This window comes from Clytia hemisphaerica, unplaced genomic scaffold (assembly GCF_902728285.1).
Source record: "Clytia hemisphaerica strain Z4C2 unplaced genomic scaffold, Clytia hemisphaerica genome assembly, whole genome shotgun sequence".
NCBI classification, from domain to species: Eukaryota; Metazoa; Cnidaria; class Hydrozoa; order Leptothecata; family Clytiidae; genus Clytia; species Clytia hemisphaerica.
In genome coordinates this window covers 1,620,424-1,677,812 of record NW_027103900.1, presented here as the reverse complement: position 1 = coordinate 1,677,812, position 57,389 = coordinate 1,620,424, and the positions used below count along the sequence as shown (strand labels likewise).

At 35.1% G+C, this 57,389-nt stretch overlaps 4 protein-coding genes across 4 annotated transcripts; 1 reads left to right on the top strand and 3 right to left on the bottom strand.

Moving 5' to 3' along the window:
- Positions 1 to 6,447: 6,447 nt before the first annotated feature.
- Positions 6,448 to 12,612, bottom strand: LOC136808868 (uncharacterized). The gene is made up of 6 exons (XM_067065427.1): positions 12,524 to 12,612; positions 10,760 to 10,883; positions 9,855 to 10,006; positions 8,640 to 8,900; positions 7,738 to 7,894; positions 6,448 to 6,568 (listed from the first exon to the last, which is right to left on the bottom strand). Exons 2-6 carry the CDS (start codon positions 10,818 to 10,820, stop codon positions 6,540 to 6,542), a joined length of 660 nt encoding a protein of 219 aa, XP_066921528.1. The 5' UTR covers positions 10,821 to 10,883; positions 12,524 to 12,612; the 3' UTR covers positions 6,448 to 6,539.
- A 3,048-nt stretch (positions 12,613 to 15,660) lies between these two features.
- Positions 15,661 to 17,187, bottom strand: LOC136808866 (somatostatin receptor type 2-like). Its single transcript, XM_067065426.1, has one exon. The coding sequence runs from the start codon at positions 17,077 to 17,079 to the stop codon at positions 15,988 to 15,990; it is 1,092 nt and encodes a 363-aa protein (XP_066921527.1). The 5' UTR covers positions 17,080 to 17,187; the 3' UTR covers positions 15,661 to 15,987.
- A 3,956-nt stretch (positions 17,188 to 21,143) lies between these two features.
- On the bottom strand, positions 21,144 to 22,442 carry LOC136808864 (neuropeptide FF receptor 1-like). Its single transcript, XM_067065424.1, has one exon. The coding sequence runs from the start codon at positions 22,393 to 22,395 to the stop codon at positions 21,319 to 21,321; it is 1,077 nt and encodes a 358-aa protein (XP_066921525.1). The 5' UTR covers positions 22,396 to 22,442; the 3' UTR covers positions 21,144 to 21,318.
- A 5,020-nt stretch (positions 22,443 to 27,462) lies between these two features.
- On the top strand, positions 27,463 to 55,481 carry LOC136808865 (uncharacterized). The gene is made up of 23 exons (XM_067065425.1): positions 27,463 to 27,814; positions 29,307 to 30,839; positions 31,318 to 32,994; positions 33,520 to 34,464; positions 34,835 to 36,044; positions 36,491 to 36,671; positions 37,189 to 37,378; positions 38,002 to 38,718; positions 39,239 to 39,343; positions 39,775 to 40,608; positions 41,444 to 42,253; positions 42,476 to 43,903; positions 44,334 to 44,702; positions 45,001 to 46,512; positions 46,900 to 48,069; positions 48,852 to 49,004; positions 49,399 to 49,515; positions 51,037 to 51,153; positions 51,979 to 52,095; positions 52,704 to 52,879; positions 53,569 to 53,872; positions 54,211 to 54,345; positions 54,937 to 55,481. The coding sequence occupies exons 1-23, from the start codon at positions 27,541 to 27,543 to the stop codon at positions 55,098 to 55,100; spliced, it is 14,238 nt and encodes a 4,745-aa protein (XP_066921526.1). The 5' UTR covers positions 27,463 to 27,540; the 3' UTR covers positions 55,101 to 55,481.
- The last annotated feature ends 1,908 nt before the right edge of the window (positions 55,482 to 57,389 follow it).

Sequence of the window (57,389 nt, the reverse complement as noted above, 5' to 3'; positions counted from 1 at the left end):
ATAAATTATTTAGAACATTATTTAGGACAAGAACGAATAACCCTAAACCGATTCCCTTATCTTTCAATGATAAAATGATAAAACCAGAAGAAAAACTCTTCACCAGAAACAATTCCTGACAAAAAACTTGAAAAACAATCTTTCACTCAATGAGCCAATAACCTGCAGCAAAATCATTCAATGAATCAGTAATCTTCGGCAAAATCATTCAATGAACTAATAACCTTCAGCACATGAGTCAACATCTTCAGCAAAATTGTTCAATGAACCAATAATCTTCAGCAAAATCATTCAATGAATTAATAATCTTCAGCAAAATCACTCCATGAACCAACATCTTCAGCAAAATCGTTCAATGAACCAATAATCTTTCGCAGAATCATTCAATGAGCCAATAATCATCAGCAAAATCATTCAATGAACCAATAATCTTTCGCAGAATCATTCAATGAACCAATAATCATCAGCAAAATCGTTCAATGAACCAATAATCTTTCACAGAATCGTTCAATGAACCAATAATCTTCAGCAAAATCATTCAATGAATCAACAATCGTCAGCAAAATTATTAATGGACCAATAATCTTGAGCAAATCATTCGATGAAGCAAGATCTTAACCAAAATCACTCCATGAACCGATAATCTTTCGCAGAATCATTCAATGAACCAATAATCTTCCGCAAAATCATTCTATGAATCAATAATCTTCAGCAAAATCACTCCATGAACCAACATCTTCAGCAAAATTGTTCAATGAACTAATAATCTTCAGCAAAATCATTCAATGAACCAATAATCTTTTGCAGAATCATTCAATGAACCAATAATTTTCAGCAAAATCATGCGGTAAAACAAGATCTTTCGCAGAATCATTCAATGAACCAATAATCTTGAGCAATATCATTCGATGAAGCAAGATCTTAACCCAAATCACTCCATGAACCAGTAATCTTTCGCAGAATCATTCAATGAACCAATAATCTTTAACAAAATCATTCAATGAATCAACAATCTTCAGCAAAATTATTAATGGACTAATAATCTTGAGCAAAATCATTCGATGAAGCAAGATCTTAACCAAAATCACTCCATGAACCAATAATCTTTCGCAGAATCATTCTGTGAAGTAATAATCTTCAGCAAAATCATTTGATGAGGCAAGATCTTAACCAAAATCATTCAATGAACCAACATCTTGTGAAAAATCATTCAACGAACCAATTATCTTTTGCAGAATCATTCAATGAAGCAATAATCTTTCGCAGAATCATTCAATGAATCAATAATCTTCAACAACATCATTCAATGAACCAATAATCTTTCGCAGAATCATTCAGTGAACCAATAATCTTCAGCAAAATCATTTGGTAAAACAAAATCTTCAGCAAAATCATTCAATGAACCAATAATCTTTCGCAGAATCATTCAATGAACCAATTATCTTCAGCAAAATCATTCGGTAAAACAAGATCTTCCGCAAAATCACTCAATGAACTAATAATCTTTCGCAGAATCATTCAATGAACCAATAATCTTGAGCAAAATCATTCGATGAAGCAAGATCTTAATTAAGAATTGATGTTTAAAAAAGCAAGGACGAATAATTTGTCGAGAGTTGGGAGAGAACATTTATAACATTGCATTTTCCTTTTTGTCACCGGAGGAAGCCTAAAGCTTCTGAGGATGGCATTCATAGCTTCACGCATAAGGAAGTTGGGCAAACATCTCATAATTTTGCGCGTTTTTCAGTATTTTAGTTCCGCATAACGGTAGCATTCTTATCTTACGGTCTCTCTATTGTTTTATCATCATCAAAAAAGCTTTTCCGGAGTTATTTTGATCTGATTACTCATTTTGAAATGTCAGTTTGTCTTTTTCTTATCCCTGGAGGGTTAAATGAATCTAAGGAAATTCCCTTTTCTGGGAAATTCCCTTTTTATACCACAAGTAGTTATTAAGCGCTCTTCATAGGTTAAAAGTATTACTCTACTCAAAGTATTCGAACAGATATGTTGCTAAACGTGTACATTAGTAAAATAACATATGAATTAACATAAAGATGGCGGACAAGATGACGCTTTTTATAGGAAAACACAGTTAGTCATATGATTCTGACTGGGCTGCTCTTAAATTTAGTTGAGTTTTTCAGCCTTAAATGTCAATATTAATTAAAATGGAAACATGTACTTCTCAGTAATTTCTGAAATCTGAGGTTCAGATTCTTAATTTGTTCTTAGGTTTTGGCCAAATTTCAGCCTCGTATTCTTGAAATTGTTCTTATAAAAACGTGTAAGACAAGGCACGGATGTCACTCTAAGTAGACTGTAAATCACTCCCTTGACACATTTGTTAGCATTTGAAAGAATTTTGTCTCAGATGTATAAGAGGTCACTCTTAACAAATATTACTGTAGGGCTAAGATCATTTCTTTTGAACGCAAATTCAACTCTATGTGTTCGTTTTGCTGCGGTGGCACCTAAATGAATGTTATGGCTAGTTATGTTATGAGAAATCTTATTGGCAAACATTCATTTTTGTATGCATTGATAAAAAATTTGTTTGGTTATCACACGGACGAATAGTTCATCAGATTTGATTTTAGTGTCTTTTATAGAAGAACTCCAAAGTAAAAGTTAATCTGAAAATATTTTTGTTGTGTTTTTCCCTTTGAATCCCAGTCTAATTTGAGTAAATTTTGTTGAAGAATCAATCGACCCTTATGGTACATTTTCTTGGTTAATTTTGAGGCAAAAAAGGTCAGGTTTTTCAAAATTGTACCCAAAGTTCTTCGTTTTTTTCAATTTTTACATCCTTACAATAGAACACCCCTGTGTCACAGACCCGTTGGGACTCCAGCCCCTCTGGAAAATTGACTTTGATTTCCTCCCCAGTGGTGAAATTCAATGTATGAAAACTGCACTCCAAAAATCATCCCCACTGGATTTTTAACCTTAGAACAATAGAATTTCTATCCCCATTGGAATTTCAATATGAATTTTTATGGACTAGTGAAAATCTTTAGTAATTTTGTTGATCTTGATTATTTTGGAAATTATTTCGATTGATTCTACTATTACTGGGATTGTCAAGAATGATTGTCTTCAAAAATAAAGTTAACCATTTTCCTTGATTTTAAAGAAAGTGAATTTCAAGTTTATTTTAAGTGCGTTCCGCATTAAAACTATTTTGAACAATATTGTGCGAGACCCTTGTTATGCAGTGAAACTATATAGTTGGAGCGTAAATTTGTCAAACTTAATGACACAGAGGTGATCAATCTGCAATTACAAAATGTGTATCTAAAGAATATAGAGACATGGAAAATAAAAGAGTTTTCTAGAAAAATTCAAATATGTTATATAGCAACACCCCAAAGACGAAATATTGTTTTGTGTCTGAATCAGTTTTAAAAGCGTCTATGACCTTTAAAAAGTATCCCAAATTCACAAAAGTGAGACACACTAATGTTATTAAAGGCTTGGGAATGCAACATGACCTGAAACGTTTTCTCGTGTCTCCACCCCATTTATCTTTTAATAACATTTGTGCTTCTCTCACTTTTGTGCGAGGGACAAAATCAGCGTGTCTTTTGGGTATTTCCCTCACTTTTTGTCCCACGAAACAAAAAAAGAAACCATGGGACACGCACTTTTATTGTGTTGGTGGGATAGAGCACGTGGCATTGCACCAACGCGATAAAAAACTTCTTGTGTCCCCAAGCCTTAATCCTATGAAATAGACTATTAATTTCAATGTTTCATGAAAATTATCTGAAGCATTTTTTGTATTTTGACCAAGCTAATTTTTCGAAAAAGGTAAAAAATGGTAGATTTATTTTCTAAGCAGATCGAATCGAAATCGCCATTTTTGCAATCTAGTGACAAGGAAAGAAGATCTTGCCTTGCTAAGATCTACCACAATCAAGGGTTTTTTTGTTAGGACTAGGTCAGCATTCGTGGCTTGCAATCGAAAGAGAATGAGTTCTCAAATTTCAAAGCGCTCTTGAAAAGTTTTCAGAAAGAATATTGGAAAAAGGGGAAAACACAATGGGAAATTTCCGATTTAAGCGTATTATCCTTATACTGTAATTATTTTTAAGGCAAAATAACGTTTTACAAAACTCGCTGGAATCACCAAAATTTATGTATGTAAGTATGTACGTGTATGCAAGTAACAGTAAATGTGAGGACCTAACTGCCTCCTAACTCTCTCTATATAAAGAACTAAAAGAAGTGAAGGGAATATTCAGTCCGTGGCTCATTACAAAATGCATTCGGCATCAGGAAGCTGAAGGCCACCAACTTTCAACATACGTGAGCTGTCTACTTCTACTTTAGGGCAATTTTCTTGGGCGATTGTTTTTTAATTGAAAATATTTTCATAATTTATCATAACATAATGTATGTAAGTTGTACATGTACAGTTGAGCACTCTGCCACACACTCGTCAACCTCTTGGAAAACAAAGTACCGTACTGTCTAAAATTTCAATTGACGAAGACTGGGCACGATATTAACGAAACAAATTCAAAACAAAACTATCTCTTTTGCTTTTTGTTTATTTCTGGAGGAATTGTTCTCGCGATTGATTGGCCGAAGAAAGGGGGAAGTCTACGGTATTTTGGCATTACAGAAATCGACCCTTTTTTCTTCGGAATTTCGGAAATCGGTCAAATTTCCTTCGGTATTTTGGAATGCTAGAATTGTTTCGGTATGGGAAATCCATGAATTTTTGCTTCGGAATTTTGGTATTATAAAGTTTTTATCCCCCTTTTTTCGGAATTCATAGTCAAAACGAGGAAAAATACCCAATAAAATTGGTATCTGAATTGCAAGTACTTTTTTATGGAATCTCGGTATTTCGGAAATCGCAAACCTCGTACGTCCCCCCCCCAAGAAAGTCCACTCAAGAAATAATAACAACAACAAATTTAGAAATGTTAAGACAAAACTTTTCTGAGGGAGGCGTAAACTTTTAAGGTGAAAACGTTTTATTTCTACCAGTATATACAAATAAATGCAGAGAAACATGCAGTCGAGTTACAAAAAACTTGATTGTGAAAAATCTACAAAAAAATAAAAAAAGTATTAATAACCGTGTGATTACACATTGGATTATTTTCGATTTTTCGAATGGATTTTTCATCGTAGATGTAATTTGATCCTAGAATTTTCAGCTTATGACCAAACCGTTAAGACTGGGTACTACTGGCAACATAACAATTTAGAATCGCTTTTTTTCTTTCAAAAATCTCACCCTGAAAAATCGTGGGAATGTCCAAAAAGCGAAAAATTTAGTGAGTTAGTGAAACAGTTTTTAAGATATTTCCATAGAGCTGAAAAAATTGATCCTTACCAGCCGATCCTAAATGAACACATTCCTGTCAATTCAAATTTTGAACGAGAAAAAGTAAATAGATTATGCTAAATCAATTTTTCAACAGGTTATCGGTGGCTTAGATTGGGCTTTTCAAGAAATAGTCCGTGCACTCTGTTGAGGATATCGGATATCCAGGGGGTTAACGATTTTTGTTCAAAAGTAGATATCCAGGGGGTTAAATATCTACAAGGGAGTGGATATCCAGGGGGTAAAGTGTCTTTTCAAGTAAAAATACGATATCCAGGGGTAAGCATCTTTTTAAGAGAGGATATCCAGGGAGTTAAGCATATTTTTAAGAGTTGATATCCAGGGGGTCTTTACTAATAAAGTAGGATATCCAGGGGGTTCGATATTTTGAAAAATCGATATCCTCAACAGTGGGGGTAAAAATTTTTCTGGAAAAGCCCATTATTAGAAGCTTACTACCAATTCATAATATGAACCACTGTAAGTAACTTCATGAAACTGCATAATTTTACTTTTTATCCAAAAAAAAACCGCTTTCAACCAATCTACTGTTGTAAAAGTGACGTAATACCAGAAGATATAACAAGGGTTAAATTCCATGACTAACCATTCATTTTCTTCCTCCATACACATATCAATATCGAGTTTATGTATTTGCATTTTTGAGGACGGTAAGGTAACTGAAGCGATTTGGAAAAACCCGCAAAATCGAGGACGGTAAAAGTGCTGATTTACCGTCTTCCTCAGTTGGTCAGTATCTATTCGAATTAGAATCTTACCGTCTCCGTCTTAGAAAAAAAAACATATACATAAACTCGGTAATCTTTAAAGAGATGAGGGAACTGGATTCGAGTTAGCCAGGAAAGAATGACGTCAAAATGCTTGAAGTCGTTGCATTGACATCCTTACAGACAAAGAATGTTGACGTAATTCATTTAAGTCATTACCAAACCCCTTAAAAGCCAATCGCAACGCTAACGGTTGATGGATGATTACTCAAGTTCCAAATTACAAGTACCATGTAATAGTTCCACAAAGTCATGTATTGAATCAGTGCGGACCAAAGATGTCCAGAGCATTGATCGTTTGCATTCAGTGTCGAGTTTTGGTTAACTTGATCTCAACTCGCTTTTCGTTTGGATCTCCTTTAGTATCGTATTATAACAAACCCTACTTTATCAAACACTTAGTTTCAACTCCAAGTCAATAGCTTCGAAAATTCTGAAAATGAAAATGTAAAAGTATAGTCATAAGAATGAATTCATTGTGTTTTTCCAAATCCCAACACTAGCGAATCATCATATTTTACTCAGTAGATTTGGCTTAGGCTTGCCTCTGTTAACTTTTTTTCAAAATTCCACCGTTTGATGTTCTTATTATATTCTTTTAACGCTTAACCTACTTCATTATGATGGGCGAATGGGCTTAAATCAGAAACTTTCGCGGACAGAAACTTTCACGAGGCTGCAAAATTGCGAAATTTCGCGAATTTAACTTTCACAAATTTTACTTTTTGAACGAATTCAGCGGATATAACTTTCGCGAATTTTAGAATGTTATTTCATTTTGCAGGCAAAAAAGCGATGAAAATGCACAAAAACTGAAAACTGAATTTCTCGTGTAATTTCTTACTTGGCAGAAACTTTAGCGAAAAAGGACAAAAACACTCGCGAAAGTTTTCTGCCCTTAATATTTCATTCTCACAGTGAAAAGGGGTCGCTGTCAGATATGAATGTTTGGTAAATATGGGACAAAAAAAAAAAAAAAGTTTCCCATTTACACGTCCAGAAAAGTGGTAAAACTGACTTAAAGTAGACGAAAAATAGAATTTTCTAATTTCCAGCCTGAAAAAAGTCCAAAATAACAAAAAGTTGACCCTGTGAGATAAACATCTTAGAAAGTTGGGATCCTGTCAGATATTTTCAAAAAGTGCTCTAACCAGTGGCACTTCCATTCAAAGCCTGAAAAGTGTCAACGTCAGCCTTGTTCTCAATTTATTTTCAGCTGTTTATTTTTTACATTTTTTTAAACGAAGAATGTATTTGAATTCACCAAAGGTAGGGCTAAAAGTAGCTTATCGGCCAAAACTTAGTCGGTCCTAAGTGACTAAATTTTGACGAGGTGACTAAAATTAGGGCCGAATAACAATTAGGGCCGACTAAAATTTGGGCCGACTAAAAATTTGGCCCAAATTAAAAGTTTATAATGAAGCTTTCCTTAGCCAACTTTTTTGAACACCACATCATTACGTCCACTACAATTCATTATTTTGTCCACTATTATTCATTATTTTTTAGTCGGCCCTTAGTGACTAAATTTTGACGAGGTGACTAAAATTAGGGCTGAGTAAAATTTTAAGAATTTCTAAGGTATACTATATAGTCACTTACGAGCGAAACTCATTCTACCGCTGTCAACTTTACCAGCTTTCGACATAATTTCTTCTTGCTCGGCTACCGTGAGAGTTTGATCGACATCACCAAGCAAGTCTTTGATCTCCTCAGAATCGATGTATCCGTAACCTTCAGTATCAAACACGTCGAATGCCTTTAAGAGATGAAAAGTATTTTTCTGATACTTCTGCGACTCAGATTTTGTTACAGCTCGCCATTCTCTAATTCAAACTTCAAGGATAAAAACTTATTTTCGAATTGGAGAAAGATTCGAATTATTGAGAGTGTTTTACACTACTTTCCAGCTAAGGGGACCAATGTTTTAGCTCGTAATACAGAAAGTTTCGAATTATGGAAGGTTTCGAAACTGAGAGTTGACTGTCTGATTCGCAGACCTCTATAGATATATTTCTTATATAGAATTCTATAAGAAAATTTTCTTGTGGAGGATAACAGAGCCTAAATTCTAGCAAATTCGAAATAAGAAATAAAAACAAGGCAATGTATAGTTTACAAAAAATTGAAAAAGTAAACCCCAAAACAATGTCTTTAGATCTTGGAAACTACATTTGACGCTCTCTAATTCGATTTTCAAGGGGAATTGGATTTTCATCGAATAAGGGAGCGTATCAAATCGTTTATAACAGATGCACGAATCCTATAAAATACTCTAAGATCCCGAATAGTAGGGAGACTCGAAATTTTACCTCCGAAAACCCTTTAGATAAGTTAATTATAAGCTAAAACCAGGCTATTTAGAGCAATTCGGCTTATTCTAGCTAGAAAATAAAATATTTTCAAAAAATCGGGGGGGGGAGTCGAAAAGTTTAGAGAATTATTTAGCGGGGCGAGGGAGGGGCTTTTATTCGGGACCTTAGAGTAGGCTTATAAAACCTTACCACTTTTAAATCTTCTTGGCTAAAATCTTGTTTAATTGTTTTGATCAACATTTTCACAAATTCTGCAAAATCAATTGTCCCATTCCGGTCAATATCCATTTCATTGAAAATATTTTGAAGTTCAAGATCGGTTGGGTTTTGTCCAAGGTTTTGTAACGCTGCACGGAGCTCTTTGGTTTGTATGCAACCATCGCCGTCTTTGTCGAAATTTTTAAAAGCTTCTTTAAACCCATCTAATTCGTCACGCTCAAAGAGTTTTGACTGTAGTGAGAGAAAAGAATGGTGAGAATAAAGGCTTGGGGACATGAGAAGTTTTTTTCGCGTTGGTGCAATGTAACATGCTTCATCCAACCAACACAAGAAAAAAAGTGTCTGATGATTTCTATTTTTGTTTCATGGGACAAAAAGCGAGGGAAATACCCAAAAGACACGCTAATTTTGTCCCTAGGACAAAAGTGAGAGAAGCACAAATGTTATTAGAAGAAAAACGGGGGAGAGACACGAGAAAACGTTTCAGGTTGGTGGAATGGAGCATGTTGCATTGCACCAACGCGAAAAAACTGCCCCCAAGCCTTAAATTAAAACGATTTTTTGGCATCCATAGCCCCCGCTATCGAAAACTTTTTTGTGATTTTTTTGATTGACTCCAAACATTACAAATGCAGCAAACTTCTCTCAAACTTCGCTCACTTCATTTTCATCTTCATTTTCGTTAAATGCAGCAAAAAGACTTGATTTTTCCTTTTTTTTTCACTGAACGCAAAATTGTTGTTTGATTCAAACTATCATGATCAAAAGTTATCGGCATTAGTAATTTCACTGACAGATCATTTGTAATCCAGACTCTCCTCAATCGATACAATCGATTACTTTTTCCAATCAATGACCAATGGATAACCAATCAATGGATCAGATATCCTTTGATTCCAGTATAATTGATAGACAATCGATAATCAGGATTTCAAAGGAGTCTCGATTGCCTATCGATTGATTAATCATTCATCGATTGGCTCTAAGATGATTGATTGATCACGATTGATGTAAAAACAATCAATAATCAAACGATGCTAAAGATTTTAAAGTAGACTCAATTACCTATCGATTATCAGAATCAATTGATTGGTTATCGATTGGTCATCGATTGGAAGAAGTTATCGATTGTATTGAGTGGGATAGTCTGATTTAAATTGCAAACTCTGAAATCGAAAGGCTCACCAGGTCCTCCTCTAAATCGAGTGACTGTAAAAAAGATAATGAATCGAATGGATCTTTGCTGTCGCTTTGACTACTATCTGTTGATGTGTCCGCCATCATGGGTGCCCTGGGTGAACGAGGTGAACGAGGTGATGATAACAATGATGACGTCACTAGTTGAAAAGAAAAGGTTAAATTTACAGTTAACATTCTGTAACTCAATGTGCTCAAACGTTTTACATTTTACTTTCCCATAAAAATCCTAAGAACTATAACTTATACCAGGTGACCCAGAAAAAAAGTATAAGGGTTTGATGGCTAACTATGTTTTGTCAATGTAAAGAGGAAAGGCAAACTTAAAATTTGGTATGTAACTTTTCAAATTTGATTCAGAGGTTCTCAAGATACCCCTTTTTTGTCGTGTTTTTGGACTTTTCTAAAAGTGAATTTCGACTTCAACTTCGACTTGAGAACCACTGTACCAATTTTAAAAAACTATATGCCAAATTTCAAGTTTCTTTTTCCTCTTTACAATGACAAAAGAATTCATTAAAAGTTCACATTATTTTGGGCACAGTTAGCCATCAAACCCTTATACTTTTTTCTGGTCTGGATCACCCGGTATGATAGTGTAGATTAACTCTGTTGTAAATTTTTGTCTCTTTATTTGTTGCCAACCTTGATCTATTCGAAATTTTCACTACCCAATATCTTATTACCTTGGGGGAAGAAATTTTGGCGGAAAGAAATTTAAATTTATAGGTAATTTGCCAAAATTAATTCTCGCCAAATTGAATTTTTTTTTCTTCAATTTAGTCTTTATTTCTCCTAAAAAACCCCTTTTCCTCTTTTTTAAGCTAAAATATTGAACAAAAATGGGTCGTTCGCCAAAATTTCTTCTCTTAAGGTAAGCGTCTTTTACTTACGGTACCAAGGTGGATAGTGATATTCTATTTTTCGTCTTCTCTGATGTACCATCTTCATCATCTTGTTCTTCCCTTTATTCTTTTTCTTCTTCTAAAAATGTTCTGTTGCTTTATGACTAAATTACTGAAAAATGAAAAAGATGGGATTTAACAAAAATTAAGAAAACTGTCTTTTTCACAAGAGGGAAAAGGTCTTACTTTAAAATCAGTGAAATGAGAAAAAAAAGGACAGATTTTAAATTTTTCAGATTAGAATGTGTTTGACCTTGAAAATAAGGAAACGTGTTTTTAGGGAAAAGAAAGAAAAGGGAGAAATTTAATTTGTCTTGGAAAGACCGTCACTTATTAGCTTTTGATTACTGCACTAACTGAGATGTTGTTGTAAAATTTTCTATTTTCGTAGTGTAAAAGTTTCGAGTCTACGAGGGATTTTCAAAGTTTCAATAAGTACGGATGTCACTGGTATATGCATACCCTTTCTACATCAGCGCCTGTCCCGCAGCACCAGCGGAAAAATTGTCAGTGATAGCCTTCTCTTTACTTTTTAAAGCTTGTTTTTTTATACAAAGTTATTTATAACTCGTGTTATATCGATTAAGTGAAATCCAGCTTAAAAAGAATATAGGTCTTGAAATCACAAAATGGCGGCTTTAAATTACCTCCACCTTTTTATCTCTATTATTTTCATGTATAGGGAAAGGCCATTTCACAGTCGAAATGGATCATGGGTAATCAGAAATGATAGCGCCCCGATAACGGTTTCCCGTTGGTTAGACGCAAAAATCTTCAACATTTTTCAAAACATTTGACCAATAGCACAATGGCCCTGATTACCCATTATGCTTTGCGACTATGAAATGGCCTATGGGCTAAAAACCTACCGCATCTCTATGATATCTTGATTAAGCAATATGCTTCTTGATTTGACCTATCGAAAACACGCGTGTGGCTTTGGGTATGAGATTGTCCTGACCAATGTTATGATTCTAAATATCGAGGGTACCAAAGGCCTCAACATTCGCTAAAAAGTTCCGACGGGTAATTGAGACAGGTGTCTCAGTTCTGTAAAGATTAACCTCTCCTTCACTCATCTATGGTCTGTCTTTTGAAAGTTATTTTCAAATCCACCCAAATTCTCTTTCTCTCAAAGCATTGTTGATGCTAACCTGAACCGATGCAAATTTCCTCGAAAATTTCTGAAAATTCAACAACTTTTTTCGGTTTAAACGTTTTTATTATAAGAACAAACTATATAAGAACATAAGGCTTCGATGGCCAAATTGCTAAGAACAAGTTAAGAACATTTTAAGGCTTATTTTTTTAGGAAAATGGCTAAAAATGGTCACAACATGGAGAAAATAAGAAAATCTTAAGAATGTTTTTAGGCTTAAAACCCAAAAGGTTAAGCACATCCCTAGGCTTTGAAAATTTTTGATGTTCTTATTAAAAAACGTGGTATAACCGAGATGATGAAATAACTATAAACGCTCAAATTAAATATTTTTGGGATGGACAATAATAAATTATTTTCTTTTAAAGGGTTTTCTTTTACGTAAGTGTTCCCGTTTCATATCAGACACACGTTTCATATTAGGACAATGTCTGCCTATTGTTATATTGTGCTGATATAAGCAAAAAAATGTTTTTCTTTTCCTGTTTCTGACTGATCTTGCTCCAAATCCGTGTCAATATTTTTGAGATGGCCAATACGACCAATACACTTGAAAACGTAATTATTGCATGAAATTATTTTAAGCCGCTTACCTTTTTGTTCAACCTTCTTCCCTTCCTTCATTAGTGTTTTTTTTGAAAAAGTTTTTCTTTTCTTCACTTCATCCCTAACTTGTTACAAATAATGAAGACGAAGAAGAAGAAGAAAAAATTTGTTGAAGTTTATCAGAGATAAGAATCACCTCCAAAGGGTAATGTGTCGAAAAGTAGCTTTTTTAGAAGAAAAAAGAAAATGGTACGAAAAAACCTAGGTGAGAGATAAGAGGATTTGATATTTATTTTCTAAGAGGAACAATCCTCTCATCCGAGTTGCAATAAAACCTTTGCGATAAAACACTGTCAAAATTTGTACAATAATCTTTCTATGGGTCCGATCTTCAATAAGTCTTATTTCAAGAAAATTTTCATGACCGAGGTCCCTTAGAATTAAATTAAGAGCATTATAGGCCGAAAATATTTGTTGAATTTCTATAGCATTTTGAACCCAGTTTCTTTCTCTGTGAAAAATTATCCGAACCCTTCCTTCAGATCTTTTTGAGCTAGGCCGAACTCTAAACCCCCTCAAATCTTCAGGGGCTTAAAGGAGTTGGAAAGTGGCTCATAATCGATTTGTTAGATGGATAAGAATCCTCCTTCTCCTTCCATCGCTCGACCATGTCGAAGGCTAATTGTCATCAAATTGGGTAACTTTTCAAGTAAATCATATTTCATTTAAAATTCGAATTATCCAATTTTCGTTAAAAGTTCATAAATAAATCGATTTGGCAAGTGTTAACCCCTTTCCCCGGCAAAAGAGCCGTTCCCTATCATTTGCCTTTCTGTCCCTTTGGCTCGACTTTGAATTAATTCGGAGACAGTGAAATATTACGTACGACAAGAAAAGTTCAAAATATTAGAAGAAAAAGTGACTAATAAAGGGAACTGAAGGAAAATAGAAGCGAAATCCCGACATTTTCTTAATTACGAAATTTAACATCCAATCTAGGTTACGTCATATCTTTCTTGTTTCGAGCATAAAGCCGTTTTCCACTTGCGCGCGCTGCGATCGCACCGTTTACCTTCAATCTTTTTTGTTTGGAAAAAAGATTACGTCATAAAAAATATGTACCGCGCGCTCGAAAATAAAGTTGAATACATTTCTACTTTTTTCAACCATTACGTCAGATCGCGCCAATGGAATTGCTTCATTTTTCTACCGACCAATAGCGTGGAAGCTTTGATAGATAAAGTGCGATCGCAGCGCGCACAAATGGAGACCGGCCTTAAGACCATGTTCAGACGTTACGGTCCTCTTTCACCCCGGTGTGATTCTCGTTACGGATCGAGAGTGCTCATATTGGTTTCGGAACGTTTCGGAGCAAGAAAACGGAACAGTTCCGTTCCGATGAAAATAGTGGAGCAAAACCGTTTCGATCTGTTTTGCTGTGTAACGTCTTCTTATTTGACGTTTCGAATTTCGACGTTCACACTTGTTTTGGAACCGAATCAGAACCAACGTCTGAGCATGGTCTAAAAGTCCTACGAGTAAAGCCTAAGCACCCGGAGCTGTCTGTATTGTGTCTATTCAACCAATCAAATCAATTTGATTGTTTAAAACTCAAAATTATGATATAATTGAACTAAATGAACTAACGGACTAATCAATACTTAGAAAAAGCAGACTACACCTAATCGTTCTTATCTCCAAAGTTATTTTTAAAACGAATTTTCCAGCACTTGTCATCAAACCTTAAGTCACTTAAGAAAAAAATAATTTTGTTAGAGAAAAAGAAGACGTCGGTCGTTAAAAAATTCGAAACAATAAAAACAGAAAAACTAAAAAGCAAAATTTTAAACTAAAATCTCTTTATCGTTTATTTTTCTGCAAAACACCAGGAGCACTTTTAGTCCTATTACACTAGACAATACCCTCAAGATGTAACACAGTATGCTAAAGTACTAATCCCAGCTTAAAAATCAAAATCCCCCTTTTTTTAGTTAAAATTAGTGCAAATGAGAAAGAGGAAGAAAAGCAGGATGCCTGAAAAGTTAAAAAACATTTTTAGAGGGAATATTTTGTTGTACTGAAATAAATTTCTTGCTTTCTACAACGCGTCCTGTACAGTGGACAAAACAGCAGGATATAATTTATGTAAATAAAAATTTCATGATTTATCGATTATCGATTGTCTATCTACTTGATTTCTCAAAAGCATTTTAAAACTATTTTTTCTAAGTTCTCACAGGTCAGCGATCTACACGTTCTTTTTAGAAGAACAAACTATATAAGAACATATAGCTTCGAGGGCCAAATTGTTAAGAACAAGTTAAGAACACCCAATTTCTTAGGAAAATGGACAAAAATACTCAAAAATTGGTGAAAATAAGAACAGCTTAAAACTCAAAAGATTAAGAACATCCAAAGGCTTCAAAAACTTTGGATATTATCTAAGTAAATCGAAAATCTTAAAAAAAAATCTTAAAAGTAGGATAAACGAGGATAACTGCAGGTTAAAATTATTTCAATAAACTGGAGAAGGTTCAAATAAAATTATAAAGGGTTGTTTTGTTAAGTACACTATTAGATGATCCGTTATCTATGATCGTGATTTGCTTAAAAACTTCGAGGTGTGCCAACATGGAACAAAATTGTGTGTAATTGATTTTCACAGCAAGAACACAGTTGTATTTCTAATATTTTCCTTATTTTGCTCGGAAGAAAACATTTTTGAATGAGTAAACTCTTGTGGACAAAGACTTAGTTTTTAGCTACTGGGCTTAAATTTGTTTTGTAACAAAATTTATGAAACCAGGCTTTGTGCGCATAAAATATCAACTAATTAAAAAATGTGTACCATCGTTTTAACCTAAAAATTTATTTTTAAAACATTACTTTTCCTGTACACGATATAAATATTTTTTACTAAATTTCTGAATATTTCTTATTAAATACGTTTTTACAGTAAAATTTTGTGTTAAGAAAGTTCTCTCTTCTCACAGACCCGGTAGGGGTTTATCAGCCAGTGGGGGTAAAAATAACGGAGTGAATCTCGATGGGATTAATATTTTTATATTTATTATGACTGGGGATTTAAATTCCATTTTTTTCAAGTTAGAATATCCAGTAGGGATGGGAAAAATAGCTTAATATTTTGCAGAAAGGATTGGTTTATTTGATAAGTTTCAGTGGGGATAAAAATTGGGGTAAGATGTTTCAATGGGAACGATATTTTGGCCAATTTTTCCAGTGGGAAGGGATCCCAGTGGGTCTGTGAGAAGGGGGTGTAAAGTTAGTTAAAAGTCCCAATAAATTAAAGTCTGTTCCAAAATGATTTTAAGCAGTCCGCACACTTTGATACATAGCTCTTGAAGTCGAGAATATATGTAATTAATAATACTTCGTTGATAAGGTATTTTCAAGCGGATAGTTTGAAAACTTTAGACTTTTTATCAAGAAAATTATAAAGTTAGAAGTCACACAAAATGAGCAAAGCTATATTATTATAAAGTTTGATTGTTTACTTTTCCGAGCTCATAGACAGCGTACTAAGCTTATGTCGAAAGTAATCAACAACACCGATTTCGGTTTTTGCCCCACTGTTATTATTGTTAGCCGTCCTACAGCAAATACATCCCTTGAAAATATCTCGAAAAGCTTTCCTAATTTCTTCATCTTTAATTCCATAGCAAATGACATTCAACGAAGCTGCGCAGAAGCATGGAATCATCACCAACCGCAGTATCCTGATACTCTGGTAAACCTGTGCTGGGTTTGATGAGTCTCCAAAGTAACCAATCATGGTCAAGATGAAATAGACTCCGAAGGGAATCCAACAGAAAATGAAGACACCAATAACAATTCCCAAAAAGATCATGATTTTTCGCCTATACATCAGTTTGACTGGACTCTCACGATCACCCGGTAACTTTATCTTTGATTTCTTATAAAACTGACGCAAAATCAAAGCATAAGTGACCAACATTGTTACAATGGGGATGCATAACCCAGTTAAAAATAAAACAGTTTTGTAGAGCTCTGATTCCACTCCTAAGTTATCACGACGTAAACAATAACCATATTGTGCGTCCCATACAAATGAAAACAAATTTGGTATCACCATTAAGATTGCAACACACCAGAACCCTAATATGATGTAGGTAAGTTTTCTTTTGCTGTCATCTCTGTGGAGAGGCTTCTTAATGATAGAATACCATTTAAATGACATCAACGAAATATTGTAAACTGTCACAAAAGCTCCCACGAAGAATATAGAGCTCCTAGTTAATATTGCACAAGCCATACTGCTCAATTTGAGCGAGACTCTCGATTTAGGAGATCTCGATTCAGCAGACTCGGTCAATAATGCGAGAAGCAACGGTAAAGCGCCAACGTTTTGGAAAATGTTCGAAATACAGAGGTTCATGAGAAAATAATTGAATAATGTCCTTGCAATTTTTCCATGATGATAAAGATAGATTGTGATCGCACTGGCAACGATTCCAAATGTTATAATCATTAAACTAACAATTATGTAAAACAACGAAAATGATGTACTGAAGATTTTTTCGACATGTGAGTTTCCTGTTGTTGTGTTGTTGTTTTCAACCATGGTGTTGAGAATCTTTTGGAATCTTTGATTTAGCTTCCCAATGTTTCTAACTCACTGAAATGCAACTCATAAATCTATATCTCCCTTTTACAACTGCAGTTTTAACATGACATGTATGTTTTTAACAATTATTGATATTCACACCCACACTCATTAAAATGTGGTCGTCAAAATTATACCTAATCTTCTTAATTAAATCGATAATTTTTAGCACGTACCTTTGGGAATAACTGATTACTTCGAGTTGATTTTTCTCTTTAAGAACATTGTTCACCAAATTTATTCTGTATATGGCATTTCTTAAAGTGTCATTTTTATCACTTATATGAATAGAACATATGAGAATATTTAAATCTTAACTTTTTCTCCTTATCAGTACACAAAGTTCCAAACATTAAACATGACTACTTTCTCTTGGAGACAATTGGATTATCTTTGTAAAGCGAGAAACAAAAAAGTAGCAGTTCGAAGAAATTTAAAATCAATTCTTAAAGGGATCGGCACCTCATTTTCAAAACTAATATCTTGATTTGTAATAGTTATGTAAGGCTTAATTCCAATGATATCTTAAATATGGTGTGCTCCGTGTTTACCTAACTTACTACTCACATCGACCTGAGCTCCATTTGAATTAATGCTGGCTGCCTCTAATTCCCCACTAGCGATATTAAATATTGCTTTCTCTCCTCGTAGGCGTTTTGCATTTTTCTGCCTTTTTCTAATAACATCTCTTCTTTCATTTTCTTCAACCTTGGTTAACCGATAAAAGCGCAAATTGATAAGTGATTTGGGAGTTAGGGGTCGAAGTTTTATATAAGTAAGTCTCTCATACCTGTTGTCCGTCGAAGTTCAAACGAATTCATCAATAATCATTAAACTAGCCATAGCTTTCACTAACTGCCACCCGCTAGTACAAATGCTTGTAAAAACTAATTAATGCTAATTAAGGCTTTTTAATGCTTTATAGCAAAAGTTTGGAAATGATTTGGAATAGTTAGAATGATTCTTCTCGACAGCATTTTCTTTGAATTTTCAATGAATAAGCTGACATAAATGAAACATATTATTTTTCTAAAAATGTGAATTACTTTTTACAAAGAATAAAATACGAATCTTAAACATTCATTAGGAAAAGTGTCCAGGTAGAATCAATTACAGATACTAAACCAGTCAAAAGACATGCAACTATATTTATTTCAACCAACTTTTACCAACGGCATGATAAGGGATCTTATGGACGAAATTGTTTACATTAAAAAGATATGCCAGTTATCTTGCAGTTGTAACAGCAATATCGTGTAGAAGGATGGAAAATCATGATGTAACATGGTAATAGTAGCAGTAACGAGGTAATATTGCGTTGTCAAGGTAAACGAATCCTCATTCATAAAAAGCTTAAAGGGAAGGGAAAATAAGAAACATGAAATTAGATGATATATGGTGAGTGTAGTGAAATTTCCTCAAAAATAGTTCACAAAAGTTTCTTTCAATCTTTGCGATAATAATTTCCCAAATAGTGCCTGGTAAGTATCAACAAGAACACAGGTTAAACATAAAAGATTAATAAAACCAAGTCTTATGAAAGTACACAAAGAAAAAAATATTTGTACTTACTGTCGTAGTACCATAACACAGGATCTTTAAGCATTCTTGTTGGGAGTAGAGTATTTTGAATGATGAATTTAGTTACAGTGGAATTTTGTTGCCAATTCAACCACCAACAATAATCACTTTTGTCCATATTCAATCATTGTTCTACTATTATCATTTTAATCATTGTTCATTATTGGGGACAAACTATTTGGGTCGAAAAATGAATCAATCGGAATGTCTAAGACAGGAGACAGATTGTAATTTGACTGTCAGCAAATTCACTGATTGGTATATGTATATATCTTGTTTAATCCCAAAGTCAAAAGTAAATGCATTTTGACTGCAGGAGGAGAGAGCTTGAATTTAAAAAAACTTCCAGAAACTTCTCCATTCTATTTCCTGCATGTTGACCAATCGGGCAAAATTCTACAAGCGGAATAGAATCTGCTGTCGAAAGCTGAGTAAAATGCTGATATCTCCTGGAATATTTATTGAAATGAGCTCAAATTTTGTACGAAGGTAGGGTTTATAAATATCTCTCGTTTCCAAAAAGAAAATTCTCAAAAAATTGATGATGTCAGCAACAATTAGCAATTTTCTTTTTACCTAAAAAAAGCTGACATCATCAATTTTTAGGAAAACTTTTTTTTGGAAACAAAAGATATTCATAAACCCTACATATGTACAAAATTTGAGCTCATTTCGATAAAAATTCCAGGGATTATTGGCATTTTAAATTTTGACGTCAAAAAAATCCGTCATTTCCATGGCAACCAACACAAAAATCCAACAAATCATAAAACTCGTGACGGCCAATGGTTTCCCCTTTTCTGGAAGAAATTTTTACTGAGTTATGTTCCTCATATTAGGGAGGTTAAGTATCAAAGATAAATCAACGCGACGAACGGACGGGTTTTGACCCGCAACCTGCAGTAAACATGTGGACCTGCATTTTCTAGAATCCAGACTAAAACAGCTCAAGAACGAAAAACCGTCAAAACCTTCGTTGTAGAACAAAGAAGATATAACATCTACTTTGCTACCCTTACCATCTTGCAGAGAAAAGGTCCGTTCGTCGCGTAGATTTATCTTTGATACTTAAACCTCCCTAATAATAACTTTCCTGGACCAAAAATTCTGTTTCAGCCATTTTGGGAAAATTAAGGAAAACACTTTATGAATTTTCGAACACACGTGAAGCTTTCAATGCACACCTTGCTCTTGATTCTCGATAATAAGTCATTACATACAAATGTTTGATACGTTCTTAAAAAGAAGTATTTCTTACCATATAGCAAAGCTTTCTTTCATATCTTCCTCCGTTTCGAGCATAAAACAGTAGCGTAGCCAAGGGGAGTGCAAAGTTTGTGTATGAGAGTAGTCTTTATGACACAGTAATTATCTTTTTATATTATGAATAAATAATTACAGTGCCATAAAAATCTGCTCCCCTACACAAATTTTTGCGCCCCCCTTGGCTACGCTACTGTAAAAGTCCTACGAGTAAGGCTTAAGTGCCCGGAGGTGTCTGTATTATGTCTACTGTATTTAACCAATCAAATCAATTTGATTGTTTGAAACTCAAAATGATAATATAATTGAACTATATGAACTAAGTGAAAAAGTGGGAAATTAAGTACAGTAGACTACACCAAATCATTCTTCTTTCCAAAGTTATTTTTAAAACAAATTCTCCAGCACTCGTCATCAAATCTTAAATCACTTAAGAAAATATAATTTTGTAAGAGAAAAAGAAGATGTCGGTCGTTAAAAAAATCGAAAAATAAATACAAAAATACAAAAAAAATTGGTGAAAATAAGAACATGTTAAGAACAGCTTAAAACTCAAAAAATTAAGAACATCCAAAGGCTTCAAAAACTAAGTAAATCGATAAGTCATTCGAGAAAAATCTTAAAAGTAGGATAACTGCCGGTTAAAATTATTTCAATAAACTGGAGAATGTTCAAATAAAATTATAAAGGGTTGTTTTGTTAAAATATACGATTATATGATCTGTTATCTATGATCGTGATTTGCTTAAAAACTACGAGGTGTGCCAACATGGAACAAAGTTGTGTGTAATTGATTTTCACAGCAAGAACACAGTTGTATTTCTAATATTTTCCTTATTTTACTCGGAAGAAAACATTTTTGAATGAGTAAGCTCTAGTGGACAAAGACTTAGTTTGTGCTACTAGGCTTAAATTTGTTTTGTAACAAAATTTATAAAACCAGGCTTTGTGCACATAAAATATCAACTAGGATTAAAAAATGTACCATCGTTTTAACCTGAAAATTTATTTAAAAAAAATTATTATTTCTGTACACGATATAAATATTTTTTACTAAATTTCTGAATATTCCTTATTAAATACGTTTTCGCAGTAAAATTTTGTGTTAAGAAAGTTCTCTCTTCTCACAGACCCGGTAGGATTTTTTCAGCCAGTAGGGGTAAAAATAACGGAGTGAATCTTGATGGAATTGATATTCCCATATTTATTATGATATAATCAAATATAATTGCTCCTTGATAAGATATTCTTAAGCGGGTGATTTTAAAACTTTAAGACTTTTTATCAAGAAATAAAGTTAAAAGTCACAAAATGAGCAAAACAATATTATAGTTATTATTAAAGTTTGATTGTTCACACTTCCGAGCTCATAGACAGCGTACTAAGCTTATGTCGAAAGTAATCAACAACGCCGATTTCGGTTTTCGCCCCAGTGTTATGGTTGTTAGTTGTCCTACAGCAAATACATCCCTTGAAAATATCGCGAAAAGCTTTCCTAATTTCTTCATCTTTAATTCCATAGCAAATAACATTCAACGAAGCTGCGCAGAAACATGGAATCATCACCAATCGCAGTATCCGGATACTCTGGTAAACCTGTGCTGGATTTGATGAATCTCCAAAGTAACCAATCATGGTCAAGATGAAATAAGCACCAAACGGAATCCAACAGAAAATGAAGACACCAATAACAATCCCCAAAAAGATCATGATTTTTCGCCTATACATCAGTTTGACTGGACTCTCACGATCACCCGGTAACTTCATCTTTGATTTCTTATAAAACTGACGCAAAATCAAAGCATAAGTGACCAACATTGTTACAATGGGGATGCATAACCCAGTTAAAAATAAAACAGTTTTGTAGAGCTCTGATTCCACTCCTAAGTTATCACGACGTAAACAATAACCATATTGTGCATCCCATACAAATGAAAACAAATTTGGTATCACCATTAAGATTGCAACACACCAGAACCCTAATATGATGTAGGTAAGTTTTCTTTTGCTGTCATCTCTGTGGAGAGGCTTCTTAATGATAGAATACCATTTAAATGACATCAACGAAATATTATAAACTGTCACAAAAGCTCCCAAAAAGAATATAGAGTTCCCGCTTAATATTGCACAAGCCATACTGCTCAATTTGACCGAGAGTCTCGATTCGGGAGACCCGGTAAGCAATACAAAAAGTAACGGTAAAGCACCAACGTTTTGGAAAATGTTCGAAATACAGAGGTTCATGAGAAAATAATTGAATAATGTCCTTGCAATTTTTCCATGATGATAAAGATAGATTGTGATCGCACTTGCAATGATTCCAAATGTTATAATCATTAAACTAACAATTATGTAAAACAACGAAAATGATGTACTGAAGATTTTTTCGACATGTAAATTTCCTGTTGTTGTGTTGTTGTTTTCAACCATGGCGTTGAGAATCTTTTCGAATCTTTGATTTAGCTTTCCAATGTTTCCAATTTCCAATCTCCCTTTTACCACTGCAGTTTTTTAACATGACATGTACGTTTTTAACAATTATTTGATATTCATACACACACGCACTAATTAAAATGTGGTCGTCAAAATTATACCTAATCTTCTTAATTAAATCGATAATTTTTAGCGCGTACCTTTGAGAATAACTGTTTACTTCAAGTTGAATTTTCTCTTTAAGAACATCGTTCACAAAAATGATTCAGAATGGCATTTCTTAAAGTGTCATTTTCATCACTCATATGAATAGAACATATCAGAATATTTAAGATCGTATTTAAGTGATATGATTAACTTTTTTCTACACACTTGTGGATTTCTTGATTTTTATGCTATTCATCTTTCATATTCCAGAAGAATGACTTCATTGATGGTAAAAAAAGCTGTGAAAAGCTAATAATGGGACTTTTTCGGACAAAAATATTACTGATTTTACAATGGTTGAGATATCTGTCAGTTTTATAAGAACATATCAAAAAACGGCAACAAAAAACGAAAACAAATAATTCGATTTTGGCTGAAGTCATCATTTTTCAAAAATATTTTTTTCGTGAATTGCTTCCTCTCAATAATTTGCTTCTAAGGTAAAAATTTCATCCTATTTTGATGATTAGTTTTTGAGATATTCAAATTTTAAGTTTCATGACGTCGTCAATTATGACATCATAAAGCACTTTTTCCCTGATTTCTCAAAGAAGATGATAAAATTAATTTCATTAGCAGGCAGTTCTGAAAACTACATCCTAATACGCTTTTTTTGACGAATAAATGACCTTGTGTAAGGGCCCCAATTTTTTGCGCCAAACTTATGCCCTTTTTGGATATGCAATAAGTTACACGAGTTATAATTTCTTTTAATGGCGAAGTTATATTTTAACAATGGCTTTTAAATCGAATTATAGGTTCCTCCAATATACCAACTCTATGAGGCTCCCCCAAGTGGTAACTCTGATCACGATATCACGCAATTTTTTGTCTTCAACCACAATCACGTAATCGATCAGTAAAAAAATTTGAATAATCACGCATCCCTTAGGAAAAGTCTAAATCACGCATTACGGCTCAAAGATCTTTCAACTGGGACGGTTTTAGTGGGATAAGTGGACAAAAAAATGCCCGCGCGGCAATTGGCAGCCACGGGCGAAAAGGTGTATAACACTGTGAAAAAATGACGATCTTTCTGATTTTTTTTTACCGTTTAAGCATTTTAAAAACCTCAAAACGATAAGGCGATGCATAATGTCATGAGAGTTGCAAAAAAAATTATCATTTATCTTATATGCGTCACTTTTTGCTTAAATTTAAACATTACAAAAAAACATTTAATTGTCAAAACATTAAAAAAAAATGGTATTAATAAAAAAGATTTTCTGATAAATAAAAAGAATTCAATAAAAAAAGAGCTACGTTCACGTTGAGGTAATAAAAAAGATCACATCTACAAAATGACTCACTTAGTATTGTCAAAAAGCCTTTGGAACAAAAGATGGTTACTGCCCTGTTAAAATAATTATACAACTTTGTAATAGAACGTATAACATTTTAGTTTTTTATGTGTTTCAGATTCGTTGAGAGTCTTTAGAAAGGAAGACGTTTGTAGTGGGTGTGTGTGTATATTTGATGCGAATTTATTTATCAGGTAAAGTTGTTTCCATGTCTAAACGTTAGAACACGAAAGGTTTTTTCTTTCCACTGTGTTTCCAACTTAAGCTATTACGGAAAAGTTTCTGCGAGCTAAATAGGCGAGGAATAACCTGAGATTAGATTGTGGTGCACAACAAGATTTCTCGTTGTAGAATTTTTCAGACTATTTTCCTCAGATGTTTAATTTTCAAGGGCCTTTAGAGGTTTATTGTGCTCGTAAGAAAATTATAACCATCTGCTATCAGGTTAGTCAGGACCTAATTGAAAGAAAGAATTGTAATTCACAACACATGGCAATGCAAACTTTCTAGTTCCTTGGCAAATTTGCTGAAATTTTCCGATTGCCCTTTTGGCTTTACGAATATTAACATGTAAAGGGGTGTGATAAAGTGATATGAAGGTCGTTTTAGTTTCCTTTTTTAAGCAATATTGACGGTTACATCCATTGAGTTCAAAGCACCGAAGGGGCTAGAGATGAATCTTCTCAAGCAGGAAAAAGTGAAGTCTTAAGATATTTGCGCTGCGATTAGAATGACGGATGAAATCTAGCACTTTCTGTTTCCACGCAGCATAAATCTGGCGATTTGTTTTACTTTCAATTTAACGTTTGCGTGAAAACCACGCGGGTCGCGCGTTCAGGATGGGAATAAGTGGCTTCATTTCCTATCCAGGAGTCTCGTGTCTAGCTCTTCGGGCGTGGATGTCAATGGTGACACCCTAAAAAACTTTGCTGAGCGGAATCATTTCTCGAGTCTGTTTCACATCCCTTATCAAAGGTCATTGTGCCGCTGGTCCAAGTATCTTTTTCACCTCCCTGAGTACCACGTAGGGTCAAGATCAGGGTCCATTTTTCGAATTTCAGTGGCACACACCCGTCGGTCGGCAAGGGTAGGGCTGAAATTATCAATCAAATAGAAGTACGTAAAAAACACATCCCTAATCTCAAAGTTTTAATCTTGTTGAAGAAAACGTTCGCAGTTTGAAAGTTAAGATATCGTTGATGTCGTTTCCTAGCATAGTATTATTTTTATTAAGAACCTGTTAATTAAGAAAATGAATGATGTGAAGTTTTCATGCTTATAAATTAGCAATCCAATTTTAAAACCTTGAGGTTTGACTGAATATTATCATAAAATGCTGCATCAATGTATTTGATAACTGCGGTTTAACACTATTTTGAACTCAAGCTTAATCTAATCAGATAAAATTCTCAAAACAAAAACAGCTTTTTGAGACACTCGCGACATATAGAAAATTCTCCTTTTAAGAATCTCCACTTTTCATGATAAGAGGCATTGTGAGACATTTGATATTTTTTTTAGAAATCGTGGTCAATGTGGAGGTAACAATAATTTAGAATAAATCTTACGGCCTAACAGAAAACCACGTTGCCTTTGGTGCAAGTATCGGGCGTGCTCTTAATTTGGCTGATAGACCATTTTTCCTTGGTAATTATTGTTATTTATTGTATCAATTTTGGTGGATACAGTATTTCTTTGGCAAATTTAACCTAAAACTGCGAAAGCCACCAAATTGAATCCCCGTCAAAATGAATACACTAAAGGCATTCTCTCTATTATGCAACTCAATCAAAACATGCTCAAATGGCCCCCTGCTTAGTAAAGCTCTTATTGTATCCACACGACAGTTAGCTAGTTTGCTGATGTCTAATTTGAAAAGCACAGTTCTCTATCTGTTTCATGTTTTAAAAATGCACAGCCAGTCTGAAGAAAATGTTCACGTGATTTTATTTAAACTGTCATAAAGTAACTAGTACTCTTTTCCTGGGTAATTGACTGATTTAGAGATCCCGATTAAAATGTTTCTCTGGTCTATTTGATAATAAAACATTTTTGACAAAGTGATTGAATTTATCTTATACGTACCCCAGGCCTGGTGGTAGCGGGGAGGCTGGGAGACTATAATATGAGACTTCAGCATCACCACTTTTGAGCAAATGAGATTTTTTCTCAAATTCCAAGCGAATTTTATCTCATTTTGAGCCCTCGGCTTCCCCACTTTTACGGTTGTTCCACCGGGCCTGTACTAAAAGTTTTCCTCGATAAATCTTGATTGTTTTCACTTTGGGTAGGCTTGGAGGAGATTATGTCAAATACATTTTTCTCCTCATAGAAGGAGATTCCTTCCATTTGTAGGGACTTTTAAATCTAAGGAAAGGCCAGAGAAATCTATTTTTGGAAAAGTCCTGTTAAATCTTTTTTTTGTCAGCTACCCCCTGTGTGTTTTCCCATCTGGCCTTGAAAAGCGATTGGATTCTATTAGACAGGATTTCAATTTAAGCGTTTCTAGATGTACAAAGAATTCAGTTTGTTCCAAAAAATTCCTTGGGACCTTTGTAAGTTCTTCTCGTGTGATACTGTACACTGATATTCTTTATCACATCACATAATTTAATATTAAGAAAATGAGAGTATTTTATTATTTTGACAGCCTCAAGATATAGTTTTTCTTTTTTAAATTTTCAATGTTAATTTTTTGGTTTCTTGAAAATTTTGAAACCCTACAGTATATCTCACTTGTGAATTCTTTGGTGAGAGGCCAGGTAGAGGTTGTTCTAAGAATAGATTTTGTGGGACCATAGTTTTGAGAGAAGCTTTCAACAGTCTCGGAAAAAGGCAGATACAATCTTTACAATTAGATTTGAGGGAAAATATATCACATCGCGGGAGTTGAATAATTCAAAGAGAAAAATCAAAATACTTCGCGTGAACAAACGTGATCGACATCAACTTGAATTGTAATGTTTCAGAGCATATTTTTTCCTTTCAAAAAATATTTTTCAATATTCACTTTTTCCTCTCACAGTTATCATTGTATTTGTTTACTCTCTGAAAACTTTTTACAGATGATGTATTGACTTGTTGAAAGCAAAACCATAATGAATCGAAGTGCAGTCGGTTTAGTGCTTCTACTTGCAGCTCTCGGTGAGTCACTTCTTCGATACTTTGTTTCAGATTTACTATAAGTGTGTCTCAAGGACTATCGAAGTAATTCAGGGAAGACTTCCGATAATTTTGTTGTAGTATTTAATCGGCTGAAAGACGCATTCATTACTCGGTCTTCGAGGGGGAAGAATGTGGGATATACAGGGTCAATGAATTCGTATTTATTTGAGACTTTTGTATCCGCCTTTGCTAAGCTCGAAGACCGATGGTAATATTTTAAATTCCTCACAGACTAGTTGAGAGGTTAGGAGCGTCTCACCTCTTCATAAAGAATACATATTCCTTTTTAAAGAATAATTACAGAACCTTTGTCACCTAAGCTCAATTTACAAATTATGTTCTTTCTTAAATTCAGTAATCTTGATTCAGTAATACTGATTTTTCAGCTTCTTCTCACAAACCTGAAGAACCAACAAGTGCTTCTAATCATGACATAGAGGCTGACATCAAAACGAGGCTGAATGGAAACATGCAGGACTTAGATACTGATAAAAGCATCTTAGATAACCTGCTTTTCCAAGGTCGACGTCAAATGCAGAAAGATATGAACCGAAGAGATTTTTTCAATTCCCTGCTTGAACAATTGATGCAAGGTGGCGGAGACAAAAGTTCTGAAGAGAAGAACAGAGCTTTCCGGAAGAAAATTGCGTCAACGAAGATTCAACAACTGATTGACGATGAATTAATTCCACCATATTTTCGAGAATTGAATTTACACATGTTACTCAAGAAAATTCATAAAAGTAAGTATTTAGTATCTCATCTCATTCATCCTTTTCTGAACGGAAGAATAATTAAATCTCGAGCTATCTTCTCTTCCTTTGCGTGTCTTCTAGGTCAAATTCTACTAATAAAGGTCATAGTGTGAAACCCCCCATCATCACCATCCAACTTTTCCAAAAATACTTTATAGGGGGGAAGGAGATTTTCCGAAAAAAATGGGGGGTTTAAGATTTTAAGGGGGGGGGGGTCGAGTAAAAATAGGGGGGTTATAACTTTTGGTCATATCTATCATATTTATATTGATTTAGATATTTGGTGTGGGACAACTAAAAAGCAAGTGTAGATAGCTAAATTGTTGCTTGCTGCGCCATGTTAAACTCTTTTTTTCATATAATTTTTAATACAAAGTTCAATGTTTTTGTTTTTGGTTTTGGTTTTGAATGACTGGTGGACTGCTGCTGTCAATAGCACGGGTTCGAAAATTTTTGTAAATAGGGGCGATAAAATAAGAATGGGGGGGGGGAGTTTAGACCCACCCCTCTGCACACTATGAACTTTAAACTTTAAGCTAGAAATCAAGTTGGCCAAAATTTTAATTATTACCTCCGACTATTCACGTTGTAAGTTCGTTCTCTATAGAAGTTTGTCTTGCTATTGCAGTCGAGCGACTTAAATGTTCCTCTTTCGATAGCTGTCTACACGTTTTTTTTTTTTATTAGAACACCTAAAATTCGGCTGAGCCTGAATGTGCTTATTTTTTTAGCAATTTTCAGCCTTAAATGTTCTTAAATGCGTTCTTAATTTTTCAGACTACTCTAAATCGACAATATCATGCAAAATAAAGAGCATATAAAATTGGTACAATTTGGACAATATTTGACTCTCGATTTTAGAAAATCCATGCCTAAGTTAGGTTAAAACTGCTTTAAAAGAGGAAAACATTGTAGTTTCTTGTCATTTTTTTCCAAACTGAGGCTGGGCATGTTCTTACGATGTTCTTAATTTTCGACGAATTTCAGCCTCAATGTTCTTATAAACTGGGTTCTAATAAAAAAAAACGTGTACCTAATGTAGGGGGATTACCATCGGGTCTTCTCTGTAATTGCTAAACATCAAGTGTAGAGAAGCATCAAGTACCATTTTGTACTTAGTAAATCTTGGACTGACCTGACCGGGATTGAATTTCTATTTCTATTTGGCTGAGTCGCAGGAGGCTTTGAGGCTCATTTTCGCAACTATAGACGCTTTCAATTAGCGCCCCGTCAGCACCTTGAACTGACTACCCAATTCCTCTCACAAGGCGTGCGGCTTGACCCGGGCGAAGGTACATTCACTTGCCAAGTGAACCGCTGCGAGTGGGAATCGAACCTCAGTCGCCTGTGCAGGTCAATGACCACTATACCACAGCGCCTGGGATCTTGCGCACCGTAGTCTAATGTCCTACCTTTGCACCACAGTTCACCCAGTTATTAAGAGATAACGAGTACATCATTATTTTTTTGTTATTTTTAGGCTACCTGTCACATTATTTCAACGACATGACAGTTCGAGAACTCTACGAAAGTATGTCTGATGATATCAATCAAGGCGCAGTAACAAAGCCGACAACTCTTGGTCACTTCATATCCATGGCAAATGTAACGGAAGAAAACCTTTTCAATATGTTGAATTTGACATCGAAAATGGATGAAGATTCTTTTAAAGCTATCTTGAATGCCGATCTCACCAAACTGTATACCTGTTTTGATGAATTTAGTTTAACTAAGAAGTTATCTCTTTTCCAAATGATTATGAAGTTAAAAGAGATGAACAGTCGCCCACACATTGATTTCATCAGGGAGAAACTCATGCTACCAGCATCTTTAGGCATACTACAAAACCAACGTCATTTTGAAGAGCACGTCATGAATGGGAATTTCTCAAACAAAATGGAATTATGTTGGATTTTAAGGGATAAATTGAACGAACTTCATTATCCACCAATGAGAGTTTTTAAGGACCATGGAATCAACGATACTCATTTTTTAGGTGATGCAATGCTTCTTGCCAAACGAAACATGGAAAAGCCTGCTCCGTTTGGTAACAGACCCACCAAAATCAACCGACTCGAACTTTCGATTCTGGAGCAAACTGCTATAAATGATTTCTATCCCAAATTGATGGTTAGGAAAGATGTTCAATTGAAACCTTCAGCAATTAATATGACACTGAGAAAGATGAAGAATGATACTGATCTGAACATGGACGAAATAACACTCTTAGACTACATCTCAATGAAGCTAAACGCGAGCAAGGAAGACCTCAAAAAAATCATGTGTTTATCACAAGTGGCTTTTTACGATCAATTCGGAAAAGTGTACGAGAAAGTTAAACTTAAACATCTTTTGAACGATGAGAATCGCAAAAATGACACGGACATGTTTGATGTCATTAGCAAGAAAGGTCAAGAGATTGAAGATCAAAGCAGGATGACATTCGGAATGCTCAAACGATCGATGAAGTTGACCAGAGATGAATTAGCCCATCACACTGTCCAAGATATCATTAAGAATGTTGTCAAAGTTGACAGTGAATTATTTGATACTTGGTTTGATATGAATTCTGAAAATAGAGAATATAACTCTAGAATGAAATTTTCAGATGTTTCTTACATGCTGAGGAATTTTATTGATGATGACCATATTGAATTGTTTTCAATGCGAACAGCAACTGATGGAAGTATTTTCTCAGAAGAAGTCTACAGAGGTGAATTCGCCAAACGAAAATACATCGAAAGTGTTGAATATTTAATGACCAAGGATTTGAATACAATCTTCAAAATGTATATGATTGATGATTTTGAACTTGAAATCAAACCGTTCGCAGCTATCCTTGAAGAAATCTTCGGCAAAGCAGAAGGATGGTGGGATCATTATTTTTCACCGGCGACCATGTTTTTATTCAGATATCATACTTTTGAGAATTTGCATGGCGTCTTTGATCGAGAAATTCGAAAGATTCCTTTGAAGAGGTTTGCAATGATCATGAAAGCGAATGATAAAGGAGGTAAGATAATCAACTTTTAATCCGATTAAATTTCATTGAAAATTGTTTCCAAAATAATTGACAGACCGTACATTTGCAAACATATTTATTGATTAAAGAGAAAAATCTTCTTCTTAATTTTTCTTTCCTTTTTTTAGGCTTAGTTCAGTCTACTCAAAATAATCTTTTTAACCAAGAATTGTTTTTAATTCTTTCTTGCAAACACCTTCTTTACTTAATTCTCAGGTGAAATGGGGGGGGGGGGTATAATTTGGATGAGGAGGGGTAGGTGAACCATATAAGATTAACTACTATCGCTCTTGGCCCTTGTATGTTATCAAAGAAATGTGTTAGGGATATTTTTGTTGATTTTTGTTGACGCTTCGTTCAGTTCATATAATTTGCTACCTACCTAATGGGGCCACGTCAAGTGGAGCCCGGGCTAATTGGAGACCTTTATCAACTGACTTTTATCGTGTGTTATCCTTTGTTTTTACAGTTCAAGAGATGTTTATGAACATGCAACTTTCATCCATCAAATATCTATGTCCACACTTGCCTAAAGAAGAATTAACATTAGAAGACACCATGGCGTGTGTTGGTTTGGACGCGAATGACATGAACGAAATGTTCGGCGCAACCGAGACGTTATTTAACGAACATTCAACATTGATGATCGATTCTGTACAAAATCCATTTCCCGAAAGTCCACTTTTCAATCCCCAATCTATGACTCTTAGACAATTAGTTGTTTTTGCTGCGTCAGCAGAAAATCATTTAAAGGAGGAATTGTACGTTCTTTTGAAATCTATGAAAGAAGCTATGCAAGATGATGGTTCAAGTAAACTTGGTGAACTTGACTACCAGCTCACGTTGAAAGATGCTTTTGAAAGAGTCTATAAGGAGGATGTTGACCAGGACAAGGTAGTAGATTTAATGAGCCAATGGCTTGGATACAACGCTAGGCACGTGATGCAAGAAATGACCATAAAAGATCTTTTGAAAGACAGTAATATGACTTTCAGTGACTTTTCTCAAGTGCCTTTGGGTTTACTTTTACGAGCTGTTGGCCCACGCAAAGCTAGTAAAGCCTTACAACCTTTCGGTGTTCTAGCCATGAGAAAATGTTTCGGTGATGGTGAAAAAGAAATGGAAGAAACAATTGAAGATTGTGGATTGAAACATGACAAATCTGTCAAGCTCATCGGATTTGATACCATCGGTAAATTCAATTTAACCAATCTCCACCGAGTTGTCAAGCAACCTTTACTCGGTATGGATTTATCGTCCATCCTTTTCAAATTGAACTTAAAGGTGCAAGAATTATTCAAAATTTATCGATCTAAATCAATAATCGAGTTGGCAGCAAAGTCACCAAAGCTTGCTCATAAAATTGCAGATGAGGAAGTATTGAAAAATACCACTTTAGTTGAATTGGCTTCCATTTTAAGTAACCACTCAATGGAGATTGTTGCACAACTTCTTGGTATTCCCAAAGATGAGGATCCAAAACTTGGAATGATCATTCAAACATTGAATGTCCAGAAACTGAAGATTTTGAAGTTCACCACAATTTACAGATTAATCAGTGAATTTCCATCAGAGGAAGAGATTAAAATCGTCCAAAACGCTGTAAGAGCATACAGTCGAATGAGCTTGGGCAGTCTTTCTGCAATCTTCCCACTCAACATGAGTATGGCATTAGAAGTGGATCTCAAGGGTAAAAAGCTGAACACTCTCCAAGACATGGTTATGAAGTTATTTGGAACCTCCCAAGAAGAATTTTTAGCAGTAGATAGTAGTAAAAACTACACTAAATTCTCCGAGTTGACCACGAACTACACTATCCATCAACTACTGCAATTGTCATTAACCATGAATCCCCAAGAAGATCTCATCAAAGATGTCTCCATTCGAAAATTGGTTCGTAATTTGAGATCTGTTGATCCTGATTTTGCTGTAATGCTTCTTACACCTGTGAAGGAATTGATCAAACCAGAAGGCACTCACGGTAAGGACTTGCTGGATGACGTTTACTTGGGATTCAAGTATTTCATGACACACAACTTCAAAGATCTTCGTGTTACCGAGTTGAATTCATTCTATGCGATGTTTAATGGTACGGGAATCGAAAAGGAAAAGAACCTGATGTATCATATTCAAAAAGCACATGCCGGTGAGTCTGTCTGTTTTGTTTTTCTATCTTTTATTTCATCAAAACAACTCAACACGAGCATGGCATTAGAAGTGGATCTCCGGCGGAAAAAGTTGAACAATCTTCAAAACTTACTTGGAACTGTCTAGTCTGTCGCTCTACTCGACCTTTTACTGTGCATGTGACGTACACGTTTTTCGTTATAAGAAATTATACAAGAACATAAGAATATTAAGAACAAGCAAGTTTAAAAATATTTTCTAAAGCTTTATCGACTCTAAAACACTTTTAACAAAACAAAATTACTCACAAAAAACGTGTAAATAGGAGCATTTTTAGGCTTAAAGTTCTTCTTCTTGTTCTTGTAAAAAAGGTGTACATTACATCAAGGAAAACAGTTTTACATTGTTAAGATGCAAAATTAGTGGCAAACGCCCAGTATTTTTGGGTGCTTCCGTATAAAACATTACGTCATGAATATCATGAACCTCTCGAAGATAAAGTGCTAGAAAAAGGTTTTTCTCAGACTGTTTTTTCTACTTTCAGGTTACATGTCTTATGTTCCATTGCTGAGTTTGAATGTTCTTCGCAACATTCCAAATTACCAACATTTCACAGTAGCTGAACTTTTCATGACAACAATGCATTACAATTTCAACTTCTTTGCTGAGCAATTTCATAAGAACAAAACACTCCTTAATGATTTTTCCAATACCAAATTTGGAGATCTGTTCGATCGTCTGATACCGAGCGTTAAAAAAGATTCCGAATCTGCTGGCTGGATGAGGACATTGAAGTATGTGACTCGCCATTCAAGTAGTGAATCATATGAACAACCTGACCATCGAAAAATTCAAAAGATGCTATTTTTCTCATGGTTTGATCTTACACTCATCTTTACAGCTGACACTCTCAATTTTGACATGAGGCTTAAATTTCAAGGCATCCAAGCCATTTATCTGAGCCTACCATTAACATCGTACGGTTATCTCCTTAATATCGAAAATATGGAGAAATCGGACATGCTGTTCAATGATTTTCGTTATCATTTCGGCTCAGACTGTGTATCATGCAACACAAAAGCTCCAACATATAGGTTATCCGACATCCCCCTACTAACAGCATCGCCTACCATACTCCAAACCTCCTCTTTCTATCAAATCAAAGGAAAACTCACCAACGAAGAACCAAACATTGATTTGACATATACTTTAGATCATAAGGATGGTTTAAGTTTTGATCAAAAGGAACCCATGATCCTATCTGTAAAACAATTCAAAAAATTTTCAAAAGGAAGTCAAATGCATCGCTCCGATTTGTACAAAAAAATCCAGAAGATCGTTGGTGAGAGAATGGGATCACATACTCTCCCTAAGCTCAAAGATATCACATCTCGATCATTTGGTGATGTGATCAAAGGCGGCAATAATTTCCCGGAAAGAAAATACTCAAAAATGAGAGTCATTGACTTGTTCACGCATTTGTCGAAAGGTATCATTAATTCATTTATAATTTGGCAGAGAGTTATTACACGATTTCCTTTTTCTCTCAGTGAAACGTGGTGCATAAAATTTCTGTCAGCAGGAAAGGAAGGTCGAAATCGACATACTACAAGATGTAATAGTACAGGAAGATGATAACTGTAATTCTATAGCCATCAATGCAAAATGACTATCAGTTTATCGTCAATTTTTTAACTCGTTTGGTATTTTGTAAACCTACCATAATTTACGATTATAGGCTACTATTGGGTTCAAGCTTGTTGGAACAATTAAGAACTGATCATATAGTGGCAATAAAAACGCCAAGATGGCTTTATTAATGTAAAGTAATTTGCAGAATTTATTTTCTTATTTTTCAGATAAAACTCCAGATGTTTTACGAAAGCCTATTGGCAAGATTCTTTCCTTAAAAAGCCAGAAGAAAGACCTCACCCTTCGAAGACTTGTTTTGAAACAAGGAAAAATGAAAGGGTCAATGTTTTCAAAACAGTTTGAAGGATTATCCAATAAAACAACAATGGTGCTCGATCAAAATCTCGAAGATATCAGAAAATGTTTCCCAATTGATACTGATGATAGTTTATTAGGTCTAATGAACACAATCGATGGTTTCAATAAGTCACCAAAGGATTTCCGAAATTTAAAGATCAAAGAAGCTGACAATATTTTACCCCTTCGTATCTTTTTCAAGAAATATCAATGGTCACCAAAGGTTCAACCTGCCACTGATTTCTGTCACCAAATTAACCAAATCATCGAATCCAAATTCGATGTGATTCTTCAAGGACTGTCCAGAGAACACAGAGCTAAACCAGATGATATCATCCAAGTCTTCAAATTCTTCAGTATTGATAAAGAACAAATGAAGATGATGTTTACAGGACGTTTGATGAACAATCCAGATTTCAGTCAAACGATGAAATCCGAAATCGCCAACAAATTTCATGAACATATGGAGAAGCTTGATCTCAAGGAGTTGCGTGGTGATCAAAACAAAAGCCAAGAAGTTGTACCCAACAACCAAGAAGGCGGATCTGGCAATGCTAGTAATCCTGGCAACGCTGGACCACAAAACTTCAACCAAACTGACTTCCTGGAAGGTCTTTTACAAGGAATGAACAACGGTCAATCTGTATTTTCGATGGATCCAACAAAGATGAGCATATTAGAAATCTTAACGAAATTAATGGGCAGTTCAAAAAAAGCTGTTCTTTATTTCATGTCTCATATTGACCAATCAGATGACGAGAAAGAAATTATGACAATGATGAAGTTGGGAGAACTTGGATTTAAATCAAAAGATGATCTGAAAGGCTCAATGCTCGATGTGATCAAAATGAAGTCTAGCAAATATCACGTGGTTAGAAATTTTCTCTCCAGTGCACCGATTGGTGGCATTCCAGATATGAAAACCAATCAACAAATCAAGAATTTCTTGGAGAATCTTGGTGACGAGTCAGCTCCATTCGTTCTTCGTACTCTCCATCTTAAATCTTTTGATGATTTGAAAGAAGCTTCGATTGAACATTTATACTTGAAATACTTCGCCAAACGAATCTCCTTTAAAAGGTTTGTTCATAATTTTTATATCTAGTATAATTCGTTATTTTAATTTTTCGAAATAAACCATCTCGTCTAATAATGGGCTGTCCATTAAATATTCATACAGGGAGGTGAGTGAACCTTTTCGAGCCAAAATAATTCTTGATCATACACCCTGGAAGATGGAACTGTATGCAAAAGTACTCTTGAAAAAGGAGGAACGAACTAAAATTAGTCTTTTACCCCCTGGAAATTTTAGGATAACTTTTTACCCCCTGGAAAAGTGAAAAGCCTTCCTTAGACCTGTTCGTCCACCATCTATATGGCTATAAAATGGAATGGCCCAATGCCTTCTACAATTTGATTTGACTGTGAATTGGCTGTTAATCGATGTAAGAGACATTCTGAGGTTTTTATTGATTCATGATTTTAGTCAACAAATAATTGTTCCTTTTATCAATAATCTTTGATAGGTTCAAGATGTTATCCTTGAAAGACATCCTGGATAAAAACACTAAAACAATGTCTGGAGAAGATCTTGAAAAATTACGACAAAAACGTATAATGTATGCACTCCAACATTCTCATATGGAACAATTTTCTCCTCATAAGGGGATTGGGTTCCAGCAATTCATGGAAGTACCTTTTACCCAGGTATGATACAGTTTTGATACACACAATTGATTAAAAGAGCTGGTTAGGAAGCAAATTATATAGTTTTGATTTTTCTTCAATTTATAATCTCACATTGAATCCCTCAAGGTTTTTTTATTTTACAAAATTGACTATTTGGAAATTCAAACTTTACACTGTTACCTCTCAACGTATAGAAGAAATTAAAAGCTCAAATAGTTTGGTCGTTTACTTAGATCCTCCTCTTTTTTAGGGCAACTGTTACAATGAGCGTGAGATTTGATTGGTAAAAAGGGGTCAAAATTCAAAGCCAAAATATGAAAAAAAAAAATGGTCAAAAAATCAATGATCTTTTTTTCTGCAATTAAGCATAATGCATTTTGTTAACTTCGAATACAAATTTGAATCTAAATAAGGGTGCAGAAGGCCCCCTTCTATACAATCCATGTCAGATATATCTGACACTAGTGACGGAATGGGTCAAAGTATTGTAGAGATCGTACTAGTCGTAATCTCAATACCTTTCTCTATTTTTCAGATGTTCTCGGAAATTTTTGAAGTTGATGTTAATGATGTTGAAATCCCTGCAATGGGTTTGAAATGGAATGCCGTTCGAACTGTTCTGAAACGATTCACCTTGTCTCAGTTGATGAAGTTCAACGTTATCAATGCTGAGAAACCATTCGTTGCAAACTTTGAAGCTGTTTTTGAACGGTTCGGAAAACCATGTAAGTGTGACCTGATTGGCAATATAATGTTGAAAAAGGCGTAGTTGTGTCATCGCTCCTGACTCCGGTCTGGGAGGTCCGAGTTCCATTCTAACTGTTGTACTACAGTTCACTTAGCAAGTGAAGACACCTTTGCTCAGGTCAACCCATACCATCTGAGGGGAATTGGGTACCGCTATTCTGATACAATAGTGTGGGTGATTGCTAGGCATTGTGGTGTGTGGTGTCACTCATCCCGGTCCGCACCTGAAACGAGCTATATGCTCTCCCGTGTAGTTCGAGTGTCATCGCTATGCATCATGGTATCTATGTCTCGCGTGCAAAGAGACCAGTGGTGTCTGGATAGCACTAAGCGTTCCGACTTGAAAAAGGAGGAATTCCTACTTCACAAGGAGTAGGACCCATTCCCAATAGGGAGGGCTCATATCATCATCATAATATTGAATAATCTCAAGTTTTTATTTCAGCTTAACAATCACAAATATGTAAGAATATTTCGGCCTTTACGCTCTTAAAAGTTGAAAACTTCTATGATAGAAAATCTCAAAAACTTCAAGAACATTCTGAGGGCTCTCTGGTTTTATTGAATTCTAATAAAACCTTCTTTGATCTTTTAATTTCAGTAATGGAAAGTTTCCTGGACATTCCCATTCAAGTGCTCATCAGTCTTTGTGGAGCAGATCATGTCAAGAAACCCTTACGAGTTTTACTCAAAGAATGTGCTGGCATTGAAGAAGATGAGAAAAATATGGATCAGTTCGGATACACCACACAAGCTTTTGATTATTACAAGGGCCCTTTGAGGGATTCATACATTCACTATTCCATCAGACAATCTCTAGCGATCGCTATGATGGAAAGTGATCCAAATTTTGTTAAACGCACCGTCGATGAATCTTTCAATCTTGGTACCGAAGACGAAGCTAGTTGTGAATTATCCGACAAATTCGAAGACGCTGTAAAAACGAATATTGATGTATGGGCTTTCCTTATCGCTCTTGGTGTACCTGGGGAAGATCATTCAATCTTTAAAAAAGGAATCTACGAAATCTTTGGTAAAGCTGGTGTCTCAAAAAAACAATTCAAAAACATCACAACTTTGGATTTGGCTCAGCTTGTTCAGATTCGAGATCCAAAGAAACGACCTTTCGTCAAATCAGTCTACCTCTTGAAACAATGCAATGGTGAATCTGTTGCAAAACCAATGAATATGAGTAACCATATGGAGGGTATGAACCTCAAGGACATCATCAAGGATTGCCAGTTAGAGTCTCCAATCATGGACCTCATTGCAGGACCTGAACCGATTGATATCCCTTTTGGCATGTTAAAGATGGAAGGTACAGAAACGCTCTACTGTAACTTCATAATTTGAATAGTCCTCTTCATTTAAGGCCGGGGGGGGGTTACTAAGGTTGTGAGCTAAAGCGTATTTGCCGCCCCAACTTTCGACCCTCGGGGCTAAAAACTTTGTGAATTTTACGATCCTTACAGGCGGGACTAAGGTGGCCAAATTTCGATCTTTCCAGGGAAAAAAGTTGAAATTTCCCTATCTTTCTGATCATTCGTTGGACATAAATTTAGCTTTTTTAATTTTATTCCTTCCAGGGACTTGAAGTTTAAAAAAAGGTACTCTTAAGGGCGGCTTATACCCAAACCCTTCACTTACCTAGGTACCCCCTGTGATTTAAGGTTATCATCTGTTTCTAAATTTATGTTGGGTCGCATTTGTCTCGCTTATCTTCGAGTCAATGGTCACTCTGAATAAATTTGAATTAAAACAATGAGAGTAAAGTCGAATAAACAATAAAATTCTTATTTCTAACTTTTCAAACTTAAGTGTTCTATTTCTTATTGAAGGTGAAAAGGACATTGGTCAGATGTACTTCTTGGACAAAGATGTTAGTTTCTACACTGCTGCTCACATGTTAACGCACATGGTCGAAGATGTCCGACGACTTGCAGGTACGTCATCCGCTCTCGTTGATTTTTTTCTTTTCTGCGTAATTCTAATACAGTAGTTTGATACTGATTTACTAGGTAACCACCATAACATTGCCATGTCCTCGAATCTAATCCATTCCTTAAGTCCAGTCAGCTATCTCTAATTCGTGCTTCTATCATTCGAATCTTTCTGTAATTCGGACTAACATTATGACTCCTTGCTTCGGCAAAAAAGTTGTCTTAAGCATTCTCTGTAGTTCGAATCTTTTTATAAACCAATACTTGGTCGTTTGAAGATCGAGTTAGAGAGAGTCAAATGTAATGTAGTATTCTCATAAACATCAGTTTGAGGGCTAACACTTATTGACAGGAAAATGTCTCGGAGTTATCGGTAAGATAATGTCTTATTCAGAAAATTGTGTTCACCATTCTATCATTTTGTTTTCCTTCAGGAAAGTCGACAATCAAAGAATTAGCTTCAAAAGCCGAAGTTGATATGGAAACCGTCCTCTCATCTCCTCTCTCCGAAGTTGGACCAAAACTTTTGGAAATCCCAAGAAATAGTTTCGTAGGTTTGTTTAAAGTCAATGAATCTAGCATCAATGTTTCATTATCTTTGAGAGAGATCGGGAAAATGTTTGCGACAATAATGAACGAGGAAAAAGGAAATGACAAGAAAATCGTGATGATGAAACTAACTGAACTTTTCGATTTCAATCCGAATGACCCGAAAGTTCAAATGAAAGTCAACCCAATGTCGTTACTCCCGATCGACAAATTCGCACATCTTTTCAACATCTCAAAGACAGCTTTGATGAGTAAAACAATCAGTAAAATCTATGAAGAATTCTTTGGCACAAATTACACAAAGATGGTTGAATCTGAAGATGCGAAAAAATTCGCCGATTTTACTGTTGAAATGTTAATGGCTGTTTCCCGAAGATTACGTCAAGTCACCGATACTGAGCACACTAGTCTAATGGGTTTAACGCAATCTCTGATAGAACATCATTATCTTGATGTTATTAGCTACAGTTTTGTTCCTTTGAAAGAAGTCAACAATAGAGCTGAATCAGTCAATGGTATTTTCTATTTCTTACCATCTGAAACTGTAGACAGGATTACAGGTTTCTACAAAGAGTTTTACGGTCACCCTTTCGAAGGAGATGAGTTTAGTGACTATCTGCGAGAACTGAAATTTGCTGACATTGCAAAGATGATGGGGGTTACCGTTGAAGGTGTTCGAGAAATGAATTTGATGTCATTGTCTTCATCCGTCGAGCAACGTAAGTCATCAATAAATTTAAATGAACTGAATTAGTTCATACAATCCTAATTCCTATTCCCATTCATCATAATTCATAATTTACCAGTATAACTAGGCTCAGACCGGGGGGGGGGTACTAGGGCAAGATGGGTTACGGGGATGCTCCGCTGGTCAGGGTACCTTTTTTAACCTCCACGAGTCCCAGGTAGGGTCGCAAAAAACACAAATAGAAAAATTAGTCCCTCATAGGGTGCCTTTTTTTGGAAAATTTGGGGAAAAAGTAGAAAATTTGAGAAAATTTTGGAATTTCAGTCCCATTCAGGGTCACTTTTTTGGCAAATTTCGAGTCCCACGTAGGGTCCATTTTTCGAACCTCAGCGGAGCACCCCCGTCGGTTGACAAGGGTAGTACCCCCCCGGGGGCTCAGATATGAAGCATAAACTAAGCATTATCTTGAGCCTATATTTTTCGATTTTGGCTGTGTTTGGCTGGAATCTTGCGAATTTTTGGAATTTCCCTGCAATTCTCGCACTTTAAATGTAATAAGGTGTATCAGAAAGAATCTGCTCTTTTTCTATGAGAGAGAGAAGTCATGCACTCAAAAACTTCGAGATTTCAAATATATTTTTGCAGTTTTTATTTGGCTGATTGACACAAGGTTATCTTGACTCCTCATGTTCAAAGAGCTGAAGCTTTAAGAACGTCAGTCAAGTAATTTTGGGGTGGAGTAATGGTTTCGATCACAGACTTTCATTGCAATGGACTGCGGTCGAATCCCAAGCAATCTTTCTCTGATATACGTAGTTTTAACGTCCATCAAAACTGAAGAATTTTTTTCTTTGTTACTTCTTTAGGATGGATCATGGAAAAGAAAGTAAGCGAACCTTTGGTAACCATCTTAAAAGAGTTGGAGGTTCCTTTCAGCCAATCAAAGAAGATGACTTTTGGTGATGTCACAAAAGAACTTCTCAAATTGAATGTCGAGCTTTTCATAGCTGAAAAGGAGTTGAATGCTACAAAATTGGAAGAAGCTAGTTCTAAACAATTAGAAGATTTAAAGATCAATGGATTGATACCTCACGTATTCTCAATCAACGAGTTAGCTTCTTTCATCTCTGGCCAAGTCAATGTTAGCAGTATGTCCAATATCTTCATGCAGCGAATCCACATGATCACAACTCAATCCAAATTCAGTGAGGTTCTCTCCAACTTTGGCATGACCATGGATGATTACCGAAAACTGCCAATGAGTTATTTCTTTAATAAAATCTTGGGTATGCAGCCAATGAAAGACCAGGAATATCTCGATAGAATCACCCTTGCTGATATCGAATTCCTAAACCCAAAAGATATAACTGATCCTCAAACTTTCGATTATCTCACCAAACTTGCCAACAAACCAATGCTCCAAGTCTTAACGCAACCTTTCAATAAATTTAGATACGACTTGGATATCGTCTCTCTAATCAACACCCAAGTACCGCAGTTCGATAAAATGACCATTTTTCAAACCCTCAAAAACGCATTAGATGCTAAACATGGCGAGATGGTGGATCAGAAACATTCTGATCAACTTTATGAGTTGTTGGTGAAAAATGCAGCTTATACAGCACATTCAACAAGTAGTGATCGAATTATTGATGCTTTAAATAGCATACGTTTCAGTAAGTAAAACTTCCGTTATTCAGACCACGTTCACACTTAACGTTTGAATCTGAAACGAAATGGAGTCATTCTATTGGTTAAAATTCACTTTTTACGTCACTTCTGACCAATATAACGGAAGCGTAGCGTGTGAGCGTAGTCCCATTTATTACGCTATACCATGACATTATCAGTACTGTCTGTTTGGATTCTGATCTCATTTCTCCTTTCATTTGTTTTAGAATCTGAGCATCCAGAGCTGTTCAAACCGTTCACTCAATTCTTCCCAAAAGCTGAACCAAAGAACATTTATAACGGACGACAGAGAACAATGTATTTTGAAGGAATGCTGGATCAACCATTGGTAGATGTCATGGAAACCTTTGGAGTCACCAATTTCTCTCATTTGCAAAAAGAATACAAATTTAACGACATTTACAAAGATGTAACATTTAGAGATATCGCTAACTGCCAAATTGCCGGTGTTCAAAACCTTTATGGCGTGGTGTGGTTCCTTCAGGATTCCACTAAAAGTAAAGGGACACGTTTTTATCCAGGTCTTAAAATGAGTTTTGCTGGTGTTAGTTTACCGAATTTAGACTTGGACAACATTGGTTACTGCAAGAAGATTAATGAATATTACGAGGAAAATTTCCTGGATAAGCAAATGAAGAGTGTTTTTGGCAACGATTATAATGAAAGTATTGCATACTTTGGTTTCGATAAGGAAGACGCAAAGAATCTAGCAATGGTGAAATTTTACAAGAACGATATCCTTGTCCAGCACTACCAGGGTAAATTCCAGGAACGCATGAACCGTGTTCTTATGAATACCACGCTTGGTCATGCTGCAAAGAAAGCGAATATGACCTTAGAAAGAGTTACCGCAAGACGATTGAGAGATATAATTCAATTTGCTTTTGCTGGTAAAGATGGTAACGTTTCAACAAGCGCTGACTTGGACAACTTTGTTGACCTCGAAGGGGGACCTTTCTCCCTCTTCTGGGCAATGCCTACTGAGGAGGTTGGTTTTGACAGCTTTGACAAGCCTCGTAAAGAAATCACACTATTTGAAATCTTGTCCAAGATTACTTTACATTCTGGTCCAAAAATTGAGGAACAAAGTGATAAGCCAATGGTTGTTTTTGCAACTAAAGCTGGCAAAGACTGGTTATCAGTGATGAAACAAAAACCAATCGATATTCTATCTATGGCTTCAAACGTATCTCACAAGATGGCTTTTAATTGGTTCAATCGTGGTCGTATTCAAGAAGTCTGGCGCAAGAGTCTCGAAGATATCTTTTTCAAAGCACAATGGCATAAATATGTGGATAAGAAGAAATTCATGTTCCTGACCTTTAAGAATTTGTTGAATGATGGTCGTGATTTAGATCAATCCAATCGAGCAAAAAGCAAAGTTAATGCAAACTTGTTCAAGATGAATATGGAGGAATTACAAAATGTTGGTCTTATTGGATCATCAAAGGTTGGCAACATGAAAGAATTGTTGAATACAGTTTTCACTGATCAAGAACTAAAAGAAGGATTCGGCTTACCAGCTGTCCGATATATGGAACGACTCCGTCCGAACATGTTTGAAGAATCAGAAGTGGAATCTGATCGTTCTTTAAATTCAAACATGGCATTACTTAAAGTAAGAGGAAAAGAAGGTATGGTGATTTTTTGAACCTATTCCCAAATTTGTGTATATATTTTATATAAGAACAATTTTATAAGAACAATGAGGCTCAAAAAAAGAACAATTTAAGAACAATGCTTACATACCTCAATTACACCCTACAAATAAGAACATGATAAGAACAATGTGAGGCTGAAAGTGCCAAAAAAATAAGAGCAGCCAAGTCTCCGACAAATTTTACTGGTTCTTATGAAAAAAAGTGTATACAATGAAAATTGAAAGATTGACGTGAAAGATCCAACTTTTTTGAATTTCGGGTAAGAAATATTTGAGATGTACAGAAATGTTTTCATCATTTTCAGCTGTGTGATCCTACCAAGAAAAGTCTGAAGAAAAGTCTGAAAAGAGAAAAGCTATAGTCCATGTTGATAATTCATTTTAACCGTTTTAATCGTTTTTAGTTATGGAAACAATGTTGGATATGCAAATAATATCATTGATGCATTTCTGTGACATTCGACCATCGGAAAGTCTCACTCTCGAAGACATCATGACACATTGCTCTGGTTATTCATTGAAAGATCTTCACAAAGAATTTGGTTCTTCAATTAAAGCTCTCTACCACGCAAGACACAGAACTCTGATGGAAATCGCCCATATGACAAATATGACCAAAGATGATGTCCATCACATGAACATCCGACAGATTGCAACTTTAGCACATTTCAAGAAAGCATCGTTCATGTTTCAACCTTTATTCTCGATGGCACAAGAAAACTCTACCACAGACACGATTCAAATTGGCAACGTCTCGATGAATGCTCAAGACGGTAATTTTTCTTCAATTTTCCCTTTGATTTTGTTAGTGGGTTTTTTCTTTCGACATGAATTATCTCATTTCATATTGTTCCATAATTTATTCACTGCTAATTGACATCTTTGACGTTAACAGTGAGCTTCGCTACTAATTTTTCTGTACAATGCTATTTTGAATGTAAACTTTTGCCCTAAATTTCCCCGCATTGCTATTCTCTACGGACAATAGCATCGTCTATTATGATTACATTAGCAGCAAGTTTTATTCTTCCAATCGAAGCCATCTAATATAAAAACTGTCTTTGTTATTAGGAGACGAGATTGCAAGATCATGGACTGGTGCAAGTGATGTAGAACTTGCTAAAGTTGCTCAAAACTTGGCTGTAGATATGATGCGTAAACTTGGTGAAAGGTTAGTTTCATTGATGTCAGGTGTGACGAAACAATTGGTCTCCATGGTTGGAGGAGGTGATGGTGGTGATGATGGCGGCTCTGGTGACGGAGGAGGCGAAACCTTTGGTCCTGAGCAACTAAAAGCTATGGAACAACAAATCTTTGCTATGATCATGATGGGTATTTCTGGTGGAATGAATGAAGATATGAACTCTCAGCAAGCACCACATCATCATGTCCAGAGACGAGATAACCACGAAATGGCGGAGATGCAACAACAACTTGCCAATCTAACTAAGAGTCTACAAGAGCAATTGATGAAAACACAACAGGAAATATTCGGCGAATCCTTATCAGAATTTATTCGTAAACAAACGAACGGAAAACAAGTTTTTGGTAAAGTATCTTCCTTAGCCAAAGAATGTGGTATCGATCCAATGCAACATAGCGTTAGTTTGGCTCAAATTGCAAGACAGTGTAATATCTCTAAGAAACACACTTCACTTTTTGATATGAGAGCATTGCAAAGTGTGAGCGTGGAAGATTTGATGAAAAGTGGAATGTTGAACGATAAAACCGATCTTTTTTCGACTTTCTTAATGGCCGATTCGATCATGAAATCTGCCAATAAACCAATTGCCAGCTACACGAAATTCTATCCCAAAACCATTCTGAAGGATGTCATTGAAGAAATAACAGGCCTCAAGAATGCGAGCAGTGTTTTCCAACTTGATGACGCTATGGGTATGAATCTCTCAGCTGTGGCAATAAGCTTGGGCTTCAGAGATGCGAAACAACTGAAGTTCCTATCCATCCAAGATATTATTAACATTTACCCTAAAACACAATTAGAACGAATGACTGTTTTACAAAGACGCCAGCTACAACGTGCTCGACAAACACCTTTCGAATATCCAAAAGCATTCAACTCCAAAACCTTTTTAGATGTCATCGAATATTACTTTAGTATTACTCCACAAGAAGCTCAGAATATGTTCCGATTGAGCAACGATTCCATGTTACAACTAGGTGCAATGTCGATTGACCAGATCATGAAAACTCAGAAACGAATGTTGAAATTCAAGAGTAGGGACGATGTCTCTTTGATGGATCTTATTACCTATTTAACCAAAACTTTCAGCAAACCACAATTATTCACATTCCTGTCAACCAGTCCATTTGAATTGGCCAAGAATCTAAACGAAACTGGTTTCACTAAGATGAAGACATTGACTGACAAAACTGGCTTCAATAAAGCAGATCTCAAGGTGATGGTTATGAACGTGTTCTCTGACAAAATGGCCAGATATGTGGATGTCGATAGCTTGTCAGACAAATTTGAAGACTTCGATTTTCATGAATATAAGAAGAAAGTTTTTGGTGATTTTAAACCACTCTCTATCTTAGACATGACTGATGACCTGATGTATAGTAAGTCTGATTATTATTTTACTCCGGATATCATTTTTCTATTGAAGGCGAGCTATACCCAGGGCTTAAGGTCTCGGCAACCTCATCAGATTTCTATCAGTCAGTTAGGAATACACTTCAGCTTTTTTTAACTGTTACGTCAGATCGCGCGAATGGAATTGTTTCATTTTTCTTTTGACTAATAGCGTGGATCTTTGCTCGAAAAAGTGCGGTCGAAGCCCGTGACCTTGAATCTATTGGTTTATTAGTTGGTAGGAATCTTCCAAGGGCGTTTAGTTTTTGTTTTCCACATTTAATTTTGAAGTTGATAACACATTTGGTAATCGCAAGGCTAGTCTTGAAGATTAACTATCAATTGAAGTTTAACTTATTATTGATCACTTTCAGCTATGTCAATGGACGGTGCATTGGAAGACAAACTATCCGAATATGGCGGTGACCAATCAATGCCATTGGACAAATTCATGAGACCGAATGCTGAAAGTCCAAAAGGTGTCAGACAAGCTATTGGTAAACTATTCAGATCCAAAGTCATCAATAAAATCCTTAACAAGACATCAGAAGATTACCAGAGCTTTTTCGGTAGTAAACCAGACTCGAATATCCGTTTGAAAGATTTAATCATGAATTATGCCTTTGGTGAAGAATTTGAAGATCAGGAAACTCACATTGTTGGTGTTGGCAGTACTGATTACCACCAACCAATATTAAAGCTGTTGAACCATACCATCGGTGAGATTCTCAAGTCAAGATACAACACCTCTGTTGAAGGTCTGGCTATGACTTATCCTAAATTCAAGAAGATCAATTTCAAACGATTTGCTGGTATGACATTCAAACAATTGGCTACATTGAAAGGAATGAATAATGAAAGCTTTAGCAAACCTCAAAAATTATTGAATATGAATTTCGATGAATTGATCAATTTCTTTAACGGATCGAGATCAATGGTTGAAGTAAAGAAATCTGTTGAAGCCAGAATCCAAATGCTACAAAAGAATTCCATCACCGAACTTTATAACACTTACACCAAATCTGAGCAAGATGTTCCCGATCGAAATTCCAAAGAAAAACTGTTGAAAATTTCCAGTGAATTCTTCGGTGACACGCAAGAAGATGTTGAAAACAGATATAGCATTTCATCCAAGAAATACAATTATTTGGATTCGATGTCTTACAAGGATGTTTGGTATCTCTTCAGAATGTCACCACAAGGAGATGGCCAAAGCAGACGTCGTAGATCAACACATGGTGAAGGAGAAATGGATTACGATTTAACAACCATTATCAACAAAGAGCCTGAATTCTCATTCTTCATGCAGCAATTCGACCTACAATCCTTCAACAAATCCATCCTCCATTCTTTACCACAAGAGAATATCACAAATAAAGAGAATCTGGAAGCTAGTCTATCACAAATTATACAACAAAACCACAACAGTACCAAATATGTGGCACTTTTCACTTTGAGAGATGTCAATCATTTTTTCTTCAGTATCAAGAATGAATATGAGGAGATGAGAGTTATTGATGCTGTTCAAGGGATCATTGCTGCCAGTAAGTCTATACCTTTTACAGTTGACACTCTCTAATCCGACGTTCTACGGTTTGTTACGCTGTATCATTCGATAATATTGAAAGTCACTGTCAACGAGTCTCGCTCTACCTTTCTATACGCTCCCTTATTCGATGACAATCCAATTCCCCTTGAAAACCGAATTTGAGAGTGTAAGCTGTATTTTAGAAAAACATCGTTCCAATCTCCAAATCTCGATAGACTCGACTAGACTCGATTAGACGGATAAACTTCTGTATTAGCTATGGTTTAGGATAGCAGATTTGAAAAATGGTAATTAACTTCTCTCCAATAGGAACGTTTCACAGATCCTCATACTCGGAAAGTAGATTTTACGATTCTGGTTGTACATGTCTTGTTTTGTCTTCTTTCTGATTTTACTTAACTTATCTGGTGCCCGGGGAAAATACTTAGGCAAAAATGGGTGATGGGTATGTGCGGACGGTTTCAAAGTCTCTCTAAGGAAAATCAGAAAGTCTTAAATTAGTCTCCCCAAGGGTCGGTTTTTTCACAAACTCGAGTCAATGAAAAGTCATGAAAGTAAGAAAATTTTTCAAAGGTATTATTTTGAAAATCGATTTTAGTGAAAACTGTCTCTCTTAGTTTTTAGCAGTTTTGTCTCTCTAAGGGTCACCTATCAGTGAAAGCCAGTCTCTCTAAGGGTCGGTTTTCGGAGGTCCCGTCTGCATATACCCCTCATCCGCCAACCCTAGCACCCCCGGGCTCTGGTGTAATACTAATATATTGTGGTATTCTATTTCAGATGACAAAAACATTTGTGCACGCAATTCAAGCTATTGTTCAAAGTCCATTTCAAGTGGTGCATGCTCAACTGAAGAAGAAATCAGTTTGTGCACATGCGCAAAAGGTTTTAAGTTGAAACCTGCAGTTGCATTTGAAGGAGCCACGTGTACAGGTAAATTCAAATAAAATATCCAGGAAGTTGGACAAAATCAATCGTTCACAATGGGATCTGTTTACAAGACCTTTGCTGATCTTGAAGCGTTTTCTTTGACTTAAATATCATGCACATTATTTAATCCTTGTTTCAGTGATATGATGATGATTCTGTGGCCATTTAGTCATTCAATTTCTTTAAATATTAAAAACCTAGTGGTAGTGGCCAGCCCAGTCCCTCAGTTTGTTTTTTTGTGATTCTGATAGCGCTCATAATTATACCAAAAGTCCATCTGAGTAAAAGTGGTGCAAGTGGGTAAGAGATTGACAAAAAAAATGATCTTATAAGATATTGAATTTTGTTAGTTTATTGATGTTGCTGTCCTCCTGATTACCAAATATTTCTTTCACAGACATCAACGAATGTGCAAACAATCCATGCCATGCTTCAGCCACGTGTACCAATACACCTGGTAGTTACCTCTGTAAATGTAAGCCAGGATATTCTGGAAACGGTTTCAACTGTGCTGGTAAGTGTGCGATGGTTGTGTATTCAAAGTGTTTCAAAGTTCTTCAATCTACATTCTAGAATCCTACACTGTTGAAGTCTTCTTTCGCCATTCCATTTTATATCCATACAGAGGATGGACCAACATTTCCAGAGGGTAATTCGAAAAAAAATTCCAGATTGTCTTTTTTCAATTTTCCAAGGGGGTAAAAAGTTATTCTAAAATTTCCACGGGATAAAAGACTGATTTCAGTTCGTCCACCTTCACTTTAAGGTATGAAAATAATTTTTTCAAGGGTACTTTTGCAAAGTTCGCCATTTTCCAGGGGGTATCGACACATTTTCAATAATTTTTTTTGACTTGAAAAAATTCGTCCACCCCTGTATGGTTTTTCAATGGAACAGCCCATTACTGAAAACTATTTTTTTGAGTCGACATATTCAAGATTTTCACTGCTTCATAATTTATTTTCAATGTAAAAAGATAGAACAAAAGATTCTGTACTGAGGACAATTTTCTAAAACCTTTTTGAGATGATTTGGAAAGAACACCAATTTAGAAGCTAAACAACATACTGATCGCAATAGAGTCTCCATAACTTATATGTGTTCTAAATGCGAGCAGGATTTCTGGTCCCTTAAGACAATACACATTACTATAATCTCTAAACCAATTTCCACAACTAGAACAAGAGAGAACGTATTACTATCAACAAATCTCTTTCACAATGCACAAATTTTAGCATGGCCGGTCTTGTAGACTTTTGTTTCTTTCTATTATATTGCTTGCGTATCTTAAATTGGTTTGTTTTGCATAGTTTTTGATCATGTGATTATAAAATTAACCATTCCCATAAGTCAAAAATAGTAATGTGATCAAAAATTATGCAAATCGCAACTTGGTTTTTATTTACAACAAAGGAAAAGTTGACAATAAAGGTAAAACAATACATTACCAGACCAGGGTTTTTTATAACGACTATGATTTTAGTTGACTACCTTATTGGTATTATATTTCGCGTGTTACAAAAAATCGCGGGTACTTCATTTCGCGATTTTTCAGACCATATAAATTTTTCAATAACACAAAATCTCAAAATTAAATACACGCGCAAAATTTTCAAAATAGGCCGAAAATCGAGAATACTTATTTGCTACACTTAGTTACTATTTTTGTCACTAGTTTTGATACTATTTTGGTATGTTTACACCCATACGTTGTGTTTCAAGTGAAATCAGTCATTTTCTTTCTTTATTCCCACTTTTTGTAAATGCCCAATTTAGTGAATCGCGAAATTTAATACACGCGAAATTTCCAGAAACTGGTAATCGCGAAATTTAGTACACGCGAAAAACGTTTCCTCGAAAAAAATTCGCGAATCGATAGCGTTCACAATTATACCAAAAGTCCATCTGAGTAAAAGTGGTGTAAGTTAGTGGCTCTGGGTAAGAGATTGACAAAAAAAATGATCTTATAAGATATTGAATTTTGTTAGTTTATTGATGTTGCTGTCCTCCTGATTACCAAATATTTCTTTCACAGACATCAACGAATGTGCAAACAATCCATGCCATGCTTCAGCCACGTGTACCAATACGGTTGGTAGTTACCTCTGTAAATGTAAGCCTGGATATTCTGGAAACGGTTTCAACTGTACTGGTAAGTGTGCGATGGTTGTGTATTCAAAGTGTTTTAAAGTTCTTCAATTACATTCTAGAAGTCTATTTTTATTACTAAGAACTACTTTTTTTGAGTCCATAGATTCAAGATTTTCACCACTCCATAATTTATTTTGAATGTCAAAAGGGGACTCAAAAGATAGAACAACAGATTCTGTACTGAGGACAATTTTCTAAAACCTTTTTGAGTTGATTTGGAAAGAACACCAATTTAGAAGCTAAACAACATACTGATCGCAATAGAGTCTCCATAAATCAAATATGTTGTAAATGAACAAATTTTAGCATACTCGGTCTGGCAGGCTTTTGTTTCTTTCTATTATTAACCGTTAGAGCTTGCGTACCTTAAATTTATTTGTTTTGCATATTTTTTGATCATGTGATTATAAAATAAACCAATCCCAAAAGTCAAAAATGGTAACGTGATCAAAAATTATGCAAATTGCAACTTGGTTTTTATTTACAACAAAGGAAAAGTTGACAATAAAGCTTAAAGGGACATTAAAGTAATAAAATGTAAACATTGCGCGAAACACGTGTCATTAAAGAGAACAATTATAATCACGTGTCCAAAACAAACTTGTAAAACAATTGAACAATCAAAATTAGCCATATTTGGTTTGATTTTTTATTTTGACATGTGACATTTGTTTTGATTTTGTATCCGCTGCATAGAGTTTGTTTACAAATTTCGCAAGTACTGTTATGTCCCTTTAAACAATACATTACCAGACCAGGGTTTTTTATAATGAACAAACTTTAGTTGACCACATGTGTAACTTGATGTTCGTCAATCTTTTTTCAGACGTTAATGAATGTGCAGATGGTCCATGTGACGACTTGGCAACATGCACCAATTCTGTGGGTAGCTTCATGTGTGAATGTCCAGAAGGCAAATCTGGTGACGGGTTCAAATGTAACGGTGAGTTATTCAGAGTGTTTCCAGGTTTTTTAACTAAGACCATGTTCAGACGTTACGAATCCGTTCTGTTCCGTTCCGAAACGGTTCCGAAACCAATATAAACACACTCGATCCGTAACGAAAACCGTACCGGAGCGAAACGGAACGGTAACGTCTGATCATGGTCTAACAACTAGAAAGAAAAACTTTTTTCTGTTTATGTACTAGACTAAAACAAATTTTTAGGTATCAAAGATATAAGCTCTAAACCAAAGGGGAATCTGTGAACGAGTTTGGCTGTAGATAGCGTTAGAGTTTGATGTTTTTTCCAAGCTCTTGTGCTTGCTACAATTTTCTGTAGATCGTAATTTTCGGACTTAAATTCTGCAATCGATCTGCAATTGCAACCTCATCAACCATCATACGATGGTAAGGGCCTGATCTGTCATTGTAGGTTTTCAATTGTAAATTCGCGACAAAATTTGCTGATGCTTTTGGTCATTCATTATCATTCCAGGAGAGAAAACTTAAAAGGTAATGAATTCGCTGCAGGGGTGTTGTGATGAGTAATGCTCACGTTTCGAACTTTCTACCAACAAGCCTTTATTTTTACAATCTTCATTTCTTAGATTTGTGCTCAACCAATAATACTTGTAATGCAGATCACTCAACTTGCGTCAACGTTGAGTCAGGAATCTTATGTATCTGTAATAAACTTGCTGCATCTCCAGAATGCGATTGTAATCAAGGAAAATTCTATGATCCTAAAACCAAAAAATGTGCTGATGTCAAGCAAAATATCAAGGTATGTTATTTTCGATAACACTTTTAATACGATCAATAGCAATCTAGGAAGGATACTAAATACCTGCGATGTAATTTCATCCAATTATCAACATTAATACAATAATGACCGGTTTGTGAGGGCTTTACTGAGAAATATTGCCCTAGGTCAAGTAACGACCGAGTTTGCGAGATTGTTGTGTTGACCGAGTGCAATATTTCGCAGTACAGCCCGAAAAGAACCAATTGCATTGCGCAAAAAGCAGTGTATCCCGCTTCGAAAAAGTAACCGGTTAACAGATAATAATATAACGGACTTGTATGTGTGTTTTTCTGCGCGATTGAGACGGTAAGGTTCTAATTTGACTAGATCCCGACCAGCTGAGGACGACGGTAGCTCAGCACTTTTTCACCATCCTCAATTTTGTGGGTCGAAACTGCGGATTATTTCAAATCAATCGCTTCAGTCACTTTACCGTCCTCAAAAATTGCACAATTACGCAATTTCCTTCAAGATTTCGAATTGTGGAGAGTACCCAGCTGGCACACAACGTTGTTTCAACGTTTATCTAACGTTCACAACGTCCATATAACGTTATATGAACGTTGCAACAACGTTGTGTGCCAGCTGGGTACAAGGTGTTGACTAATTTAACTTGTTCAAATAATTATAGCGAAAATTATCAAGCTTTACTCTCTATTCATACTTAGGTTAAGGACTTGAAATTGAACAAAGAATTCAAACCAGAAATGACCTCAAGAACCAGTAAAGCATTCAAGAAAGTTGCTGCTTTGGTAAAGAATCAGATTATGCCGGTCATCGTCAGCAAGGTTCCCAACGCTATTGGTATTGAAGTCACGGACATCAGAAAAGGTTCAATTGTCGTCGATTTCATTGTATTAATGAACACGACCAACGCAACTACACCTGAAAAATTGACACAGACTTTATTGGAAGCTAATACTACTGGACAACTAAAAGACCTTCAAATTCAAACTATGCCAATCGTCCAAGGTAACTTTCTAGCCTAATAATACACATATTCATGATATGCACCACTACAATGACTTCACGAAATTATTTTCTTTTTACACAATGTCTCATTTTCAGTGCATATTTTGTATTGACTGTATAAAAAGGGATTTCGTAAAACCTCTTAAAAACTCTGTTAATGCCTGCTTCTTTAGACACCAATCTATGTAAATTGGGAATAGTTTTATGTTAGAATATAACATTCATTAGATAAGTGATTTAATGACTAAACATTGTTCAAAGACAGACGGGTTTCAGCAAGATTCACTATCCTCTGGTCTTTCAAAAAACTCAAAAAACTCTTCTTAAAACCTCTTTAGACACCAATCCATGTAAATTGGGAATAGATAATTGTGTCGAGAATGCAGTATGTGTAGCTGACGTCAGCTCATCGAAGAACTACCGATGTGAATGTACTGGTGATAACGAGTGGGAAGGAGGAGAATGCATCACTGGTAAGCATAACCTGACTGGCAGAAGAATGTGTTCGTCTTTCCTTTTTCACGAATTAACTCTTTCCAAAGCAATACCATCTCACATGGAAAGTAAATTAAGATTCGTTTTTCCGCTGCTCCTTATCGATGACATATTTTAGTTCTATATTTAAGATCTGGTTTAATCCTGATTCTTTGCCACGGAAAGTCATGTGACATCTTTTTCATCCAATAAGATTTAATAATTTCGAGGGTAAAACAAACACTATGGCTTAACTCACTAAAAGATTATGTTTACTAAAAACACATAATTAATCTTTAGTAAGTGTTCTGTTGTACCCCAGTTCTGACGTCATGCCGTGGCGAAGAATGGTAGTAAATTTCAGAGAAAATAATTGATTGTTGTCAAAAATCGTACTTTAACTTCGGATGAAATACTACAGATTGTGAGAAATACAAATTTGAATGTGAACAAAATCAACATGGAGATTTCCCTAAGTCATCAAGTTGAGTTTTGTGAGACTACGGATTGTGAGAAACATTATAAATTTTAATGTAAGCAAAATCAAGATGGAGTCTTCCTTAAGTCAACCGATTTTTTTGTTTTCTTAGATGCTGCAACGAAGAGGTTCCTGAAGATCGGGCTTCCCATTTTAATCATCCTTATCGTCATCATCGTTGTCGCGCTCGTTATCTGTCATAACACAAGAAAACAACGACGCTCCGATAGTAAACGAATGGCTGCTGTCTCTAACCCTGCTTATGTTCGAGATTGAGTACCCAACTCCCTAATCGTTTTGTCAAAATTATAATATTTTGCTATAGTAAACCATATTTATCACGTTTTTTATATGATATTGAAATATTTTTTGACAAACTTACTAGCTTATTTTCGTCACTTTTGATAATATCCAAATTAGATAAATTTTATATATTATTGTCTCTTTTATAGAATGGATATGCTGTACTTTATTGAGGCATAGCAGCTTTTTGACAATATCCTGATTTTTCTGTTATGAACTTTTTGAATATCTCTTTTTTTTGTGCATCCTGCATTTATAGTTGTAAAAATATTTTTTAAAGAAACTGTATCATAATGTATCGTAGTTTTTTTCCTGGTAAAATATTTTCTAAAGATACTACCCCGCAATTAATAATTTTTGTGGTTTTCATGGTTTCATGAAAAATGATGGTTCCTTTTATCTCCACTCTCCACAACTCTAATATATTTCATAGCATTCGTAATCTATTAAAAATTTGGGCAATCAAAGAAGACAATTGGCAAATTTAAGCAATATTTCGTCATTTACTGCTCAATACAGTTTATATTTTCGCTAGTTTGAATAAATCGAATGTGAAATCGAATGTGAAATCAGATTGTTCGAATTATAGTTAGTATTAAATGAGGGTTTGACTTCCAGACCTAGAGAATAAACAAAAGCTTGAATAAGCGAGAATGTATCTATTTCGTCGTTTCATCTTCAATTGTAAAATTTATACTGTAAAAGCATGAAGGTAATAAAGATAGATGGAGAGTCAATGCCTTTTGTTCTATTCTGATTTATCATCGGAAGCAAACAGCTGTTTGGTTGCTTTGGGAATAAGATGATTAATTTTGGGTATAATCGCGGGAATATTTAAGATGAATGAAAAGACATTACATTTTTAACAAGTATATTGAAATATAATAGCCTTGTCATGAAAAATTGAAAGAAACTTCATATAATAAAGCACAATACTCCAAACTTCTAGGGGAAGCTGCCCATAAAGCCATCGATAGATTTAAAAAAGAATTACGTGTTACGATTAGGAGCCTTGTATCGATCATTTTGTCAGAGTATGAAAACCGCTGCCCACTTAGACGTGAAGATTTTAAGATAAGAAACTTTCAATGATAATGTGATGCGACATTCAATGTTCACAAAATGCCAGCCCAAAAATATATCCTTATGAAATCAATATATTCTTTTATCCTTAAATCAGTTAAAACTATTTCGAATCGCATTTTAACTAAGATTATTCGCAAAATTAAGTTTTTCAAAATAAACGGACCAGCCTCTTTCTGTTCTTATAAAGTTATAAATTGATACATAAATAAATAAATTGATAAATTGGTACATCAAAGAAAAGCCGCTTTGAATAGATTTATAAAAGATTTCAACGACCATTTAGGTCATTACCGAGACGTTTTCTCTCCATCTGTATTTTTATTACCTTCATGGTAAAAGTTACATTGTATCGATTGTAGAATTGTGCCGAGTTTCAAGCTCGATCGCATCGACCTTCTTATTAATGCAGCACCGACATGATCGAGACCAAATATGTCAGATTTTGGTAAAACAAGTCAAATATATAATAGGATTAGAAGATATAATAAGCCAGTAAGGACATTCAGTTTTGAACAGCGATTATACTCCTTTTTCATGTTTTCAAGATCATTAATTTTTTAGCCTCACTACCACAAAATATTTTCGCGATTCCAGATTTTCTGTTCGCTTAATTTTCAAAGATGTAATTAGGTCATTTTGCCCATTTTGAGAATCAAAATTCTTGATATGCGTAAGTCAAGATGACGTCATATTTTTTAACAGACGCACTATTTTTAGTAACAGAGAGGGGTCAAATCCCGGCTTTTATAGGGTGTTTCCGCTAGAAAAATGACTTACGCATATCAATTATACAAGATAAAATTCTTACGATTGTGATGAAAATCATAGTAGCCTTGCTTGTATAAAAATATAGATGGAGATACCACTCCTACTATTCTATTGTATGGTAACATTGATAGCAAACTGTTGCTTTGTTGCTTTGGGAGAAAGCCATTAATTTTGCTTTCACTTTCACGAAGGGAATTTGAATAAAATCCATGCTACATTTTCAATTTTCTCATTGTGTGATAACAGTTTTGTTTATAAAACATAAGAAAACTTTTCAAGAATAAGCACAGAACATCGAATTTGAAATGTTCGCTGCTCAGGGAATCATCGGCAAATCTTTTTAATTTTTACATAAATAAATACTAATGCCAATCTTTCTTTTTTGATGGTCTTTCTTCTCAGATTGTC

Bases quoted from the DNA above. Each gene is read 5' to 3' on its own strand.
- LOC136808865 (XM_067065425.1), top strand. From the start codon at position 27,541: ATGCAGGACTTAGATACTGATAAAAGCATCTTAGATAACCTGCTTTTC. The intron at 30,840-31,317 runs GTAAGATAATCA...TTGTTTTTACAG, and splicing joins GAAAGCGAATGATAAAGGAG to TTCAAGAGATGTTTATGAAC. The intron at 32,995-33,519 runs GTGAGTCTGTCT...TTCTACTTTCAG, and splicing joins TATTCAAAAAGCACATGCCG to GTTACATGTCTTATGTTCCA.
- LOC136808868 (XM_067065427.1), bottom strand. From the start codon at position 10,820: ATGATGAAGATGGTACATCAGAGAAGACGAAAAATAGAATATCACTAT. The intron at 10,007-10,759 runs GTAAGTAAAAGA...CTTTTCAACTAG, and splicing joins TCACTATCCACCTTGGTACC to TGACGTCATCATTGTTATCA. The intron at 8,901-9,854 runs GTGAGCCTTTCG...CTCTCACTACAG, and splicing joins TCGATTTAGAGGAGGACCTG to TCAAAACTCTTTGAGCGTGA.
- LOC136808866 (XM_067065426.1), bottom strand. From the start codon at position 17,079: ATGGTTGAAAACAACAACACAACAACAGGAAACTCACATGTCGAAAAA.
- LOC136808864 (XM_067065424.1), bottom strand. From the start codon at position 22,395: ATGGTTGAAAACAACAACACAACAACAGGAAATTTACATGTCGAAAAA.